At 50.6% G+C, this 68,566-nt stretch overlaps 5 protein-coding genes and 1 non-coding gene across 13 annotated transcripts; 3 read left to right on the top strand and 3 right to left on the bottom strand.

Moving 5' to 3' along the window:
- Positions 1–21,252: 21,252 nt before the first annotated feature.
- On the top strand, positions 21,253–21,828 carry LOC120667667. Its single transcript, XM_039947696.1, has one exon. It carries the CDS (start codon positions 21,385–21,387, stop codon positions 21,826–21,828), a length of 444 nt encoding a protein of 147 aa, XP_039803630.1. The 5' UTR covers positions 21,253–21,384.
- A 3,770-nt stretch (positions 21,829–25,598) lies between these two features.
- On the top strand, positions 25,599–32,126 carry LOC120665118 (probable NOT transcription complex subunit VIP2). Of its 5 annotated transcripts, none has more exons than XM_039944561.1 (17): positions 25,601–25,799; positions 27,529–27,625; positions 28,008–28,113; positions 28,204–28,370; positions 28,456–28,543; positions 28,631–28,903; positions 29,339–29,551; positions 29,623–29,724; positions 30,063–30,148; positions 30,226–30,297; positions 30,484–30,912; positions 30,995–31,047; positions 31,122–31,163; positions 31,275–31,419; positions 31,511–31,595; positions 31,684–31,774; positions 31,863–32,126. In XM_039944561.1, the coding sequence occupies exons 2-15, from the start codon at positions 27,608–27,610 to the stop codon at positions 31,592–31,594; spliced, it is 1,878 nt and encodes a 625-aa protein (XP_039800495.1). In that variant the 5' UTR covers positions 25,601–25,799; positions 27,529–27,607; the 3' UTR covers position 31,595; positions 31,684–31,774; positions 31,863–32,126. The 5 variants fall into 5 exon arrangements, with proteins under 5 accessions (XP_039800493.1, XP_039800495.1, XP_039800494.1 ...); XM_039944560.1 differs by having other exon boundaries at positions 28,456–28,558; positions 28,646–28,903; XM_039944559.1 differs by having other exon boundaries at positions 25,599–25,799; positions 28,456–28,903; positions 30,063–30,118.
- LOC120668286 lies at positions 28,036–28,113 on the bottom strand. The gene has a single exon (XR_005672380.1). It is a non-coding gene; the product is annotated as a small nucleolar RNA snoR35 (small nucleolar RNA).
- Positions 32,127–32,379: 253 nt separating the features above from the next.
- On the bottom strand, positions 32,380–37,369 carry LOC120665117 (BRCA1-associated RING domain protein 1-like). Of its 4 annotated transcripts, none has more exons than XM_039944555.1 (14): positions 37,267–37,369; positions 36,172–36,370; positions 35,826–36,050; positions 35,662–35,762; positions 35,215–35,398; positions 35,024–35,130; positions 34,845–34,940; positions 34,652–34,750; positions 34,403–34,501; positions 34,215–34,313; positions 34,028–34,126; positions 33,778–33,925; positions 33,398–33,563; positions 32,380–33,182 (listed from the first exon to the last, which is right to left on the bottom strand). In XM_039944555.1, exons 2-14 carry the CDS (start codon positions 36,364–36,366, stop codon positions 32,590–32,592), a joined length of 2,211 nt encoding a protein of 736 aa, XP_039800489.1. In that variant the 5' UTR covers positions 36,367–36,370; positions 37,267–37,369; the 3' UTR covers positions 32,380–32,589. The 4 variants fall into 4 exon arrangements, with proteins under 4 accessions (XP_039800489.1, XP_039800487.1, XP_039800488.1 ...); XM_039944556.1 differs by lacking the exon at positions 37,267–37,369 and having other exon boundaries at positions 32,382–32,952; positions 33,058–33,182; positions 36,172–36,532; XM_039944553.1 differs by lacking the exon at positions 37,267–37,369 and having other exon boundaries at positions 36,172–36,535.
- A 1,270-nt stretch (positions 37,370–38,639) lies between these two features.
- Positions 38,640–41,061, bottom strand: LOC120665116 (60S ribosomal protein L24). Its single transcript, XM_039944552.1, has 6 exons — positions 40,944–41,061; positions 40,199–40,240; positions 39,948–40,023; positions 39,767–39,868; positions 39,180–39,328; positions 38,640–39,021 (listed from the first exon to the last, which is right to left on the bottom strand). The coding sequence occupies exons 2-6, from the start codon at positions 40,207–40,209 to the stop codon at positions 38,874–38,876; spliced, it is 486 nt and encodes a 161-aa protein (XP_039800486.1). The 5' UTR covers positions 40,210–40,240; positions 40,944–41,061; the 3' UTR covers positions 38,640–38,873.
- Positions 41,062–64,950: 23,889 nt separating this feature from the next.
- Positions 64,951–66,029, top strand: LOC120665115. The gene is made up of 3 exons (XM_039944551.1): positions 64,951–65,247; positions 65,373–65,437; positions 65,637–66,029. Exons 1-3 carry the CDS (start codon positions 65,154–65,156, stop codon positions 65,763–65,765), a joined length of 288 nt encoding a protein of 95 aa, XP_039800485.1. The 5' UTR covers positions 64,951–65,153; the 3' UTR covers positions 65,766–66,029.
- Positions 66,030–68,566: the final 2,537 nt, after the last annotated feature.

Raw genomic sequence — 68,566 nt, 5'->3', positions numbered from 1 at the left:
GGTCGCGCGGCGATCATGCCCCGAGTGGCTCGGCGGTTGTTTTGGCGAACTGGTGCCGTCCCGTCGGCATTTAAGAGGGGGCTTGATTAGGTGAGGGCTCTTGGTGTGCCCCGTTTTGGCTGGCCCGCTGAACGCTGGGGCTATTTGCGCCCACGTTTGCCTATAAATAGGGGTATTGTGGATATATGGTTCCACACAAGAAAATAGATCATGGAAATCCCTTTGGTAGTTCTCTTCCTCGCACCCCACACCCATCCTCCAGATGAGAGTGGGCATGGCTCATGTCTCTAGTGTTAGAAGAATGCTTGCGAACGGTGGGAGATCTTCCTCAGGCATGAACTCGCCAATGAGTTCATCCCGCCAACCGCTGCTCGGCGCCGACAAGTCCGAGGGCTTGCTGCTGGAGTTAGGCAAACCAGGCCACTGGTCTGCCAGCTCCCTTGCCAATCGGCGAGGGGGGCTCCCAGCTTCTGGTGGCCTCCTTGGACTCCTCTCGGCGCCGGCTCGGAGACCTGGTGGTGGTGTAGACCTTCCCTACCATGGGAGTCGCCCTTCTGCATCCTTCTTGCGGCTGCCGCTCCCCCGAGATCTCGGGTGGGCACCTCACGCGTCGTCGACGCGGAGCCGCGAATCCGCTGCCTCATCTTCCAGCTACAGCTGGAAGGCTGCACAGCTCGGTGATGTGCTTCGCGGCAGTAGGGGACGGTCACGGGCTCCTCTCTCATCAGGCAGGGTGGTCTTGCGGCCAGAATGGGTCTCCGCGCCTCCCTCTGGAGGCGGGCGGTTAGAGTGGTGCGACTGGAATGCGCCATGGCCAACAGAAAGAGATCATGGCACGTCTTCCAGTGCCCGAAGAAGATACCCAGAAGCGGCGTTGGCGGGGGGTTTGGGCTAACCTCAGCCCCATTAAACTCACCCTCGTCGGCATCGTCTGCCTCTAACTCCGTCGGGGGGCTCTTGGCGCGGCTGGTGCTGGAAGAAGGCTTGCGAGGTGCTACAAGAAGTCTTGCGACGTTCTTTGGCCATGTCCTCCAGCTTGCCAGGTAGCAGCCGTTGCCTTAGCCCCTTTTTGTTGCTCCCTTAGTGGGAGTAACTAGATTTGATCCATTGTATCCGCTGTGTTCCCTGAGTTGAGAACAGCTAGCTTTCATTTATTGTAACGGCTTCTAGCCGATTGTTGTAAGGCGATGATTGATGAAATCAAGTTAGCCCTGGGGCGTTCTTGTTTGTTTATTTTACCGCACTGTCTTTTCGTTTTCGTGCGATAGGAGGAGGTGAACCCTACCACTTGACCTAGATGGCCTGGAATGGCGGGTTCGGTGAGCTCGATAGCGGGTACGCCCATTTAAGGACAATCCGAGTGAAGTCCGACCCTGCCGCGGACGACCGGGTCGACGGAGCCCCATTGGGAGCACTCCACTACTCTACAGCCCGCATCCCAGTCAGATACCCGAGCCGTCAACCAGCTTGGGGGGCCTAGTTGGTCTCCCCCCTGGAGGGGATTCCGTGGGATGCTAGAGGATAGATCGGACAAGAAAATTTGAGACGACCCGACTGCAGTCGGGGCAGGTCGGGCTTGGGCCACTTGGTGCTCGTCTCGATATTTCTTCCCTGGCTCTTTGAGTCAAGGCGGTGCGGAGCCCTTGGCGGACTGTCCTTCGAACCTTGAGATTGAATCATGCAGTTGCAATTCATTTGAGGCATGAAAATGGTTCGCCGTCTTCCCTGCAATTGGAAACGAATTGACGACGGGGATTTAATTGAAACTGTGGAATACGCACCCGTGGAGCCGATGCGTTGCACCGGTTGCCGCGGAGAGGTCCGTCTGTACTGATTCGTGTCTCGAGGCATCGCTTCGCTTGGGAACCGCCATGGAGTGATGATGATGACGGCCTATTTAATCCCCCGCCTCTCGTCGCCTTATCTCCATCGACATCGTTGCCTGCCAGTTCTCAGAGGAAGATAGATAGAGAGGGAGAGAGTGAGTGAGAGAGAGAGAGAGAGAAAAGGCGTGAGGAAAAGGAGAAGGGGGAGGAGTGCTAACCGCCTTCATCGTCGTCATTGATCTTCTCCTGATGGCTGACGGCAAGCGTCCCCGCGATGAGGGGTCCAGTGCTCCGCCGCAAGGTCTGCCGCGGGTATGCCGCGAGCTCTTCCGGGGAAGGTATTTTTCGACGCCATCCTCGTTCATCTGTCCTTGCATTTCACTTTGCTGTGTTTGTGATGATACCTGCGTGGTGGTAGGGTACCGTCGTCGGGTCCCGGAGCGTGGATCGCGGGGCAAGGTGGCATTTCTTTCAGAAATAACTACTCAGAACCGGACCCTGCGCCGCGAGTTTGATCGACTGCGGTCGTCGGCCCAAGAGGTTTGCTCCTGCGTCCTTGGCTCCCCCACCCTCGAGCCCTCTGCAGGATGATCTTGGGAGGGTTCCCAAGGAGCTGGTCGCGTTGACGACTATAGCAGCTTATCACGGGGCTTCGACTGCGTTGAGCGCCGTGGTGCTGCGACATCCGGAGCTAGACCTGGCAGGTCTTGAGGACGATCTCCCCATAGGAAAGCCGTACGACGACGTTCTTGTGGTGGCCAGGAGGCTGGAGCCCATTGCCAGCAAGGTCGCACGGGGTCTGACCTTCGCGGCGGTGAGTAGAGTCCGGTGCGCAGAGCGGGAGTTGGATGTGAGCGGTGGAAGCGTCGGAGCCATGATGGATGCGTCGTCGACTGGCGGGTCTGCCGCTCCTTCCTCGGGTGTGGATCCTCTGTTGCAAAAGTAAACGATATGTTAGTTTTCGTCTTACGTGGGATTGCTGGTGAGGGAAAGAAACATCTTGCGCTTTGTGGTCACAGTAAATTCTTATTATTCTTATTTTTTTTGAGAGGTAGTCTACTGTCTGCTTTTCCGCTTACTCATGAATGTTTTTGGCCCTCTGCACTCCTTTCTTTTGGAACTGCGTGCTAATTGTAGGCTGCGACATATAGCCTGGAGCTGGCCAGAAGCATCATTCGCTGGTCGCCGTAGATCGTTACACGAATCCAATTGATCGGATAGTTCGGAAAAAACGCTTGAGTAGGATGGAAAACGTGCGAATCAGCAGAAAGGGTCGTGTGTTATGTGGCAGGAGGGACCGGTGTGTGCATGTTGCACAATCCATCCTAGTGAGCCCCTGAGCGCCTTGGCCTGAGAGTGCTCAGGGCAAGGGGCTGTAGAGGCGAGAAACAACAGAAAGTGGGATGGTCGAAGACCATGATCTGGCCCCCGAGCGCGCTGAGCCAAATGTGGTTGGGTCGGGGTGCTAGAAACTAGAAGACTCATGTGTGTGAGCATGTAAAAAAATGCAGGTGTCCGGCCCCCGAGTGATTTCGTGCCGGGAGTGGCCGGTTTGGGATGCCGGGTGAGTGTACTGTGTTGTGCGGAGAAAAAAATCGACAGGTGTCGGGCCCCCGAGTGCTCCGAGCCGGAAGTGACCGGGTCGGGGCACTTGGACTGAGCCGCTAGTGCTTCTTACGTGAAGAAATGCTGTAACTGTTCTATGTTCCCAGAGTTGGTCATAATGTTACCGTCAGAGTCTTTTAGCTTGTAGGTGCCTGGTCGTATCACCTCTGCGATGTTGTAGGGTCCTTCCCACGGCGGCGAGATCTTGTGCTTGTCCTTCGTCGACATGACCCGTCGCAAGACCAGATCTCCGACCTGCAGCGTCCTCCCCCATATGCGCCTCTCGTGGTACCTCGCGAAGCCGAACCTTCTGCAGTCGCCTGGAACACTCGTCCTCCAGGCCGCCGATGATCACCAAGCACCGATCTACGTCTGGGAACTCTCCTTCCACCGGCTTCCCTTTGTCCTGGTCGGCGTCGGGCCACTTGTCGCGGCCGCCGCCGTCGGTCTTGGCTGTCCTACGGAGGAGGCACTTCATCATGTCACAATTCTTGAACTTGTGGTTCACCGGATAGCCATGGTGGTGCATGGCTTCTCTAGGAGTTGGTTGAAGTGGTCGTTTCTTGGGGGGGCGCTTATCTTGGCGCTCGATTGTCGCGACCTCGCCGACGGCGGGAGGTCGACGATTCTTCTTGTTCTTCCTGTCCTTGCGGCTTGAGGAAGGCCTGTCACGGTCGTGTCGCTTCGCCTTTGCTGCGTGCTGGTCGCGCTCGAAGACGGCCCCGACCGCCTCCTCGCCGGAGGCGTGGTTGGTGGCGATCTCTAGGAGCTCATGCATAGTGCGCGGCTTCTGGCATCCCAGCTTATGGACCAAGGTCTCGCAGTGCATCTCGCTGAGGAATGTGCCGATGACATCGGCATCGACAACGCCAGGGAGCGAGTTACACTGCTTGGAGAAGCGCCGGATGTAGTTGCGCAAGGACTCGCCGGGCTCCTGCTTGCAGTTCTTGAGGTCCCAAGAATTGCCAAGGCGTACGTATGTGCTCTGAAAGTTGCCGATGAACACTTTCCGGATGTCTGCCCAGCTGCCGATGGAGTCAGCGGGCAAGAACTCCAGGCAGGCGTGGACGTTCTCTCCCAAGCATATCGGGAGATACTGGATGATGAAGCGGTCATCGCTTGCTCCTCCGGCCCGGCATGCAAGCCGATAGTCCTCCAGCCACACACCGGGGTTCGTATCCCCGGTGTATTTCACTATGTTTGTCGGCGAACGAAAGCGTTGGGGGAAAGGCGCCCCGCGAATCGCCCTGGAAAAGGCGTTTGGTCCGGTGGGGTCCGGGCTCGTACTCCGGTCGCGGTCCACATTGAGATCGCAGGGGCATCCCCCTCGCCGGAGCGGTGAGCGCTCCAAGTTGGGCGCGTATGCCCACGCGTCCTCTGCTCGAGCGGCCGTGCGGTCGACGTCGGCGTGGTGCCTAGCCTGCTGCCGGCCTTGGATCACGCTGCGCGCGTCGTAGTTAGGACCGACTCGGACGTGAACCGGCGGCCTCGGCGGGAGAGGGGCCGATGCCGCCGCCGGGGCAGGTGCGCCACCCACGTTGGCCTGCCGCGCTGGTGAGGGGTGCTGCACCTCGGATGGTTCCCGCCCACGGTGGCTCTCCGCCTGCTGGACGGCGGCGAGTTCCACCAGGTTTCTCACCTAGCGGTGGAGGTTCCTCTGGGCCGGATCCTTCGGCTCTGGCAGAGTTTGTAGAAGGATCGCAGTTGCTACGATGTTCTGGCCTGCACGGAACTCTTGCGGGAGTTGCATGCGGGCGTGTTGACGATGTCGTGGTTGACCCTGCATGCGCGCTGACGCGCAGAACCTGCAGGGTTTTTCCCTTTCGACCCGGAGGGAGCCTGCGAAGGCTGGTCCACGGGCGGAGGCGTCTGCTGGCAACGGTGAAGGTCTTCGCCGTGGGCCAGCATGTTGGTGAGTGCGCGCTCGCGGTGGTCCGCTGGGGTGTGCGTCTGCTCAGACGGCACCACCTTCAGCGGCGGCTCGTTATCGGCCATAGCACGCATGCACGGCGGCGCGGATGTTCCCTCCAGGCGGTTGTCTCCCGTGCTAGAGGAATCACTCAGGGGATCCTTGAAGCACAGGTGGTCGTGGACGGAGACAGGGTAGCTCTTCGTCACGCCCACGAACTGGGACGTGGGCTAGAACCTTTGGGCGGCCTTGTGCGCCTCTCGAGCATAGGTGCTCGCGACATTGTGTAGACCGAATGGAAGTCGCTCCGAGAACGAGCGGGGTGTCGGGAGCGGAGGTCCACCCGCGAGCTATCGAGAGACGCTGGCCAGAGAGAAGAGGACCAGGTTGACGTCCTCGACAGCGGGGTTGGAGGCCATCATGAGTGCGATGCGGCGGAGCACCGCACAGGTTGGCTGTGATGGCCTGCGCTTCTTGATGCGCCAGTGAACCGATCGCCGATGCCTCAGAATGCGAGCCTTGGGAGGAGAAACGGGCTCCTCTGCGACCGCCGGGGCGGCTTCCTCCTCGTGGAGGCGCAGTGCACCGACCTGGTCGGTGACGAACTCCAGACTTCCGAAGCAGAAGGTCTGGGAAGGCGGGAATGGCGGAGGCACCCACATCCCGTCGCAGGGGATCGCGGGGAACTCCAGGGAGCCGAAGCGGGTCGTCTCGCAGCGGTTCGCCACCGAGGCGGTGAATGGGGTGATCGAAACCATCCGATCGCCGAAGCAGTGAACGTACAAAACGCTCCCCGCAGACGGCGCCAAACTGTCGCTGCGGGAAATGGGCGATTACTAAACTACTCGATTGTTCGTTTGTTGTGCGCTTGATCGGATATGGTCTAGCACGCAAAGACTCGAGGATTTAGACTAGTTTGGGCCGAATGTGCCCTACGTCCAGTGTGGTGGTGTTCTTGCTCTATTGCTCTCGAGCCCGGGTACAGTGTTCAAAGTTCAGAGGGGAGCTTACAAGTTGGTCAAGCAGAGTTGAACCTCTGGGAGTCCAACCCTTTCCTACATGGGGGGCTCTCCCTTTTATAGTCCAAGGTGGGGCCCCCATTTACATATATCTAGCGCTGTGTCTTAGCGCCGTTGGGGTGCGCTTCATCCTTGTCAGTCGTCGGGGCCCACTTGGTCGGTCGGGAGTGGGCAGGCTTGATCCTGGTGATCTTCTCGGGCAAAGAATGATCCTGGCGATCTTCTTGGGCAACGCGTTCCTCCGGTGCTATCCCATCTTGGGTCAGTCGGGGCGGCGCGACCACCCGGATGGTCGCTCGGGGGTCACCTCCGGTCTTGTCCGCCGGAGCCTACGTTCCTCGTCTGTGGGACTATTGCGTGCCTCACTTGCGTAGCCCCTGTCAGCCGGACGGCGCGCCCGGTGAGGGGTGTCTTACCGAGGTCTGGCCTGGGGCGTCCGGTCACACTCGCTGGCGTAATGAAATTAGACCTGGGCATGGGCCGCCCGACCCGAAGAACCCGGACCGACCCGCCCGAAAAAAACCCGACCCGACCCGGCCCGAGGAACACGGCGGGCGGGTCCGGGCCATGATTTCAGCCCGGTGAAAAATTCGGGTCGGGTGCGGGCTGAAAATTAAACCCGCGGGCCGGCCCGACGGCCCGGTCAAAAAGACACCCTGCAGCCTATTTCTTGAAAACTGAGAAGGATGATGATGGATCAATAGCACTTAAAAACTATAAGGTTGATTTGGATGCTGTTAGAACAGGAGTAACCATGTTTTTGCTTGGAGGTGCACATCCCTTCACAGTAGTAGAAGAATATGGATTTAAAAATATGCTTAGCTTAGCTTGTCCTCAGTATAAGCATGTTGGTCGTTACACTATAAAAAGGATGTCATGGCTATGTTTGAAAAGGAAAAACAGGAAGTCATTAATACCCTCATTTTAGGGTGACCGTCGGGTCAGCGGGTCGGCCCGCGGGCCGTCGGGTCGGGCTGCGGGCGGGCTCGGGCCAACATTTTAGTGTTTTCGCCGGGCCACGGGCGGGTTCGGGCCATGAGTTTTTCTACCGGGTTTTTTTCGGCCCGACCCGAACCCGACCCGACCCGAGAAATGCCCAGGTATAAATGAAATGGTGCGCAGGGGCTACCATCATTATGGTGGGGGGAGGCAGCGTCTATTGACGCCCCCTCCCATTGTGTCGCGGGGCCCGCGTGAGCGGCGCTGCCCCCTTGTCAGAGGGTCCTGTGGCCTAAGCCCTTCCCGCAAGATAAGGAGAGCTGGCGTCGGGAACCCCGTGCAGGGCCTGTCTTGGCCGTCACGCCTGTCAGAAGGCGCAATGTTCTTGGAGCGCACATCCCAGGTCATCGGCATGGCTCCGACCCGGGGCGCCAGGTCGGGGGACCGCCATGTGTCCCGGGAGGTCGGGCTCCCGGACTCGTTGGCTTAGGAATGAAGGTAGCTCCCCGCACTGCTTAATAGGCCGTCCCGTTCCTCAGCCCCGCGAATCTCCTGGGCTTCTGCTTGCACAAGTCGGGCCCGTCAGGGGTCCCGGGTTTATACCCCCGTCATCATCTCTCAGGGGCTGTTTGCCTATTTCAATGTTGGGCGTCACAATGCTGAAGAGATCCATGCCCGCAAGAAATATGTGGATGAGCAACTCCTCAAGATTGAGACACGGCAGAAGGAGATCATGGTCAAGAGCGATATTCCACACTCTCCTCTTAGGGCACCCATGGATTGTCGTTCATTGCTGACCTTCTACAATCCTTGGGAGGAAATAGGTGGCCCCTCTATGATGTTTGGAGCTTCTCAGGTCTTTGGTAATATTGAAGAAGATTTTGGTGGGCGTGAGGGATTGGATGAAGAAGAAGGTGATGATGTACCCGCTGCGGGCACTCCTTCGGATCAGGACGGTGGAAATGGGGATGACGACAATGATGAGTAGTAGCTTTGGAAGAGCCTCACCTTTTTGGCGCATGCCAAAGGGGCAGTGAGCTCAGCATAGTCATGGAGGACTTGACTTGCTTTATCTTTTATCTCATCAAGTGTTTATGAACTTTATCTAGTGCTTGTGGGCATGTAAGACACTTGTGTTATGTTTTTTATTTGTGTGGTGGTGTGCCAAGTGAGAACTCTAAATTTGTAAGACTTTATTTATGATATGCTAGTGTGACTTGAAAATGTGCTTGTGATGCTCATGACCTTGGTGTAATGTTCATTTCCACTTTATTGTGTGATATATCTTGTCATATGCATCACGATATATTCATGACACCTTTGTGATGGACCAGGTTTTTAAATAGACAATTTAGGGTAATTAGAACCAAATCCAGCATCATTAAATAGGAAACCTTGAATTAATGTGTGTGTATGCATGAATGTCTATATGTATGTGTGTCTATGTGTGTGTTTGAACACAGGGGAGAACACTTAAATAACTTTTGAACCGATGCACGTGTGTATATGAAATTGATTAGGCATATCATTAACATCATGATAAACCAAAGTTTAGTTGATGTCAAGGGGAGAAAATAAAATTTTACACATAAAATGACGAGTTCTTCAAATCACAGTTTTTAAACATTTAAATTATCTTTCAAATCGTAACGAACATGTTTTAAAAATGAATTTTAAACTGTTGCTCAAATGAATTTTTGCCCAAAATCAATGTTATAGGTTTTCGAATGACGAACAACTTTCGTGTTCAAAGTTTTTCGAGTTGCTACACAAATATGGGAGGAAAAGTTGATTTCCGAAGTGGATACGACATTCTCAAATGCATTCAAGTTTCAATTTTTATCTTCCAAACCAGTGTTCAAATGAAAAAGTGCCTAAAACAAAAGTTGTAGATCTCGAAATTTTGAACAACTTTGGTATTCGAGAGTTTTTAATTTGAGGCCAGGAAGAAGGAGAAAAACTGAATTTATAAACTGCATTTTGGAACTATTACGAGACTGCCATCACCTCCATCTCCTCTGCTCGCGCCGCCGCATCTTCTCGGCGTCCGTGTCCACGTGTTGCCGTGCCGCTGCTCTCATCGCTGCTTAAGCCATCCGTCGAAGCCGATTTTGTTTTCACCTCTCCACCCTGTCTCCTCAGGGCCGAGCTCCCCTCCTCCCCGTCGCCCAGAGCAGCCTCGCCGCCCGCCATGGTCGCCACCAATCCCATGGCCGTGCCCTCCTCCTCTCCCCTCCTCTCTTAGGCCATGCCCCAAACCCTGTGCCGCACCTCAGCACCCTCCCCTCACCCTCTCACTGCTAGGAGCCGCGTCCAGCCCCTCCCTGCACCAGAGGCGCCGCCGCCTACACCATGGCCGCCGCCGGCCGCCCGCTCCTGCCGAGCCCCCATCTCCGGCCCTCCTTCGCTCGAGCTAGCCCACTGAATGACCTGCCCATGGTCCCGTGAAGCTCCCCGGCTCGACCTCGGCCGCTTCCCTTCGCCGGAGCGCCGCCGCCGCCGCGCGCCACCTCCGCCGGAGCTGCTGCTCCATGGCGCCGCTTTCTTCGGCCACTCCCAACCCTGTCCGAGCCCACCAGCAGGTTGCTCTCGCCGCCCTCTTGCTCCTCCCCCTGTTCCCCCTCGCTGCCGGTGGCCGGACTCGCCGAAATCCAGTCGGCCGCCGCCTCCTCTGTTCCTGGCTCCGGCCAGGGGCATGTCTGGGAGTCCCCAATTCTTTCCAGGGGCCCAACTGCAAAGTTCCGTTTTCTTTTTCTTTTGTTTTCAAAAACAGAAAACTTGTAAAATCTATATAAATTCGTAGAAAAATCAGAAAAATGCAAACTCAACTTTTCTGAGTTCCTTGTGACTAGATATACAACTTTCGTTACATTCACTTTTTATTTTATTCAATATTTTTTGCTCTACTTAAAATATAAAGAAAATGTAACTTTTATTAGATCTCAAGTTACATGCATGATCTGTTGGAAATTTTTTATCAGTGTGTTACATGTTCGATGCATAGCCTTGTGTAAAAGTTTCGTGGACATTTAACATGCCTAGCTATCAGTTTATTTAAATCTTTTTTTGTGTCTTGTTTAATTAGTTTTGTTTGTACATGTTACATAACTTGGTTTCATGAGCTCAAACTTTTTCATAATCTTTAAAGCGATGTTTAGTTACTGTACAAAATTTTTGAGAATTTTTAGATAAGTGGAACCAGTCCAACTAATTAATAGTATGGATATTTACACTAAATCAAGAAAAATAGTTCTTCTTCATGGAAAAATCTGATATTTACACCAAAGGCTTAAAATGGGTACTCTATCATACTGCCAAAGTTTGAGACACTAGAACCTAGTACATCTGTCGAGAAAAATGAATCTTGTTAAATACAACTATAACTTGCTATATTTATCATGCTCTGTATGTTCCTGTTTTAATTCTGAAAATTTTACTGTAAGCTCATCTTAGGATAACCAACACTCAGTTAAAAGTTCATTACCAGCACTTACATTCTCTGGCCTAGGGAACTATTTGTGGGTAGAAATGTTTCTCTGGACTTCAATAAAAGAAAAACAGCACACCCATCTCTTTTATGAGTTAGTATAGATACAATTACTACTCTATAAATGACTGCCCAGGAAATATTAATTGACAAGTTTTCCCATACCAACTCACTTTATGTTGGACTACAACTTTATCGTGAAGGAAAAATAATAAAACCTAAATCGCTAAATAACTCGGAACTGTGCATTCATACATATGCATTGCTGCATTTCATTTAGGTACGATAGATGAACCACGTGAAGGATGTGACGTTGGTGCCGAGCCAGAAGACGGTGAATGGTGGACACGTCTAGAAGATGGACGGATGGATCCCGATGTGCACGATCGAAGGAAGATGCTCGTCGAGCAAATATCCTTTAACTAACACTGGCCTAGTGTTAATCCCAGGCAAGCCCCGGTGCATCAATCCTAGTATTTTAAATGCTATTCAAATTATGTTCCTATTATGTATTTGTGCATTTACGTTTACAGGAGTTGACTGGAACCTTAGATGCATGATCCTAGGTACCCAGGTACTGGTTACTAGAAGTTAAATGCGAGTAGATGCCCTGCTAATTAGGACCGGTAAAAGTCGAGTGGTTTCCTGCCGCTCGCGAGATGATAGATTCTCTACTACATACTGCAGAATATAAGGTCTACGGGTGGGGTTAGGGTACTATGTTTCTGGATGAGACCCCGTCTGTTTAGTGCAGAAAATGCTAAGTCCACAGTGTGTGGTAGTGGTGGTTAAGCGTTTGAATGTACTAGACACATGCCAAGAATATGATAATCGGTAAGCTTAAGTACTGGATTGAACCGAGGCCGGAACATACCTCCCCACTGTCTTGACTTTGGTCTCATCTGGGATGACGGGTGCAGAGCCAGGCTCTGTAGTCGAGGGCGGTGGGCCTGTTCCGTGAAGCGGGAATTAAAGGGAAAAGTTGCACGTGTGACTCTGGGAGTAACCACGTGATGTGTGTTTAGGTCTGCCTAGCCAGGTTAACAAAATCGATTCGAATCGTTCCGTCGCTCACGGATAATGAGACTGCTTAACCCTTTTGCCACATAGAGTAAGAAGTGGAAGATGATGATGATGATGATGAATTTGGCTGGTTGGATGATAAAAGATAATTGTTTTCACCATGTATGTTATTGGATAGATGCTCACCTAGAATGGTTCATTGAACTAAACCTGAAAGCTAAAACCTGCAATTAAGGATCTACTCTTTACTGCTTTTCGGCAAAACAAACCCCTCAAGACAAAAGCCTTACATGTCTAGATTAAGGGCTAAATATACCCTTAGTCGGGTAAGCCTTGCTGGGTATTAGTATACTCAGTCTTGCTTGTGGCTTTGTTTTTTTTTCAGGTGTACATTTGAAGATAGGATGGATGTCATGTACGGGCTTCATCATGACGTCTTGTTCCGTCGCTAGACTATCGTGTATTTTTCTGCTGCACTTGAACTCTATTATATTTTTATAAATTTAAATTCGGTTTGTGATAATAATTCATTTTCAGACTTTGTACTGTAAAATTTGCGGAATGTTGTATTATCTGAACTGCTTTGTCGATCCTGTTTCACGTGGTTTAATCAGGATTTTACCCGACAGCACTGCCGGATTACTCCGTTTTAAATGCGTGTTAACCCTGGTTGCTGTTTCGGTGATGGTTAGCGCACTTAAGCCGGGTTAATTTAGGTGGGGCTGCCACAACCTTGCACCCCACGGAAATGCAATGACATAGAGGTTGCTCTTTTAAATTTATGTAAATGGCATTTGAGGCTATTTTTGAAATTACAACGAACTATGCACAAATTGAGGGGGCGCTCAACTATATCATTGGATCTAAACGATTTATTGAATATCTTGTGAGCAATGTTTAAAATCGCGGGCTATAGAATTTAGCGGGAGTGAAAGGACCTTGATCACACGATGTCATAGCCTAGAGGGGGGTGAATAGGCTTTTCTTCAATTTTTAGCACTTAACCCTGCTGTTAGCAGCCTGGACCGGTCAGACCGGTCTACCAGACCGGTCTGATCAGGCAGACGAGCAGGCAGCAGGGAAAACTCCCCTTCTCGAGCTTGAACCTATATGAAACTTGAAGTGTAGCTTTTGCAGAGTATTTCTAGCAATATAAAGAGTTTCCTACACACAAGTAGAACACAACCAAATAGATCGAGCGGAAGCACAATTCAAACTCAAAGACTATAAATGCAAGATAAGTAAATCAAACCGAAATGAAGATGATGCAAGGAGATACAGTGGTTTGTTTGACTGAAATTCGGATTCACCCCATGCACCCACGTGTGAATCCTACTCTCCGTTGAGGAAGCTTATGGTGACCCAAGGTCAAGCTATCTCCTCTTCTCCACTATATGACCATGCGCCCTCGTGGCACACGATCGCCGCTACAACAAACTTGCCGCTGCTCACCACAACCTTGGGAGCTAGCCGGCGACACCTAGCCGTCTAGGAGCCGATGCTCCAAGAGCAATAAATGCTTTAATCGAGTTGGCCAACACAACCTCAAGTGCTCAAAAGCTAGGGCTCAATCTCTCTTGCTCAAATGACTCTCAAGGAATGGATTCACTCAACCCAACTCAAGGATTCAACTTGAATCTAGCAATTCTCACAAAAAGAGGTTGGGGAGGACTTCTCAAGTGCTCACAAGGCTCTCAAATGTGTTCTGAAAGTTAAGGCATCAGCACCCACGAATGGGTGAAGTCATGGGGTATAAATACCCCTCACTCAAAAACTAGCCGTTGCCCCTGTCTGTGTTAGACCGGTTAGACCGGTCCCCTAGACCGGTCACTTTTGAAAATTAGCCGTTGGAGGCCCTGCCAGCTCAGACCGGTCCCCTGGACCGGTCAGACCGGTCCCTCACAGAATTTTGCAATTTCAGCTCTCTCTTAGGCTAATCTCTCTAGGGACTAGTTTGAGCACTTTTGGTGTTGTCTAAACCCACTGATGTTGCATCCCTCTTGATACTACGGCATACCTATACTCAAGTGCATAAATGAAATATACAATTTCCACGATTGCTTGAGTTTCTTCATAATATGATCATGCCGACCTTTCTTCGATCAATTTTGTGAGGGCATCAACATCTTCATTCTTTGAGCATATTCACTTTGAGCTAGTGACTTTGAATCTTCAATTTTCAGAGGAATGAAATCCATCTTGATTCACAAGTCACCTTCTTCACTTGAATAATGACACTCTTCAACATATAGCTCTCCATGACTCTAGGATCTTCGGCTTTTGACCCGTATCGGTTTCTTTGCTCCCCCCAAGCCGTCGCTTGCGTAGTCTCTTGAAACACGCCTCTCGGTCCTCTACCTTTATCCTAGCCGTCCATCTTGAACTCATATTGATTTGTGTCATACATGAAATCTTCTTTGTCAATTTAAATTCTCAATTCAATCACATATGCAAGCTTTCCAATTTGAGACATTATATATGCATAAACCCATATCTCATTCAGTTTTGCCTTGCTTGCTTCTTTTGTTAACAACCATTTATCACAAGTGACAAGTGCTTCCATATTTGAGACTATGCATAAGCATATCACATCTCATTCACAAAAACCTTTACTTGTTATTTTGAATCCCATCATAAGTCTAACAAGCCTTCACAAATATTAGAGCCTTTATATCAACCATGAATACCTTGCTCTATTTTTCCTTTTCTTGTTTTGCTTGTCACATATATATTATGCCAATAGGATAGACACACTTGCTTGCAACACATGAGCCATCTTATTTAATACACATTTCACAATTAAATTCCTGCTCATAAACTCATGCAAACAAGTTAGTCCTTTAATCGTGTTGTCAATCAATACTCCAAAACCCACTAGGGGCCTAGATGCTTTCAGGGAGCTTGGCCAAAATGCTATTTTACCGCTATAGTGACGCTATTCGACGCTATAGCGCGCTAATGAGCATCGCGACAGCTACTTCTGGCCGCTATAGCGGCGTTATTTTGGCGCTATAGCGTGCTATTTTTTACACTGGGTTGTGAGCCTTAATTGTGTTGTCATCAAATACCAAAAAAGGGGAGATTGTAAGTGCATTTGACCCCCTAAGTGGGTTTTGGTGTTGATGACATAAATAATTAAGGAGCTAATGTATTTATTGAGCTATGAGTAGGATCAAAAAATCATTGAAATGAAAAAGAGCAATTAACAATGCTATATTTGCTAAAGAGACGGTGTTTGAGCTTCATTGAAGATCTTTTACAATTTTCTATATTAAATTTTAGTATAGGAAACGTACTATTAAGGGGGACGCGAAAAGATTGCCTGGAGATGCCAAAGTGCTTAACTGAGATGCTAACTACCAATGAGAGACACTTTGCACTCACTTGAGCATATTTCCTACAGTTTTCAATAGGGGTCGAAGGTTCAAACCCCCATCGGAAGTGCCAAGGTTCTTCTGATAAAGGGTGTTCGGCCAGCTGCTTTTGATGGGGTCGGAAGTTCCGAACCCCTCAAAAGTTTCTCACTCTTCCCGATAAAGGGTTCTCGGCCAGGTGTTTTTACCTGTGTTGGAAGTTCCGACCATGCGTCCGAAGTTCCAACAATCACATTAACAGCAAAGTAATGACTGTTTTTAGGGCTATGATATATATACCCCCTCACCCCTTTCTTCAGTGATGGCTGACTCTAATGAACAAAACACTCAAGCTTTCAAAACCTCTCCCCAATCCCTCCAAGAGTTAATCCTTACTTGATTTGAGCTAGGGCTTGGGTGTGAGCAAGATCAAGTGTGAGCTTGAGCTTTTGACTTGTGAGTGCAGCCAAGTTCATCTCAACAGCACTAGAACCATCTCCATTCGTCGATTCGCGTTTGTTACTCTTGAAGCTTGCTTCTAGACGATTAGGCGTCACCCGTGAGCGCCCTCTCGTGTGTGAGAACCCCGAGAAGTTTGTATTAGCCCGTACTTTGTGGACTTTGCTAGTAAATAACTCAATCCTCCTAAGTGGTTGATTGGGTGAGGAAAATGGTTAGAGGGCAACCCTACTCTTTGTGAGCTCCTCAACGGAGATGTAACTTCCTTAGTGGTAGTGAACTTCGGGATAAATCTTGTGTCAACTTATTCCTATTGCTTCCATATTGTTCTTGTTGACTTTGATCTTGTTTTGTCCCGATCTACTCTCTCGAGTTGTTTTTGTGCACGAGATCACTAGCAGGGTACTCTAGGACTCAATGGTGAACTTTTGATTCAAACATTTTTTTCAGTTTCATCTTATATTTTGAATCTCGTTTTACTTCCTTTGTATTGCCGGAAGTTTCTTCACAGTGTCGGAAGTTCTGAGCCATTGAAACTTCCTACATAGGGTCGGAAGTTCCGATAGGATTAACTTGTGCGAATATTTTTTTTTAAGTTTGCAGGTTCATCTATTCACCCCTCCTCTAGGAATCACAAAGATGCTTTCAGGAGGCGAGAAGGTGATGTAGGCTCGTCATGAGCCATGAAAGTGAGGGGTAAAGGAGGAGGGAGTGATGGCGAAGGAAGAAACGAGCGAGTGAGGCATGTGGCGTGGAGGAGGAGGCGGGCGACCGGAGATAGGAGAAGGCGTTGACAGCTGGGGCCCAGTTGGAAGAGAGAGGGAGAGTGAAGGTGAGATGGGCTAGGGAAAGGAGCTAGCCGGCGGTTGGGCCGCGCAGGAAAGAAAATGAGAGAAGGGAGAGGAAGGAAGAGAAGAAAAAGAGAGAGGTGGGCTGGGCCAAGGGAAAGAGAAGAAAGAAGAAAATGACTCTTTTATTTAATAAAGGAAAAGCAGCAAGATCATTTAAAAATTAATTTATTTTAAATTTAAATAAAATTTTGGGTGCCACATCATTGCACCAAGATGAAATAGAACTATCAAAAGAGAATAGAGGGAATATTATTTTTTGCACTTATTTTAGCTTATGCAACACAGTAGCTCGGTAGCTAATGAAGGCTCTAGCCTCTGGCTACCTAAATAAATCCGAAGCAAAATCCAAACTATTAAAACAATTACCATCAAAACTATTTGGATGGCTACTTAGATTTGTAGTTGTACCAAAAAAGCCGAAAAGCCCAAACGGGCTGAAATCACCTCACCGGTTCGAGAACTCCCTTCAAGAACGCAATGACTGCACAAATTGTCGTGCGGGCCGGCAGGCGACGTATAGCCACCGCGCCGATCTCGTTCCATCCAGGCACCGCCGCTTCCAGAAGCATCCGCTCGGCCCCCTAGCGTCGTTCCTCTCGCTTTTTTCCCTCACCGCCGCCATGAGCGCTCCAAAGCCCGCCGCTGTCATTTTCGTCTTGACGACGGCCGCCGCCATTTCCGTTATAGACGGTGCAGCCTGCGACGAGCATGTCACCACCCTGGCGCATTCATGCGTGGAGCAGAGCTCGCCTCTATCACCACTATGCTATGCAGCCATTTTTGCACCAGTTGGTGATGATGAGGTAAGTTGCCTGTGCAGAATCGACGAAGATCCATACATTGTTGTGGCTAGATTTGGCAGTAGATACTTCGCGATTGCCTTCATGGATTGCGGCGGAGTGCTCCCCCTCAGACTGATCTGATTTCTATTTGCACTGAGCAAGAGTTAGGTGGTAATAGGCCATGACCCTAATACGTTCTTCACAATTCTATTTGGCTCTTAATTTTATTAGCTCAAAATTATATAAGATTAGAGCTCGACCCTTTTAGGACCCGGCCCTTAAATTATTTAGGCTTAGATTCCGCTTGACCAGCCCCAATATACTCATGTTGCTTGATGCAAGACTCTTATCCTTAATATTTGGTACAACTTGTTAGTGTAGAGGCAATCGTTCCCCCAACTTTTCAGCAATCACCAGCATAGGGAGGAGCGTCCCCGCCAACGCTGACTTGCAGGGATGACACGGGTTCGGAACATGTGATGAAGGCAATTTACATTGCTGGAGGCTTGGCTGGTGGCCTTGGACTGCTTGGCGATCTGTTCTGTTGCATCCACCATGGTGGTAAGATATTTCGACTTTGAGATCAGCTATTCCTATTCAAGGATCTGAAGTAATATTTTTTTACCTACAGGCCGAATTGGCAGAGCAGCTACATTCTTATTCCACAATCTTGTCCATATGTGCTGGTTCCTTCTGTGTGTATGTCTCTGTAGAAAACCCCGCCGAATTGGCTTCCGGGATGATGCCTGTCGCATTGACTTTCGGATGATTCCCATCATGCTGAAGTTGTGGTAGGTTCTTACCGTCCATCCACATCATCATCCATTGAATCTCCACCAACTCCGCGCCTTCATCCGCTAGGGGTAATTAAAAGGGTCAGTTGGATCCATGCCACTCCAATTTCTTGAAATTGGATCTCATGTTGAAAATCATGCCATTGAGTGGCATGATTTTCAATGTGACACCCAATTTCACAGAGTTGTGGTGGCATGAATCGAATTTTCCCTAATTAAAATGGAGTTAGTGGTTTTCTCTAAATGATGCAATCCTGTCCATATGTGAGCTAAGCAATGACTTCTTCTAATAACTGCCTTGTTCTGAATGAGAAACAACATTACACAATGTTTTTTGAATGTTTAATGGTGAGATGTGTCTAGAGCTTAGTTGCTTTGGTGTTAGGGGGCTCCATGCCTCCATCAGTTCTGCATCTGGATCAAAATTTATTTGCTTCGTAGGAAAAATTTTCATATGGTTGTATTAGATGTGATCCGCTGAGCTGTTGGAGTTGACTATCTCCTAGTGAGATTGTTTTGCTTGACGTGTTCCCTTTTGTCCTTTTGGGCAGGCCTAACTGCTGGAGCCGTGACTACGAGTCCGGATGGTTAATGTTGGGAACCGAGGTGATTCTAATATCTACTAAGTTGAGGGTCTACACCTAAGACACACCAACTCACTCTAAAGTCGGTTGGATACTTAGTGTATAAGGCCATTTCGATGGCAGAGCCATTTTCTTACTTCCGGTGGCAGAGCCTACCAACAGATGAAGGTGGCTTCCGGAAGGCAGAGCCTTCCTACTATGAAACCCAGACCCTTTGTGATCCTGGGTGGCAGAGCCAGCCTACGATTGATCATAATTTATACACTAATTACTTAGAAACTGGGAGGCTAACACTTACAAAATACTTGGTTTATTACGACATAATAGTATTACACAAGAGTACACAACACACTCTTTATTTGTGGCTAACCTAACACTCACCCTTCTCATCAACCATGCTTTTAGATAGATGGCAGGACAAGGAGGGGGTCCTCTATTTATAGGTCAAGACGAATCATAAGGTGGTAACATGTGTCCCCCCTTCTAAAAAAAATCCTAAATATTACAAGGTTTTCTAATTTATTTATTACTAATTCTAGAGCACTCCATGAAAATATCTTCTTATTGTCTTGTGGAGAATACTCTAGAAGGTTGCATTTTTCCAACACTCCCCTCAAGGCAAACTTCTATCAAGACTTGTTTTGCAGACCATGCCGAGTGCTTCTCGAAATTTCTCAAATTTTGTCTTGTTTAGACCTTTTGTGAAGATGTCAGCAAATTGCTCATTTGTATTTGTGGGCACCATCTCGATCTCACCTTCAAGGACATTTTCCCTTATGTAGTGGTTGTGGACTTCTATGTGTTTGGTCCTTGCATGAAAAACTGGATTTTCTGCTAGGCGTATAGAGGATAAGTTGTCACAAAAAATCCTTACTTGATAATTCGTCGGTTGATGAAGATCCTCATCGATTGCTTAAGCCAGGTGCCTTCTTGAGCTGCCATTGCTATTGATCGATAATGCCACAGTGGATTGTCTCTTGCTGCACCATGATATGGGTCCTGACCCAAGACTGAAGAAATATCTTGTGGTTTATCGGCGTGTGCTACAATGTCCAGCGTAATCGTCATCGTAATATTCCATCACCTCAAAATTCTTTGTCTCCTTGTATAGAATACCAAAATTGATGACGTCTTTAACGTATCTGAGGATGCGCTTGATTGCATAAGGTGAGACTTCTTTGGATTGCTCATGTATTGACTGACCACTCCAACTAGATAGAAAAATATCTGGCCGAGTCAGGGTAAGATAGATAAGGCTCTCAACCAGGTGTCGATACATAGTCACATTTTCCACCCTGAGGATGGGATATAGAGTATGATGTGCGGCAGAACTGAATATAGAGGAGACAATATCGATGATCAGGATGGAATATTCGTTTTAAATGATGGATTTAAAGTACCACGACTTTAAATCCATCATTTAAATTGCGGATAGTCTAAGCGCTGTTCCTATCTCATTATACCGGACTACAACTGTCAGGGAACCCTCCCATTGTACAAGGTGTGTATGGAAAACACGATTGTATAAAGCAATGGGTGACTCTGTTATAGTAATGTATTGGTTATATATTACCCAAGCTTTCCAGTTTCGAGGTATTCAGGTGATAAGCCAATCCTCTGTTCAGTAATGATCCTATATGCAGGAAGATAATTTCTTTGTAAGGATGGAACCCAAGGATGTAAACATTTTTATACTTGTGGTTTTCAACCCTATCTTGGTTGTTGAGAACATCTTCGTCATCTGAGTTCCATTCAGACTCCTGTTCAATTGGTGCTTCGATATTGTCGCCTTGGCGACGGTTAGCATTTTCCAAGATCCAGGGTCCGTCAACTTGCTGTGCAAAATAGTTTAGGCTTGGTTGTGCAGCTGCAAGCCCACAACCGCTGTCATGCTTTAGCACCCACTCCATTCGGCTGCATGATTCGTCAAGGATCCAAACCCGAAGCTGGTCTTTATCACCAATTAGTGCACAGTAAACTCCCTTTTCAGACTTTCCTAGAAGGAGCTCTGAGTCATCGAATATTTCAGTACCATGTGGTGGATGAATTATTCGGTATGTATCTTTTGACAATGATATCCTGCAACAAATGATAGCAAGCATTTAACAAAAGAATTTATCAATCACATAATCCTCTTAGCTTCGGTTTTTTTTTTGGGCGAAGAAAAGGAAAGTGACTCTTAATAAAGAGGTAGCCAGTATATTGTGGGTGCCTCATAACAAAATCCTTTTCACAATGAACGTAGAGTGCTCCACGCCAATATACAGCATGGCGGCGCTGAAGCCATCGTTTGTCCTTTTGCATGTCGGCGACAGTTCCTGCAGCCTAGCCTTCATCACGTCTGAATGATCTCTCTGTCCCCTCCCCGGTCATTGTGGAGAAGACATTTATTGTGCATGGTGACGGTGGCCATTCCGATTCCAGTATTGTTGCGCTCTCTACCCCGTGTGTTTGGTTGGAGAGCGGAGCGAGCCGGGTCGGAGCGGACCCGTCCTCGCGGCTGTTTGGATGGAAGACGAGAGGGTTGGGTTGGGTCCAAAAAGGAATATTCCGTCTAGATGCGGGTTGGGTCCGTCCTCCGAAAAATGACGGACGGAGCGAACTCAATTCCGTCCCTCGCGCGCGCCTCCGTTCGTCGTCTCCGCCAGTGCACACCTGCCTCGGCGCGGCGGCAGCCTGCTCGTGCCAGACTCCGGTCTCTGTCCCTGTCCCCCTGCTCAGCTCCCGCTAGTGCACACCATGCCGGCGCCCAAATGGTTCCAGAAGCTCAGGAGGAGGAAGGGCAAGCAGCAAGCCGCAGCATGCGGAAGCGAAGCCGCCGACGCGGCGGCGGCACGCGAGGACAGTCGCCGAACAGGGCGTCCAACTACTTCGCCAGCGCGGACCGTGCGCGCCAGGACAGGGAGCTGCCCTGCGCCGCCGACATGGCGCTGGACGTCCGCGTCGACGTGGTGCACCGCCGCGCGGGGGACCGGCGGCTCGGCGAGCTCGACGCGCCGCCAGGGACGCCCGAGCTCAAGCTGCGGCGCATTGTCACGAGGCCGGCCGTCGCCGACGGAGGTCGCCCAGGCCGAGCGCGCGCCCGCGGCGGAGCCCCGCGTCCGCCGGCCGCGAGGAGGCCGGCGGCGGGGGCCGGGCGCGGCCGGCGGCGGGGGGCCCGGCGAGCTGCGCGGCAGGCGCCCCCAGGAAGAAGATAAGGGATTGAAAAAAATAAAAAGAAAAAGAAAAAGGTGAGAGGATGACATGTGGGGTCTATTGGTGTCAAGTGGGACTCTCATTAACGGTGTTATCATGCCATCCAACCCGTATTCTCAATTCCTTCAACCAAACATGAAATGGGTTCACTCCGTCCCCAAAATCAAAAGTGCAACCAAACAATGGATGGGTCGGCTCCGTCCCCAAAATCCGGATTGGATCCAACCCAACCCATTAATTCCGCAACCAAACACACTGTACACGTCTGTAGGGAACACGGGGGATCAAGAACACTTGACAGTGCGACGACTCGGCAGGATCAAAGACGAGGTACTTTTCTTGGTTGAAATAATGCCGATCCATCCCTGCGCAGGGAGGGGGGATTTCGGCAAGGGCGCCCACCACTGTGCCGCAGGGTTCAGCAGGGCGTTGTAGAGGAGGAGGAGGACGCCGTTGCAGTGGTCTCGAACACGAACACAGGGCATGTAGTAGCCGGTGAGATCCGTGGAGGGGCGGCGGAAGAACTCCGCGAAAGGCAGCTCGTTGTAGTTGACGAAGAGGCCCGCCAGCGAGCGCGGGAGAAGGTCCCCGCGCAGCAGGCGGCGGTCGTCGATGAGCGCGCGCCACGCTCTGCAGACGCGGCGGAGCACGTCCGCGAGGACGTCGTCGGGGAGCAGCCGCATCGAGCCCTCCTCACTCGTGCTGGGCTGGCTCATCTTCCTGGTAGGCGCGCGTTTCCTCGCTCGCTCTCAAGCTGCAATGCGCTCCGTTAGGGCAATGATCAGCCTGTACTTATGGAGGTGGCGGAGTGCCTGTTGTAATCCGACTCTCTCGGCTCGGTTGAAGTCGGATCCCAAGGATTTGTGTCCAAGTCGGAGCCGGGCGGGCAGCCAGGCCACATCCTCGGCTAGTTGGGCAGCGTGACGCACTTCTAGTTGGGCCCAAAAGTTGATCTCAGATATGGGCCTGATGATAGGGTAGATTCCTCCGTTTCAGATCCGATCCGATCTCCACTCAAAAAAAAAAGATCCGATCCGATCTGGGCCGTCGGAGTCGAGGTGTCCGGGCCGCGTTCGTTCACACGGTGGACACGCCACCCACACATCCGGCCATCATCCCCAGCCTTCTCCATTAGCCCGGGCCCGGCCGCTGCTGCCTCCCATTCACGATGCAAGTGGACGCAGGCCCACCTGCAATCCTGCTAGATCCACCTGCGAAATTTGGCCTCGCGGGCACCTGCAGAGGCCCGCTTTTTGCAAGTGGGCTTGCAAGCATACATGCTAAGCCCAGCAGGCATTCGCAGGCAAGCACGTTTTTTTTTATTTTTATATTTTTCAAAAATATTTTTTACAGAAATAGATTTTCGATTTCACAATTTACAGTTTTATACCTGGCAAGGGGCGACAGAAACTTATATGTAAATAAAAATAATTTTTATTTGCGCGGAGGCCTTTGGCGGGAGCCAGCCGCCCCCCTGCCGGGCGGCAGGCCCCCTGCCGCCCCTCCACTGGGCGGCAGGGGGGGCGGCAGGCTCCCCCGCACTGTATAAAAGGCTTCTCTCCCTCTTCCCCCCTCATTTGCTTCCCACGACATTCAGGGAGGGGGAGGAGTGAGAGAGGGAGTTGTAACGGCGAAGCCCTATCGGATTTTGGATCCGAACCGCAAGTAATAAATATTTCTCAACTTTCTCAATCTAAATTTTTTGTATGTTTAATTCTATAATTAGTGTATGCAGCAGTAATGATATTTTAGCGATTTAGGTAATATTTTTAATATAATTTAGGTAGAATTAAGATTAGTTTTAAGAAAAACCAATTAGGTTTACCAACCAATTTTGTGGTATTGATTAGTTGTTTAATACGAGAAAAAAATTCGAAAAATAGTCAGAAATTGTAGAAAATGCTAGAAAAGTATATGAAACATTCAGATAAATTGTAGAAAATTCATGTCATTTCAGTGACTATGCATTGTATAGTTAACTAATCATATTTGACTAAATTGTTTTCAATATTTAGTTTGTCGAGGACTGGTCAACCCTTCTTCAACATGTGGGTGACAATGGTGCAGCCTTGGGTCGATGGCTGGGACCAGGTAGAGGAGAACGTGGCGCTTGCGACCCCTGCACACACTGAGGCTTCGTACAGGGCGTACCTGAGCTGGTACCAACCCCAGACTCGTTGCCGCTTGATATATGCTGACATGCAACCACAGCTGCATGTTGCGACACCACAGGATGGCTACGCACGACATAGGGATGAGGCAATAGCTGGGGCGGTGAGTTAAAGTTATCATCGCTTTTCAAATACTTTGGATTACAGTGTTAATGTCTTTCTTTTTCTTGCTTGCAGTTTGAAATGTGCAGGTTGATGGACGTAGATGCCAGGGTGAATTTGATGAGGATTTGAGCGGGATCTATGATGGATATGAATGAGCAAGAGTCGGTCTGGACCCGAGTTTCACAAAGAGTCCATTCCATGCTTGAAGACTTTGGTAGCCGGACATCGTACGAGGACTCGTACGGTTCGTCTCAAGCCTCGACCTCGTTTCCTTGTGGTTCCACACAGCAGCAGTCTTCCCAAATACTTTATTGGTCTCAGCAACATTATGTAGATACGTGAGGATAGTTACTGACTTCCTACTTTGAAGCCAACAATTAATTCTCAGTCCATACAGGTGATGCACACCCACCTTATCAACCTCACGGAGGGACTCAGTTTAGTATCATGGCACCAGCTGGAGGGATGTCATTTCAACCAACACAGGCACCACCACGACCTTTCGGTAAACATATAGTCCATATCTTAATTTCAATTAATTGTGGTATGAAGTCTAATTCCTTTTGTATTTACATATAGGATCACAACAGTTATATGATGCGGGACCTTCTTCGTATTACCCTACGGCGACAGCAGAAGGAACGCAATGTAAATACCTAATCCGTAGCCCGAATTTATCACGTTCTTCTTATTTCTATGAATATTTTAAATAATTTGAATGGTTTACAGGATCGCACCACCAGCTTCCTGATATAGGTCATTCTTCGTATCCACCACCAACAGATACGTATGATGAATATGTACCCAAATATATGACTTATAAAATGATGATTAAGATATCTTAATTGCTACTGTATAGGGCCCACACATGATACTTTTGAGGCGAACTTCGAAGATTGGAGTCGGTTATTTTCTACACCTAACCAGCAAGCCGATCCTACCTTCCAGACACCTGTGGCCACCGGACGTCCAGATAGAGACGTAGGTCCTCCAGAGCGACACACCTACTCTACCGACCACGTCAACGCTCAGCGTAAAAGAGGTCGACATGGCCGGGGTGGTTAGGAGATGCTTCTAGCTGTTTCTGTATTTTTGTTATGGACATGTCGTCATATTATACTTATTTCGTTCTCATGCATTACCTATTTCGTTATCATTTGCGTATGTGTATGAATTGCTAACTTATACTTTTCATATTCATGTACTTTACTAATGGTTTTTATTTGTATCCAAAATATCTAAAACCACATCTAATGGCTCATTGCTGCAATTTTGCGGGGAGGGGAAGCCTGCCGCTCGGCAGGGGGCGGCAGGCTCCCGCCATGGGCCTCCGCGTACATATAAATATAAGTCACTGCCGCCCCCTGCCGGACGGTAGGGGTATAAAACTGTAAATTATGAAATCAAAAATATATTTTTGTAAAAAATATTTTTGAAAAATATAAAAATAAAAAAGACGCCGGGCAAGCCTAGTAGGCATTCGTGGCCCAACTGTGGATCGCCTCAAGGAGAGCTGTTTGCTGCGGCAGACGCCAAGACGGATCGAGCTGCGAGCGGCGGCAGACGGAGCGCCGCCGTCGCCTTGGATCTCGGTGTCCTCCTCCTCCTCCTCCGTCTGCCTCCCCGCAAGGCCACGGCATCCACCCGGCGACCGCTCGCGGCGGCCTGCGCGCGACCGTTCCGTTTCCCCCGCGGTGGTGAGCGCTCCTCCCAGATCCAATCTTGCTCGCGCGCTCGCACCTTCCACTCGTTCAGCTGGGTTTTGTTTTGGTTCCTGGAAAAAGTTGGGATCCTTTTCTCGACCGGGGCTGCCTCGGAGAGGGCTGGGAGCGGCGGAAATGGCGTCGTTTTCTTGCCCCCTTCTATTAGCTCCAAATTTGTTGCACGAGAGGGATTTTCTTTGAATTAGTGCTCGCAGATGATGCAGGTAGTCCTGCAGACGTTTGCAGACAGGCCCGCTTGCATCTTGACCTCCCACTCCCCACCCGCTTCCCATCTCTGTTCCCCGTCGCCGTCGTCGTCTCCCTCTCGCCGGTCCTCCGCCTCAACGCCGAGGGATCCGCTCCCGTGGCCCGCACGGCCGCGCTCCACATCGGTCAGTTCATAAGCTCTCAGCTGGCCCTTCTTCGTGCTCCCTCGGCGCTGACGCAGGTCGTAGGACTGTCTCGTAGGGCAATGGGCAGCCGCACTGCCCATGCGCGACGTCGTCAACTGATCTGTGTCTGCCCGGCGCGTCTCTGCGGAGGGCTCGCTGGGGGATGGATTGAGCCGCTTCCAATCGCGCGTCGGGTTGGGCTGGGTTGGGTTTAGCCTAGATTCGATTCGGCGGTCGTTTTTCACATTTGGGGTGGCGATTGGTTTGGAATATTGGCGGGATGGTGTCTGAACTCTTGCTTCGGACGATTTGCCTATCTCAGCCTCAGATCGAGGGTTCAGATACGATGGGGAGCACCAGTGCAGTCATTGTGGCTGAATTCTGTAATTCAGTGTTGGAGCCCGTAGACCTTTGTGACTGGTCACTGGTCACAAAACCTCCAGTTTGTAGGGGAGTAGAAACCTGGGAAGATCATGTAGACCTTGCAGTTTTAATTATTGGTGAGGTAGATTCTGACTCTGAGTTAGAGACACGATGGGTAAATCCCAAATCGGATAATTGTGTAAATTTGACCTTCAATAGCTATAGGGAGACCACATGGGTGACAAAACCAGCCGAACAATGTATTTGTTGTTTGCCTGCACGAACCTGATGCCTTTGGAGGTGAAAGAAACTATAGGATAAGAAGCCATGGATGCATCAGTCAATTTTCTTGTTTCTTTCGCTATGTATTTTCTTGTTTCTGTAAGTTCTTAGAGCCTTTGCTTTGCCTTCTAAAACTCAGCTAGTCTTCAAAACCGGGAGATAAAGATTTGTGTCATTTTTTGCTTGAAAATTATAAGCTTCAGAGTTCTAGTTGCATTTCTCAAAACGTCGATTTAAAGCTAAAGGTCGCACATGCCTTCATTACCCTAGATTGGACTGAATACTTTTGTTTCTATCATCATAGTTTGGTAGTGTGTTCTTGCTATGCAATATTTTGTTCTGCATGAGTAACTTTCACAACATATTTGGGGTATCAATACGCAGTTATTAGTATCAAACTTCCGTTGGTGCCTGGCTTCTTGCTTCAAGAAGTAACCTAGAATTACACTGAATTTCCAAATAGAACCTTCATCTCTTATTATCATTCAATGTTTTAAATTAGAAATCAGCTTTTGGTCCTACTTTGCCTCTTTGTAAGTAATCTGCCCATGTTTACTGATAAAACATGCTAAAATGATGTGCATGCTTAGCTTTTTTTTTTCTTTATTTGAAGTAAAATGCATTTTGTTGAAAGAATATGGCTGTATAAATAACGTGCACGTGTATTTTCTCTTCTGGGTCTTCAGATTGGATAAACAATATAATGCCATTAGGTGGATAATATTTGAGGTGCTCCAGGCTTGTTCAATTTTGGGAATCGTCAACATGTCAGGACCACTGAACGTACGTCCTCACCCTTAATAAATTAATATGGTTATGTATTTGCTTCTTTTTTTAATGAGCTAACCATTGTAACCCAGTTTCTTAGATCACTTGGATGTTATGAATTATTAGTGGCTCCTATAGCTTGTCCTTTTCTAGATATGATAATCTTTTGTTTGATCTCTGTTTAGTTCTCCTTCTCATAACTAAGATATAAAAAATATTGCTAACTAGGAAGCAAACATGTTTTGTTTTCTCTTCTTTCTTAGATACTTGCTGCTTGATTTGTGTAACAGTGTTGTTCCAACTGTTCTACTTTTTGTATCCTCGTAATTACAAATACATCTTGAAATCCCCCAGTTATATACTCTGATGGGTGAACACATTTTCATCACTTTTGCAGTCAAACATTAGTGGGGCCGCTTCAAACCTTCGAGATTCAACAGGAAGGTCATTTGCATCATCATTTTCTGGTCAATCTGGATCACTTCCAGGTTTCCATCACTCAGGTTGTTGAAGATTACAGTATTTTACTAGTCCATTTATGCATGTTGCATTGTCCTGCTTTTATTGTTAACTTGTTTGAATTTGCTTGCAAGGTTCACACAACATTCATGGAAATCTCAATCTCACAAATATCTCTGGATCATTAGCACCAAGAAATAATTCAATGGCAGGTATCCCGTCACCAGGGGTTCAACAGCCTGGTGGTAGTATTTCCAGTGGCCGTTTCCCCTCAAATAATCTTCAAGCTTCCATGTCTCAGGTTTCCCCCCAGAATCTACAGCATATTCCTGTCCAAAGTGGGGCATTTCTCGCTGCAGTTCTCATATTGTTTGTCCCCGTTGTAGATTCCTCATGGTCATTCTGGGATCAGCAACAGAGGAGGTATGAATGTTGGGGGAAATCCTGGATTTAGTAGTAGCATGAATGCTATTGGTGGTTCAATACAAGGTTTATCCTCGAACTTGGCTAATGTGGGTAACCGGAATTCTGCTGGATTTAGTAGTAGCATGAATGCTATTGGTGGTTCAATACAAGGTTTATCCTCGAACTTGGCTAATGTGGGTAACCGGAATTCTGCTCCTGGGTTGGCAGCTTCTCCAGTTTTGGGGAATTTAGGCCCACGAATAACAAATTCTGGGAATATTGTGGGTGGGAGCAATATTGGGAGAAGTATAAGCTCTGCAGGGCTGTCTATGCCTGGGATAGCGTCTCGCATGAATTTAAGTGGCAACTCTGGAAGTGGGGCTATCAATATTCAAGGATCCAACCGGATGAGCAGTATGCTTCAACAAGGTATGCCGTTGACGTTGCGGAATATGGCTGCTTGGTTGAACTTCCCATGCTTGTTTGATGAATCTGTGTATGTATATTTCCGTTATATCTTTCATGCTGGCTGGATAGTGAAATGATCTAGTACTAGTGATAACTGTTTGGCTAGAATCCGCTAGGTATACTTCAGTGATATGAAAATGCTAAGCTTAGTAAGAAGGCTGAAGAAGGGAAACACTTTGCTGTTTTAAGTTTCAAAGGGAAAGCCTTTACTTGGCCCACTTTGACTCAAAACTGACAAGAGATACTGAAGTGGTAACGCAGGTCATTATATATTAGAAAACTATGTGTTAAATTTATGGTCTAATGTTACATAGAACTGGTTTTATGAATAGTTTAAAACTTCTTGTAAATAATGTAATATTCATGTTCCACTTGGTTTATTTGTTCATTTGCCAGCATCTCCTCAATTCATGAACTTGCTTGGAAGTTCTTACCCAACACCTGGAGGGTCATTGTCTCAGAATCAAGTACAGGCAGGAAACAGTTCTTTAGGATCTTCTGGAATTCTACATGATGGAAGCTCGGGTGACAATGCCCCATTTGATATAAATGACTTCCCTCAGCTAACTGGTCGGCCTAATTCTGCTGGAGGTGGTCAAGGCCAATATGGTAACACTGCAATGCTAACAAATCTTCTGATGATATTACATTATATAACTTCTGACTTCTGTAATTTGAAGGGTCACTGCGAAAGCATGGCGTAAGTGTGAATGCAATCGTGCAACAAAATCAGGAATTCAGCATTCAGAATGAAGATTTTCCAGCTTTACCAGGATATAAAGGTGCGCATTTACAAAGAACCATTGCTGATCAAATCATGCACGTAGTAGATAACTGTTACCAGTCCTTTTTTTTTTAGCTTATGCACTTGCATTTCATCCGTTATTATTTATATTTTCAATTTGGACCATTACATTCACAACATATGCGATAATTCAGCACAGCATGACAATCTGTGATTCATATTTATTCATTTTCTGTGATCCTCTTCTCAATTTTCCACCAATCATATGCTAATGCCAATTGAGTTTTTCCCCCCGTTTATGCTGATTATATTTTTTGTTATACTTTCTTTCTTTTTTGGAGTATTATCTAATTATATGTTTCTTTGGAATATAAGGTAGTTCCTCAGATTATGCTATGGATATGCATCATAAGGACCACCTTCATGAGAACGTAAATATTATGCAAGCACAACATTATCCTGTGAGTGTTTGTAAACCTTTTGATTTGCTGAACACATATCTGCTTATTCGTATATTTTGACTTGCATTGTTTTATAGATGGCTAGATCATCTGGCTTTAACTTGGGAAGCAGCTATCCGCCCCGTCAACATCAGCAGAGTGCTAATTCAGTAAGCAACACTACTGTGTTCTTTTACATCATCTCAAGATTGAATGCAACACTTTTTATGAAACAACTCGATTTGATATTTTTCTAGTCAACCGGAACAGCAGGAGAGATCCCCACTAACTTTTTAACATTTGGTGCCTGCTAAGCCTTCCATTGTGGATTATTAACCATTATGAGCCTTTACTAGGTTCAAAATGCTGGGCTGGAAAGTATTGGATTAAGGCCTGCAAATTCTCCAAGTCCATCATCAAATTCGGGAGTTTATGAACAATTTATGCAGCAGTACCATCAACCGCAGAGTCAAAATTCACTTCGGTTGCAGGCAACTTCAGGCCCACAACCATTCAAGGATCAGAGCCAAAAATCTGTTCAGGGAACACAAGCCACACCAGATCCATATAGTTTACTTGGATTGTTGAGTCTAATAAGATTGAAAGAGCCTGGACCAACAGCTCTTGCTTTAGGAATTGATTTGACATCACTAGGGTTGAATTTGAACTCCCAAGATAATCTTTACAAGACATTTGGGTCTCCATGGTCAAATGAGCCAGCTAAAGGAGAACCTGATTATCAGATCCCTGCTTGTTTCTCTGCTGAGCCACCACCACCGCTACAAGTAATCTTCTTGACGTTTTTATTATTATTAGCCTCCTGCTTACTGTCATTGCATATTTACATATTTTTTCCATCATGTGCAGCCATTACATTTTCAGAAGTTTCACCCCTTGACATTGTTCTACATCTTCTACAGGTATTTTTGAGTTAATTTAACTGATTATTTAATGTAACTAGGCTGTGCATCATTTGACTTTGTTCTTTGTGTAGCATGCCGAAGGATGTTGCTCAGTTGTATGCTGCTAATGAATTGTAAGCATTGAAACTGCACAGTTTTCTTTTTATCACTCTTTGTATTCTTGATATTTAGCTTACACACTACCGTGTTGTATGAGCAAATCAGTGACCCATTGTTTTCATCAGATACAATAAAGGGTGGTTTTACCACAAAGACTACCGTGTCTGGCTCACAAGAGCTCCTAATGCCGCGCCTCTTGTGAAAACTCCACTTCATGAACGAGGGTCCTACATTTGTTTTGATCCAAACATCTGGGATACTGTCCATAAGGTTTTACTGTCTGAATCAAACCTGTCTTTCTTTTCTAACCGTATGTCTATATTAGCAGGGAAGGTGTATTTGAACGGTCTTTTTCATGCAGGACAACTTCGTTCTCCATTATGAAGCAGTGGAGAAGAGACCTGTCCTTCCTTCAGCCGCCCAAAATCTTAGACGAGAACTATAAGGTAGCATTCTTCTATTATGCGTCAAAAGAAAGTATAATTATCTGATATGTTTGACTTGTATCCCTGACTCACTGATTTGCACTTGCAGCTGTGGCCCGTTCTCCGGAATTTGTAGTTTGTTTTGGTTAGTCTTCAGTAGCTGTTGCCATAGATTGGATGAGTTCACAGAAATTCATTCTGTAAGCACTTCTGGCCCCAGGAAACTGATTGATTTATTCATATTAAATCCATCGTGCAAAAATAAATTTCATCTTCCTCTATGGACAGGACATGCTGCATGCTGTTCTGGAAAATGGGAGCTCCTTTGTTGGCGGCAGCCCTGCCAGGTGGCAGCTGTAGACGTGTAGCTGAGATCTAGTGTGCTTCGTAATTCGTTGGCTTTAATCAGTAGGGCTATTGTAACTATGTTTTGAGTTTCCCTGCCTTTTTTGTGATGCAGTCTCCATGACGACTGTAAATGTTTTGGTCATCTGAGTTGCATAAAAGAAAATTCAGACTCTGGATTCGAGGAGTGCGCATCGTTCTTCTTTTGACGGTTGGGGTATAGTTGCGTTGGAGTGTCTTAATAATGAAATTCTAGTCCTGTTTTGGTTCAAAGAAGTCAGGCGGTGCAGTAAGGAGATGGTTTTCAGGCTTTAACCTATAGCGCTGCACAGATCATGCAAAGCTGATACCGCTCATTTTGGTTTAACATTGAAGCCTCATTCGCACTAGATCATTAGTTGTCTCTACGAGATGGGATGGGAAGGATGGAGTGTGATTAGTGCTGCGCCTGTGCTGCTGCCGCCAAGCGAGAACCGGTTCCAACTTTCTAACAACAAGCGCTATCACATTTCTGAATAATACTGTTCTGAGCAGGTGCCATCATCCTACGACGACGCTGATCGACCCCTATCCACCGATCAGTATACACATTGAATAATACTGTTCTGCTTCTGCCGAACAAAATGCTGGTACTGAATCGCCAAAAACTCCTCCCTACTCGCGCGCGCATTTACGACGCGAAGCCATCCTTCTCTTCACGTTCAGCGGGGTCCAGGATCTCCGCGTCATACGCCGCGACGGCGTCAAGCAACCTCAGGTGGCTGATCACCCGCGCCCCCGCAGCCGCGTGCTTCCTCGCCTCCTCCACCTCCTTCCGCAGCGTGCTCGTGGAAAATTCTCCGGGCGCGTCGCCGTCGAAGACGAAGTACAGACCCACCAACGAGCCGTCGGAGTCTCCGAGCAGCAAGTCCAGGAACCCTTCCCTCAGGACCTGCCCTCCCGCAGCCGCGATGAGGTTGCGCACGCGGTGTCTGCCGTCAGGGTCCATGTAGGCGCTGAGGCAGAAGCGCAGTCCCGCGAACAGCTTCGGTGCCTGCAGGCGCGAGGTGAACAATCGAATGGCAGCAGTCAGGTTTTGCCCAGGAATGTAACTTCTTTTTTCAATTGACTGCCAGTGCCAGATAACATAGTAACATGCCCCTTTGGTTGCTCGGATTCTTCCCTTCTTCGGCCCGTCGATTGTCCGGAGTGGATCCATGCTGAGTGCTACCTCATAAGAAGCTTCTGGACGCCGAGTCATCTCCGAGGAGCAGTCCGCAATCCCTAAAAGAGCAAGGTCAAAAAGCATCAGGCCGGGTAAAACTGCTCCGAGGATCTATGACGCCCCCAATTGACTTCCCTAAATGTAGATGTACATGTAAGAAGGAGATGAGATGAGAGTAAGATTCAGCAACTTATCCGAACACATAAACATAGAACTCAAAACATACAAAAGAAGGCTCACGTATGGAACTGCAGCAGAAAGATTCACTACTAACATTCGAAATGGACAACCCATTTCCCAAGCAGTATGGCCATGAGAGCTTCAAATGATCTGCTCCATGAGGTGCCAGCACCTTTGCCCACGATGGCATGAGTCACATTTTCGCCCCACTCTTTCATCAGCCTCGCGTTGGTCCAACATGCAAACTCCTGCAAGGAATCCTGTCCAACACGCGTGAAGCAAATTGGTCACAAGCTGCCTCAAAAAAAAAAGGTAACAATCTGGAATGGGACAGAAATCATTTGTAATGCTAATGCATGTAGCAAATTTCTTGTGCCAAATTTCTATAAAGATAGATGAACACAGGAAACATGTGATCCATCCATGATGCGCCCACAAGAAGTTGCTTATTTTTGCTACTTTATTCTATGATACCTTCTCTGACGCAGTCAAAGACAATCCAAGCAAAACCAACTGATCAGAAGGGAAGCTTGACGTGTCAGGCTGATATGCTTTTATTTCTTCCCCTTTGTAAACACTGGAAATTCCTTCTTCATCTGGATGACAGCTGGAATGATGGGATCTAGGCAAAGATAATTATAATTAGTAATTAGTGACGGTTCAATGACCAAGAATATCTATATTACCTCCCAAGAAGGGCCAAGATCTTTGAACAATCATGTACCTCTTAGGCAATGAGGGCAAATTTGACGTGTTATGCTTATGTGCTCGTTGATCATCCCTTTCACAATTCATACAAATTTCTTCTTCATATAAATGTTTCCTAGAGTCACGAAATACAACGTGGAATTAAAGAAACAAAATGTTGGTCAATAGTTAAGTAACCAGTAAACTTAAGAAACATGACATACCCCAGTGGCAAGGAAGAAAAACTTGAGGTATCAAGCTGATCAATTTGTTTGCCATCTGTTGAGCTATTGGTGGAAATTCCTTCTTTTGGAGAACATTTGCTAGGAAAAATACAACACAGACACTATATATTAATCAGATGAATTCTAATAAATGCATATCACAAAACAAAGATGAAGAAATCACATACCTTTGACTCAAGTGCAAAGGATTCAAAATGTTAAACTGATCTGTTTGCTGATTTTCCCTTTGATGATTGTCAAGAATTACTTCCTTGTGTATATATGGGCTGAAACCACCAAATAAAGATATGAAAATGGGTGATTAATAAAATCATTATGAACCTTTCTCTAAAAGAAAGTTGAAGACATATAATGTACCCCCCAGGCAAGAAATCACATGGACTCTAATATCTATATATTTTCACGAGATCACATACCTCTGAGGAAATAATGCAGCATTAGAAGTGTTGAGTTTATCTGTTTGTTGATTTTCCCTATGACGATTGTCAAGTTTTCCTTCCTTGTCTGTACATGGGCTGAATCCACAAAATTATAGAATGAAATATGGCTGATTACATAAATTACCATGAGCCTTCACATTATCTCTAAAGATGAAGAAATATCATGTACCCCACAGGCAAGAAAGACCTTGTGGTTTTAAGCTGGTCAGATTGTTGGCCTTCCTCTTCGAAATCGGTGAAAGAATCTTCTTTGTAGGAGCATTGGCTAGAAAGAAAAACAAAACATAGATCACAAGAACTGCAAAATTTACATATACCTTCCAAGAAGGGCAAAGAAAGATCCCAAACCTTTGATGCAAGGAAGAAGAATTGGCATTCTCCGTTGTACGTGTATACAGCTTATCACATGGTAATGTCTTTGAAACATGTTCAGGGCACAGCACATGACGTTCACCCTACCACGTAAAGAATAAGCATGTCAGAACATCACAGAAATTATAGAAAATACAAACCATTGGATCAACAGCAATAGAGCTTACAACATCCCAGCGACAAGCAATCTGAAGTGCACATGGAACGTGAAAACTCCTTTTGCAATCATTGTCATAACAACCAAGGGCTGCTCCCTGGAGTCCACATCTTCCGCATCTCAGTCTTGAAGCACGTCTGATTTCTGACTCCAAGTTCATAATAACGTCACCCTTAAACCACACTCTAGGAGCCCTTAACAAAAAGTAAAAAATCAGTGGGAATGGAAAATGAAAGGTCACATGACTGTAAAAATGCGGTGCTTTAGATTAACACCGAACTGAACATATTAGAGAAAACAAAAACATTATTGCATCTTAAATCGGAAGTAGTTCCTCTGCAATACTGCAGAGGGACTCATCCCTTAAATTTGCACTGAAATGGCATGCCAATAAACCTAAATTATGTAGATTAGTATAGAGAGTTGAGAACTGTCTACACACAAGGCAGAACCCTACCACTCCATGCAGTTTTTATGGACATAGATGGCATTTGATGAGTTGCCCTCTTCAATGGACACAATTCTTCCCTTTAGATAACATACCATCGACTTATGGAACTGAAATTGGGGGATAACATCAGTTCTGAGACAATAGATGTTAAATATTGTAAACTGTATTACCTGGCTTGTTCTAAATGAATGGCAGAAAATGCATTCGTCTTCGAATAAGTTAATTGGAGTTAGCAGTCTCTTCAATTCAGTAGTACCTCCAGAGTCTTCAGGCAGGACATGTTTTGCAGATACATTGTTTTTTTTATACGAAAGCTGATTTGGTCCAGTCTTATTTCGCTTGACACGAGGGGGTGAAATTTTTGCATCTTCTACCACATTTTTCTCATTTTGACCCTTCAACAGCGATTTCTTTATAAATATGCAGCAGAAAATATATCAACAAAAGAACAAAGATATCCTGGCATCTAGTTTAGAAAGCAAAGTAAAAAAAAATAGAGAGGATAAATGTAAGAACCTTTGTAGCCCCAGCAACAGCAGGGCTGGGCTTAGTTGGAGAGTTAAATTGTCTGGTCAATTTATCGCTCTGCATTTGACGTTGCTTAAGGACATCACCCTGCATTTTACCTCGTTTAAGGACTTGGCTCTGCATTTGACCTTGCTTAAGGACATCAACATTATCATTATCCATTTCTCCAAACGTCTTGATCATTATGCTGCCAGGAGTAGCAGACATGGTATCAATGAGTGTGTGTCAGACTATTAGAAATGAGTTGTACTACAATAAACTTAGCTCAAATAATCGGGGGACCAGACCTGGCATACTAGATGAAATCAGATTTGAAGGACGTAAGAATTGAAAAAAAAATGCATAACTAGAACAGCAATTCTAAGTCATACGTTTATTCTCATTCCGTTGGTGGAGATAAAATAAAGGTGAATCTGCACTGCTTCCGAGTTTACTACAAGCTACATACGATGGGGACAATGATCAGCTTTTCCTTCGTAAAGGCCTATGGCGAGATACATTTGGGCAGATGATTTGGCCGGCATTTTTGGCTTCGTTTGGACACGAGACTAGTACTACTTTTGACAAAATAGGGGCAGCAGCTGATCATCGAGACATCATCAGGTCCGTGCCAAAAAAATCCCCCAAATTAGGGGCGACATGTACTTCTGTGCCCGAGTTTTCAAAGACCAAGCAGGTGGAAGCCGGAAGCCCCCCTCAGGACGGGCAGGAACCGGCGACCCTGCTCACAAATTCTGCAGTTGCGACCTGTACTCTAGACGCCTCCCGTCCCATCCCTCCCCGGTCGCCGCCGCGGTCCGGCATCCCCCCACATTGATTTCGCCCCCGCATTGGTGGACTGGGACACCGGCGCTGCTCCGCATCCGCAGGGAGGCGCGCGAGGCAACCGGCGCCGCGCCGCGCCGCGACACGAGACCAATGCAGCACGCACGCACGGGGAAGGAGGCGAGGCGACGTGGAGTGGAGGAGGGGAGAGCGCGACCTGAGGAACCACCATTGGCCAGGGCGGTCGTACGGAGGAGGAGACGAAGCGACATGGACGAGGGGAAGGAACGGAAGCGCGCCGCGGCGGCGAGAACTCACCTGGACGTGGCGGGCCGGACGATCGCGCTGGCGCGTCCGCGAGACGACGGTGCTCGACGTCGAAGGTTTGAAAACCTCGCCGGCCGGCTTCGCTTCGTCCCGCTCCCTCCCGGAGGCATATCCGGTGCAATCACCGAACGGGTGAAAGCACCGTGAAAGCAAACTAAAAAGGTCTTCAAAAAATTTTGAAAAAAATCATAAATATACATCTCGGTCTACCCCATCTACATATAAAATTTCATGATCAAATTCATCTTACTCTAACAGTTACAAAAAAGACAAATTTGGGCTGCATTTGAACGTTAATGATTGTCAGAAAATTTATCTTTTTTGTAACTGTTAGAGTAAGATGAATTTGATCGTGAAAATTTATATGTAGATGGGGTAGACCGAGATGTACATTCATGATTTTTTTCAGAATTTTTTGAAGACCTTTTTAGTTTGATTTCACGGTGCTTTCACCAGTTCGGTGATTGCACCGGATATGCCTCCCTCCCGAGCGCACCGCGCTGCTGCTGCTCTCCTACCACGCTAGTAGCAGTAGTAGCGCTGCCCGTGGACGCGAGCGTAGGCGTGTGCCGTGTGCCGTGTGCCGTGTGCGAGGCACGCAGCAGCAATAATAAATGGCGGTGGCAGTGTGGCAGCGTTGCCGGCGTCGCGTCGGGCGCGAGGCGAGCGATTTGATTGATAGCGGCGCACGCGTGGCCAACGGGCACTGGACTCGGGAGAACCCGTTCCGTGTGCTAGTACTAGGCTACTAGTCCACCAGCGAGTGCCTGCCGCCCGCCTACTTGCTCAAGCGGTACTCTCCTCCGGTCCGGATTCCAAGAGTGGTCACAGGACTGATCACGCATGGACGCCCGATTTCGCGATAACCGGGTTTCGTTAACTCGTTTCTCGGCACGCGTCTCTGTAGGCAGCATAAACATGTTTTGCTTATAAAGCTGTATGGTTCACAGGAAAATACCATCCACTACTCCCTTAGTTCTAAATTATAAATCATTTCAAAAAAATTGGAGAATCAAACCATCTCAAAATTTAATCAAAATCATAAAGAGAAACACAAAAATTTATAATATCAAATAAATATACTATAAAAATATAACTAATATAACTAACAAAGAATCTAATAATATCTAATTAGTATCGTAAATATTATTATCTTATTGTATAAATTTGGTCAAATTTGAAAAATATTGACTCTCCAAAATTCTTGGGATGACTTATAATTTAAAACAGAGGAAGTACCATTTACTGTACTAAAGTTGCTGCACGATTACACGCCATGCTAGCAGAAATGGTAAGGCACGACAACAGCTCGGGAAACAATAGTCCAATCCATCGCCAGAGGCAAACTCAACAGAATCACACAATAAGCATAAGGTTCAACTCAACTGAATCACACAATAAGCATAAGGTCAGCAACCATTTTCCCAGATAATAACGAATCCATTCTTCGTAGACATGGCAACAACCTTGAAACAAAGCAAGTCTTGCTAATTTAACCGAGGTTTTACAAAAAGAGGCTTTAGTACGACAGGTAAAGCTCAGAGACGGAGTGAGCGGACTAGTAGTAGTAGTAGTAGTAGGATAGGACAACACCCCTTTCAGCGCTTGCCGCCACCGCCGCCCAGCTTGGGGCCCTTGGAACCCTTCTGGACTGCGCCCTTTGTCTGCGATTTCTGGGACTTGGCCACCTCTGCCTTTTTCGCCTTCTTCTCATCCTTGGTCTTCTTGATACGCTCCTTGATCTCACTGCAAGAGTCATGGAAATTTGAAATGAGTTGAGAGGTATTGTGCATCGGTATTGGTAACCCACAGCTTCAGAGAAAAGATTAAGATGGGTTGTATTTGCCACAGCAAAACAAGGGTTGTATAAATGATGGCTCGATACAAAGTGGTAGAAAACATACCGGAGGGCAGCCTCCCTAGCAGCATCACGGACCTCAGGCTTCTCAGCTCTCTTCTTCTGGATCACTTCCAACGAAGCACCCACAATTGACCTGGAGTACGGCTTCTTGGTGGTGCGGCGCCTCTTCTTGACGGCTTCAGCATGGATATCCTACAGACAGAAATGGCAAAAGTATATGAGAAATTCTAGCATCAACAGGAGCAAGGACTTAACTGTAGTGGATATGCACACGGAAGAAACAAGCTGATTGACACATAAAAGAAATTAAGCTTAATTATACACAACACGATCGCATAATTCAGAAGATGCGATCTAAATAAAGTAGCATAACCATTTGAGAAACCAGTAATGCATCTAAATTAAGTAGCATAGCCATTTATGTACCGGCACACAATTATGAGAAATCAGCACTGCATCTAAATAAAGTAATATTACCATTTGATCATGAATGGCAACAAATGGTATGAGCATAAAGAACCAAAAGCACTTTGAAATCCACTTTATATTGCTTAAGAAAAAGGATTAGATACCAAAGACACCACACCAAAACCGAACAGACATGCAGGACAGAACTTTGCTGTACAATACCTTCTTGTGTTGCTTCCTGTACATTGCTGTCCAGGTAAGCTTCGCAGGCTTAAGGCGGTTGTGGAAGTAGCGCTTGCATTTTGAGTTTGCGAAAAGGAACACCTGTAAAATAGATACAGATACTCTGTATAACCATCTAATCTTATAGATATCCATGCCAGTAAATGTATCAACAAACAACCTGAGAGTCAGCACGAATGAACCGGATGCCCTTCCCTGGATAAATCTTCTGACCACTGAAACGGCAAAGTTCCGTCCTGCAAGGAGATCATACCATACTTAGAATAATTTCTAGATCAGTAACTCTTACTGCTATAGACTAGTCTAACAGTCTTATCAGACAAAATATCCGAAGCATGTACAATGCAAAGGGCATTGACTAACTTGATCTACGAACTTATTGCAATAGCAATCACAGAAGTAGAAACTTACTTCAGAACCATCTTCTCAGCTTCAAGAAACCTTCACAAGCTTCTGCATATTTTCCACAAATGAATGACAAAACATTAACATCCATGACATGAGCACATGACAGCGCAACTATGCAGGCACAAGACCTGACAAATCTATAACAACGCATTGAGCAATCAAGTCATTTTGCTGCCACACAAATATTGGGTTTTGACAGGCAGCAGAAACACAACCGAAGTAAGCTCCTGCCGCAAGGGTGCTACCCTGGTCCATCTCGCACATCCATGAAATAGGCAACTATGCAACGCCAAAGGCCATAGTACCTGAGTGCGTGTGCTTTCAATCCGAAAGGGGCTCAAAGATAAACTGTCGGGCGACTACTGACAGCAGAAACACGGAACAAATCTCTGCTGCAAAGCGGGTTCCCTGGTCCGTATAGCACACAAACAAAATAGGCAACCACGCCATTGAAACAGCCGTAGCGCCTCAGTACCTGTGCCCCGAATCCGTCCCTGGGAAGGGAAACCTAAAACTGCAACGCACACAGCCAACTCTAAACCCAACTGGATTACCTCCCGATGCGTCTCTACGAAGCACGCGATGAGCACACCCAGCCAACTGCGAGGGCAGTGAATCTAGTGGCCAAAACCAGATCGCGGAATGGAAACGAGAACCGGTTCAGGGACGGTTCTAGCGAGAACAACACGAGACGATGCGAGCGCAAGAGCTAGCAAGTATAGAGGAAAGGATCGACGGTTGCCCGTACCTTGAGCGGGAGCCGCAGGAGGCGGTGAGGCGATGGCGGCGGCGGAGGGGACTGGGGAGGGAGGGGGCGAGCAGTGGGGTTCGTGGCTCCGCGAGGGTTTCTTATGAGCTCGCGAGAGTGGGCTGGCTGGCTGGGCTCGGGTAAGTCGCGAGGTCAGCCGCTCTCTGGCCCAACAGCCGCTTCGTAGGCTTTAGGCCCAATATTCATTTTATAGACATTAGGCCCAGTATATCGCAGTAATATGGGCCGTGGCCATATCTTGTTGACTTATGAGCATTTTTTTTTTCTACTTCGAATCTTAACCCATCCCGCCCCGTCATGTCCCGAGTGTCTATCCATCGCGACATTCTTCCCGAGACCGTGTGACACTATGGTTGGTCGATCTATGGGACGACGGACACGCGATCCATTGACCACAGGGGGCTCACGGCGATCAGTGGAGCCTTGCCGTCACGGCGGCCACGCACGCTTCTTTACGTTGCGGGACTGCCTCGATCGGCCGATCGTCGGTCACGTAGCCATCCAGATCCAGTTCCCGAGCGCGCCGGTGGAATGGATTTCGCGGTTCACCGGGCGCCCCAGGACCCGGGCCAGCACCACCCCTGAACCCACGGCGAGTCTGCTGCACCGTTGCTGTCGCCGCCGCCGGCCAACCGCACCGCGCGCGTCCGGTCTCCTCGCCGCCGGAGACGGACGCGGACGGGTCGCCAAGAATTTCCACGCCAGCCCGAACCCTGCACATTCGAATGCGCCTCCCCGATAATACACCAACCCGCAACACGCCAAGTCGTAGGTGCACTTCCCTTTCCGGCCGCAGAAAGAGGGCGAGCAGCTCGGTCGAGGCCTCGAGGGCCAGCCGGCAGCCAGTGGGATCGACGAGACGTCGAGGTCGAGATCTTCGAGTCCGATCCGGCACATGGCGTTGGCCGAGACTGACGACCAGCTAGCGGAGGTGGACGCGCGCGCCTCCCGGGGCGCGCTCGATCGACCGGAAGGCGGCAGTCGGCGCCTCACTAATTGTTCTCTTTCCCATCGTGCACGCCGAATGCACTGGTCCACGGCGGATCCAACAGGGCCGCCGGCCCGTGGATTCACACGTGCGCGCGTCGGCAATGCAACTCGTCAGCGGAGGCATGGGTGCCAAGTGATCGTCGGAGAAGAAGCTTCCGGTGGCACGCCTAGTCAGCCACACTCCGGCCACCACTTGGTGCGCCGTGCGCGTTGCTCTCGGCTGGTCCCCGGCGTGGGCCGCGGAGAGCTGCCCGGTGCATCCATCAGTGCAAATCTCATAAGCAGGGGGCCCCCGGCGGCCCGCCGGGCAAACCAACGAGCTGCAGCCCGCATGAGTGGCGTCGCGTTCGTACGTCATGCATCTGAACTGATTCACCCAAGAATAAAAAAACACACACCGGCAGCTTGTGTAAGTGCAAGATCTCCCAAAGTGACTAGGTCAGCACTCGCGGAAAATGAAGTTGTTTAGAGTTTGACTTGGAAGCCGGCGCGCCGTAGTTTGTTTCAAGAGCCACCACCGGAGACAAAAGTCAAAACGTTGCTTGATGGGCTCCAAGAGTTGTGAGACGCTTTCCATCCCGAAATGCAGAGTCTGGCGCGAGTAGTGCCGCCCAGCCCAGGTCACGCTGCACTAGCTACTGCTGTAGGAGTACATCATGGAGGGTTGGCATCCATCGCCAGAGCTTTCAGAGGAACGAGCGTACGTACACGGAGCGGCATGAACCAGCTGGGTGAGCCGGCCGCTGGGGAAAATATCTACCCAGATGAGGCGCCGCAGCCAGATTAAAAAGGACTCGATCGAGCTTGGAAAACTGCTGGTGAGAATGGCGGTATAGTGCGAGACCATTTAGGGTTGATGATGGTTGATTGGGTTAGGAACTTAGGATTAAGAAAGACTTGCCCGTGTAGTGCTAGTGGTGCCTTGCCAACTTCCACTGTTCCACTTCCACATGTGGCGTGTCAAATTGAAAAAACTCCGAACGCAGCAACAGGAGGAAGACAAGAATGCATCATGGAGCAAGCGATTCCACCACCAGATTCCGTGCGAAATCATCTGATCAATGCGGCATGTCCGAATGAACCGGAAAAATTTCAACGGGATGGTTTACCGTCGGACACTATCACTCCCCCAGCTGTGGCAACATTACCGCGTCTGTCATCCAACTCATGCTTCCGCACGGACTAATTAAATTATCGATCTCATGTCCTCTTTTATCTATTTAATATTCTAATACATACTCTAAAATACATATTTATCATTATCTAGTTACAATAAATTTCATTTTGCATCATACATCTCATCCATGTGTGTTTGAACCATTTGTTTGTGATGATAGTTTTATCTCTTCCATCACACATGAGTACATGATAACACAAATATTGGATAGTATTTTTTATAAATAATATATTAATAACGATAGAAATAGTAAATTATAATTTTATATTGGTGCACTTCAATATTTTGTTATAATTATATAGTTTAGTTTCAGATTTTGAGGTTACTTTAACTTTTAGTAAATGACATAATTAGATAATTTATATGCAAATTTGAAGCGTTATTTGCATTATTTTAATAATAGCATAGCTGGATAATTTACACGAAGATAAGAGAGTTACTTTATATTTTTTATAGTGGCAGATATTAGGGGTGGGCACAATTTACCGAACCCGAACCCCGAGCCCGAATTACCCGAAGCTAATCCTGAATTATCCGAACCCGAAATACCTTATCACTATCTCGGGTAAGAAGTTAATGAATTTAATTCGGGTTTTGACTCCCAGTACCTGAATTACCCGAACTTTATTAAAAATCCAATAGATCATGGCTAAGTCCACTCACTTGATCCCAACTACCCAATAAAAAAATTATTTGTTTTATTTGTTGATTGCTTGTTTGTTTGATTTATTCAATAATAGCGATATGTTGATCTTACTTTTGTATTTGATCACCTTTTTTTACTTGTTGCCCTAATGGGAGAGACAAAGATTTGGCAGATGATCGAGTATTTCGGGAAAACCCGAACCCGATATTTCGGGTACCCGAAAGTACGGGTATTTCTTTTTTTGGATCAATTTCGGGTAGCATTTTTAGATACCCGAATTTTTCATTATCTGAATTATCCAACCCAAATTACCCGAACGCCCAAGGCTAGTAAATATGAGTAATTTATATACATGTTTATTGTGTTACTTTAGTCTATTTTCATAATGGCTGGGGTGAATAATTTATTAGAAAAGATAATCGATTCAATAATTATTATGATTAGAGTTATCGGATTAATGTCCAGATATTCACTGCGTTCGGCAGGCTGGAGCTGGAGGCTGGAGCTGGAATGGTGTGAGAGAAAAATACTGTTGGGCTGGCTGGAGCTGGAGCTGGTGGCTGGAGTGGTGTGAGAGGAAAATACTGTTGGACTGGAGCTGGCTGCCGAACGCAATGTTTTTTATTTTTTTATGAGAATTTTTGTTATCTCTCTATTTTTTAAATTATCCATCTAGGATCTTAGATGGGTATGTGGATGCTTAAAAGGAGACTCAAATTAGTAATAGCAAGATGCCACGCCTCTAATAAGTTACATGTGGTACACTGTAGCCTTGTCACAGATCTTACATAAGTTGCGACGAACATAAATTGTTCATCACGTTTTAAGCATAATTTGACAAAAAAAAAGGGTATTGCAGTGTGTGGATGTCAACTAGACGTGCCCGTGGGCATTACTATTTACTAGCTAGCACGCGTGATGTGGACGGTCCATCTCATCGTGTTTTCATTATGCTTTTTTAAAAAGAAAAAACAGCAGGACACGAGAGGAACAGCCCATATTCGAAAGTGTGTGTCGCTATTTGCGATACGGACACGCAAACAAATTAGAATTACATATAATTACTCCCTACGTTTTATTTGTCCTATTAGATTTGTCCTAAATTGAACTTGACTAACTTTAATTAAGTCTACACAGAAATAAAACAACAACTATATTATCCAACATATGCACTATCAACATATATTTCATAGTGGATTCAATGAAACAAATTTAGTTTGATAGTGTTGTTATTTTTTCTGTAAGTTTGATCAAAATTTGCCAAGTTTGATTTAGAACATACCTAATATGACATGTAAATAAAAATAGAGTAGTACCAAAAATAAATAAAAAATCGAGTTGAGGTAGATGCCATCAATTCATGATCTCCCTAGCCTGAAAAACCCATACCCTCTGCCATAGACAGACACAGCTGTGCTTGCGTCATGCAATGGTGAGGCCACGATTTGAACACGCGAGTCCCTTGCACTCACGCCATGTACATGTACGTGGGACTCGTGGAGTTACGGGTCGGCATCACGCCATCATCGAGATGAGGCAGGAAGGACGAGCAAGTAACAAAAAGTTAAAAGAGCGACTCGCATCACGATCCGTCTGTGCTGGGATGCCCTCACAAACATCTGTCAGCAATTATTTGCGCACGAATTAAGGACGGACGACAGGCTGCAAAACATAAGCTTACCGGAGATCCAGGTGTTCCGGAGTGCAGATTTAGGAGACACAGTTCATCTGGTTTTCAACATACAGCCACCTACTAGTATATCTAACATGTTGGGTTCTTGGCTTAAGAATTTCCTTCTTCCCAGGCTTAGGAACCAAATTCTTGTTGGCGCTACTGCTCTTTGTTGGGCCGTTTGGTTCTGTAGGAATGACGCGGTGTTCAATGAAAAAGTTCCTAACTCCTATTTGCAGGTCATCTTTAGAGGAACTGGATAAGAATGGGCAGCACTTTCTAAAGAGGAAGAGAAGACTGCCCCGATCAAGGGTAGTCAGCGCTTGGAGGGACCGGCTTTGGAGTTTTTTCACAAGGCGGGATGGAATCTTACAAGGAGAATTCAGATGTAGCCATGTTTATCTGACCTTTGATCTCGCTGCTTTGTTTTGTTCAGTGTTGCTAGGTGGATCGTCACTGAGATCGTCAGTGTGTCTCAGTAGTCCTGAACTCTGTGTCTCTGTTTCGGAGGTCGTAACCTAAGTGCTACTCTTTTATGTAACTTTGGCTGTAACCATCCATGGGTGTGTGAAGCCGGTTTCCTTTATCTAAATAATTTAGCACTAACTCCTCCAAACGGAAGTGCTAATGGGGTAGGCTAAACTTTAGCCAAAACTTAAAGACTTTAGCATGTATATGAGTGCTAATATGTTTTAAAGGTCAACACTCAACTTAAGCTTCTCCAAACAGAATCTAAGTGCATAGCCAAGAATTATATATTGGCATAGTCTTGTCATCCAATTCATTGGCGGAGCTAGGTGTTGGCCAAAGTCAGCTATGCCCCCCCCCCCCACCCCACCTGCCATGCAAAAGTTCCAACAGATGAACAGTAATTCGAACCTTTTATTGGTTTAGCACCTCAATTACAAAAAACTGACACCCCCCAAATTGGTCTGGCTCCGCAACTGGTCCAATTTATGATCCGGTTGTATATCTAGATTTAACTTGTTTGGTTCGCTAAAAAAAGAAGTGTAAAGACATAGATATGGTGCTAATAGATTTTTAAACCAATTGATATTTTGCATTTCCATGATCTTATTATACTTAATATACTAGTCACTCGTGACTTGTGAGATGTCTGTTACTATGTTGGCACCGTATCCTATAGAAACCACCTCTTCTATACAAACTTTGGAAACTCCAATCAGCACCGTAAGATCGTCATCCAAGGGCCAACCCCAACCTGACGTGCGATGCGCCCCCCATCCGCTTCCGTCAGCGCCGTCAGGCCTCCGTCCGTTCCGTTTCCGCCCAGGACATCCCGCCCCCGACACTGCCGGCCCTGGGGCGCGCTCCGACGACGGTCTCCAGCAGGAACACAAGCGCCGCCGCCCTCCATCTCCAGCAGCGCCGCCGCCCTCCGTTCAGCTAGAGCCGCCGCGCGCCCTTTTTGCTGTTTTTTTCTTGAGTTCATTTTCCGATGTATCTATCACTCTATCTATGGGATAGGGATAATCCCGCCTCACGATTTCGCTTCGCAAATTGTCGGTGTCCCGACCCGGGGGCCTGGATCCCAACTAGTAAATGCTGCGTGTTTCCTCGTCCCAGATGATGATGCAAGAGGCAACACAGTAACGCACGGTTTATCCTGGTTCCGGCCCCGGGGCCGTACGTCCAACAAAGGGGGTGTGCGAGAGCACTGTATTATCTTGCACCCGGAGGGCTTGTAGTAGGGGGTAAAAGCAAGGCGAGAAAGGGAGGGAAGCTCCCCGGTCTCTGCTAGAAGTGGAGTCGATTGAAATGAGCGCTCAGTAGTGCTGAGCGTCCTCCGAGCGAGAAAAAACCAGAGCCAGTCTAAAGGAAGCCTGCCTCCTCCTTTTATAGTCACAAGGAGGGGCGGCGCACATGAGTGGGGGCGTGGAAGTCGTCGTTTTCCCCCGAATCGCGGTTGTACAGCGGTCGGACACTGTAGGAAGTACACTGTGGGGCATGGCGGCGGGCGTCGCAGTCGTCATGGATATCGTCCTTGGTGCTGCGAAGATTGCGCCGGTCGTCCTGCCAGCCCCTGCAAGTGGCATGGTCGCCGCTTATCAGGTGTACTGTCCTCCAGATATGGCATTCCGTGGGCCCTGCAGGTCAGGGTCCTGTATGCTCCAGCGATAGCGGTGGCGGTAGCTGGGCGCGCGGCGGCCCCGGACCCCCTGGTCGGAGTGCGGGCGTGCACACCGGGGGTCCGGGGGACACGTGGAGGTTCCGGACCCCTCGGGGGGGAGGTCCGAGGCCTTAACCACGTGTGCTGAGCATCCCTCGAGGGGTACGTGGCGTCGCCGGGCCCCTTCCTCAAGCAGGAGGCGGGTCCGGAGCCGTGCGTAGGATGAGGTGGAATCTGGTCAATCGGAGTTGGCAGAATAGTAACGGGAGCAGTGCCGAGCTTGTCTTGTCCCGCGTCGCAGGTCCCACAGTGCTGCTACAGCATCCGGGATGGCGGAGTGGTGACCAGAGTCAGCGGATGGGACCCCGGCCACATCCACTGTGGGAATGGCGGCCACGCCGCCTGTCCTAGGTGCCGTGGAGGAGTGGCTGGCCTTTAATGCCTTCGTACGACGGGCGGGTGAGCGGCAGGGCCGTTTGTCCCTTATGCCGAGAGATGGCCTCGAGCGAGGCGGAGATGAGTTACTCCCTCGTGGGTAGGTTTGCTACCCTCGAGCTAGGCGGAGATGTTTTGCCCGTTCGAGGGTAGGTGCGCTACCCTCGAGCGAGTCGGAGATGCTGGGCGCAGTCGAGGGGTCTCGACGGGGACCCTCGAGCATGGCGGAGATCGTCCCGCCGGTTCGAGGGGGATGCGAATGGGCCGCACGCCGGGCTTCTTTGAGTCCTTTCCTTTCTTCCGGATGGGAAGCAGGTCATGGGCCTTCGTGGGCTCAGTCGCTTAACATGTGTTTGCGTTTTTTAGAGTGATCTTAGTACCCCGATTAGGGTGTCCCTAATCGTGGTTCCCGACAGTAGCCCCCGAGACTTTGGTCGAGTCAGGGGATTCGGCCAAAGGGTGATTCGGCGATTTCCCCCTTGATGTGATCAGACAATGCCGCACTCCCGCCAGACGCGCCTGAGCGCCAGCCCGGCGGATGTGACAACACGCCAGTCGGGGTAGTGCTCGCGCGGGGGGAGTACTTCGAGGCGCGCGCCTCTTTGTTTGTTTGTTTCAAGGACGAGACGTGTCCGCGCACTGAGGGGGGCCAGGGCGACGATGGCGCCCGCTGCATGGCAGCTGGTGCTTTCATCGTGCTGTCCCTCACGTTGGGCCTTGGCCCCGGCGTTCCTGGTTGCTTTGCGGTGCGCCGTTCGAGGGCAGTCGGCCAGAGCCGATGCTGCACCGCTTAGCGTCCAGGGGCTCTGCTCCGCTTTATTTCGTTCGGTCGCTTCTCGGCGCGGTGACCGAGGACATCCTTTGCTCGTGGAGTGCCGTGTCGTCACGGGCGATACAAGCCTCCGCTCTTCGACAAGCTTGAAGCTTTGTGCCCGGCGCAGCTATAAATAGAGGTCGTGGGGTTCCCTTTCTTCTCCAACCTCCCAGCTCTGTCTTCTAGCATTGCCTAAATCTTGTAATGTTTTCCTTTGCCTTTTGTGACCGGCCCCCAGATGGGGTGGCCTGGCTTTTTTAGGCTTTGGCGCTAGAAGAATGCTTGCGAGCGGTGGGGGAAGACCGGAGTGGGCGTGCGCACCATCCCTCAGCTTAAGTGGGATCTGCAGAAGAGCATTGGGCCTGTGGGGTCCTGCTCCTGCGATGTCCCCTAGCCTGAAGGGGGATGGAGGCACCTGACCACGGCGCTGGCACCAGGTCTGGCGACTGTTCTTCGCATCGTCCCCCCCCCCCCGGCGACAAGGTTGCTCTCGGGGAGACGGTGCGGAGGGCGCTGTCCGCCAGCTCGACCCCCGCATAGTCTTTGGTGGAGGAGACGCTAGAAGAAGGCTTGCGTGGAAAGCATCCCACTGGACCCGTGTGGTCCGGGGGCTATTCCTCGCATCCCTAGCAGCCTGGCCGTTGCGTCAGCCAGGGGCTCGGTGCCTTTCTTCGTCGCCCGCTCCTCCCCAAGACAGGGAAAATTGCCACGTAGGTGGCAATGTGTTTGTATCTTTCGTTGGCTTCGCGCCGGTAACCCTTTGTAATCTTTATTTGCATTGAGCAATAAAGTCCCCTTGCCCCTCCACGGGGAGGATGACCGTGGGTATGGGGGTGTACAGAGAGTTACGACCCTCGAATATGTGTGAAGTCTCCATCGCGGGGGCGCGTCAGCGCACCCGCGGGTGTAGCCCCCGAGGCCTTGGAGGAGAGTTTGTGATCGTCCAAGGGCTATAAACGTTGTCCCACTGGGTAGCTTTACTGGGGTGACCGTCCAGCGTCTTTTTCAGCCGGCATCGGCACTCTTTCAGCTGGCCTCGGCATTCTCGGTGCTGGTACAGCGGCTCGGCGTTCAGCTTAACCATCAGGAGAGCGCACGTTAACAGTGGAGGGTTTGGTTAGACACGTGGAGCTTCACAATTGACGGTCATCAACTTATTCGAGGGTGCGGTTTGGACCGTGGTGTGCGAGGAGCCCCTGAGCCTAGGCCCGTGTGAAGGCGTTCAGGGGAACCCTCGACTTCGATTACGACCCTCGTCGCCCTTCTGCAGGGAGGAGGGGTGAAGCGCACCATGCTACCCATGCCCGGGCCGCGAGCAATGGCTGCTTCGGTGAGCTATTAGCGGGTAGTTCAAGTGGACGTCCGTGCCCCGTTCGATAGGGGTCGGCTCGTGGTCCATGGACACGTCTCATAAAGCGCTCGCGAGGATTCGCTAGGCGGGGCTCGGACCCATTCGATATGGTCCGAGGGCTCGATGCTCTCCCTCGATGGGATCCCCCTTCTAGGCACCCTCGACTGGCCTTGAACACTGCGTAGGATGTCTCGAACTCTGCGTTCAAGGGTGGCTTGTACGACACATCCCTGCAGTCCCTGACTCTGGTGATCTGGGGCGCCTGTCGAACCTCCGAAGGGCCAGGCTTCGAACCCCTGATCAGTAAGGCCTCGAAATGCGATTCCTTCGAGGGTAAAGGGACCCCTGAAGGAATATTCTGTCTTGATTCGAAAACGACACAAAGTCGCGAGTCACGCGCGCGGGTCTTCCGCTGGTGGTGGGCGACGTGGCCCGATTCGTGCGGTGCGGTGCGGGCGCGCCTTTTCAGGCAGCAGCCTCGGGCAGACGAAGCGGCGTGGGCGGCGGCTGACGGATGGGATAGCGCAACAGTCGCGGCGCGCCCGCTGGTTACCATGTCGCAGTTATTGCTTCGTGCGCGCGTCGGAGACTCCGCGGTCGCGGGGCCCAGCCGTCAGCGACAGAGAAATTTACCGCATTTAATGCGGTAGATTTGGGCTGTGGCTGCGGCTCCACCCGTCATGGTGAATAAAAACGAAGAGAAAGGGGGTGTTTGGGCTTACCTGGTTGTTTGCCTTCGTCTCCCTTTGCCGTCTCCGCCTCCCCTGCATCCCGAGCCCGTAGCCAAGAGCGAAAGGAGGAAGAGGAAGGAGAGAGAGAGAGAGAGAGAACGCACCTTAGCCATCCCAGAGCCTTTGCTTCCACATTCCCCCTTGAATCGAAGAGATGTCGGACATCCAGGAGCCTTTGCCGTGGGGGAAGTCCTCCGCCACCGTGGCAGTCCTGGAGCAGCTGGTCACCGACCGGCTGCTGCCGCGGATCTCTGACTCGGGGGCGCCGGCGTGGATTTCCCCACATCCGGACGAGACCGAGCCGAAGCCCCCGCAGGGCTACGTCGTGAGCTTCGTGCGCCTTCACGAGCGAGGCTTCGGCGTCCCCGTCAGCAGGTTTATGCGAGCGTTGTGCGACTATTACGGAGCGGAGCTGCACAACTTCAGCCCAACGCCATCTCGCAGGCGGCGGTCTTCGTCACCGTCTGCGAGGGGTACCTTGGGATAGAGGTGCACTGGGATCTCTGGATCCACCTTTTCCGCGGCGAACTCTTTGTCGAGAGCGGGCTGGGCCAACCGAGGCGGTTCGCGCGCACCGGCGGCCTGATGTTCCACGTGCAACACTCCCGGAGGAACCTCTACATCCACAGCAAGATGATGACAAACAACGCCGGGTGGAGCCGAGGGTGGTTCTATCTTCGGAACTACCGTGGCGCGCTCCCGGCGTTCACCAACGTGGGGGCCGCCCTTAAGGAGAAGGAAGCCTCCTTGTCCTCGCTCGAAGAGGCCGCCCGGACCCAGAAGGAGGAGGCGCAGAAAAGTATCACGGGTGAGTACCTTCGAGTTTTCGTCGGTTTGTTTCTTTTTGTAGCTTACATTGACTTCCTTTGTCCAGAGCTGAGGCAGAAAGTGGCGGACGAGTCCGTGGCGAAGGAAGCGGTCCACACCGCGCTCACAGCGGCGCAGATGGAGTTTGCTGAGCTGGAGCAAACCGCCGTGAGCGTGTGTCAAGAGCTCGAGGGGGAGGGTGCCGTCTCGGGCAGTTCGGTGATCAGCCGCCTGCGCGCGCTGGGCGGTCGGATTGCCGAACACGCCAAGAGCACCTTCGGTCTCGGTGTCCTGCGGGCCCTCGCCGTGGCCTCGACACACTACCTCATGGATCTCCAGAGGGTGTCGTCGGGGTACGTCGTTCCCGATGATGCTGATGCGGACGCCGCGTCGGCCATCATGGACGAAGCCGACGCAGCCGCGGAGGAGTTCGCCACCGTCCTCGCCGAGAAGCTCGAGGCAGACATCCCTCCCATCGCCGAATTCGACGCCACTGAAGACCCGCAAGGGGGGATGGTAGCCTGTAGGAAAACTGGGCCTCGAAGCCCATGTAATGGATTAGTGTTTATCGTAATCACACTTTGTAACCGCATCTTATGAATATAAGAGATTTATTTTCGTTGAATCGACTGCGTGGCCTATCGAGGCCTTGTGCGTTCGAGCCTATGTTTCTTTACTTTATTTCCGTGTTCTTGTATGCGACTTAGATGAACGTCTGCGAGGAATTTCGCGTTCATAAGCAACGTAGGCGTGGGGTGGTGAGGGGGGTGCCGTGTCCCGGAGGCGTAGGCGGCCCCGCGACTCGGCTGGCCCCGTACCGTAGTTACTTACGCCTCGCTTCCATTTCTTCCAAAGATACGAGAAGCTTAGGGGCGAGACGAAAATATTTCGAAAAAACATTGGCGATTTTTGGGGACGTTCGGGGGTTCCCCCCTAGTAGCCCCCGAGGGAGGCTCGGCTTTGCCGAGGGTAAAGTCGAGCATACCTTAGTGTTCGTGCACATCCGAGCCTTCGAGGGTCCGGAAGGTTCCTAAAAATCAATAAGTAAAGCGTACTTCCTTATTATTTCAGGAAATTGAAAATGCGAGTACAAACAATGTACAAATAGCTTGGAATGCTAAGGATAGAAGCGACGTAGCTGTTGTATGTTCCAAGCGGTTGTGAGGACTTCGACGTTTTCGTTCGCCAGCTTGTACGTGCCGGGTTTGAGCACCTCGGCGATTATGTACGGTCCTTACCATGGAGGTGAGAGCTTGTGGCGGCCCCTGTTGTCCTGTCGGAGCCTCAGCACCAAGTCCACTTCATTGAGGTCTCGGCGCCGGACCCTCTGCGCTCGATACCTTCGTAAGGACTGCTGGTAGCGCGCAGAGTGTAGGAGTGCCACGTCTCGAGCCTCATCCACTTGATCCAGCGAGTCTTCGCGAGCTCGCTGGTTTTGTTGCTCTTTGTATGCCTTGAGCCTTGGCGACCCGTACTCCAAGTCAGTGGGGAGAATGGCCTCGGCACCATAGACGAGGAAGAACAGGGTGAAGCCTGTGGCTCTGCTTGGTGTCATCCTTAGGCTCCAAATGACCGAGGGTAGCTCCGTGAGCCATCTCCGGCCAAATTTGTTCAGCTTGTTGAAGATTCTTGGCTTCAGTCCTTGGAGGATCATGCCATTGGCACGCTCCACTTGCCCGTTCGTCTGTGGGTGTGCCACAGCCGACTAGTCCACATGTATGTGGAAACTTCTTGCCTGTGAACTGGGTGCCATTGTCGGTGATGATCGAGTTCGGGACCCCGAACCTGAAGACGATGTCGGTGAAGAATAGAACTGCTTTCTCGGATTTGATCTTGCCGATGGGTCGAGCCTCGATCCACTCGGAGAATTTGTCAACCGCCACCAGCAAGTGTGTGAAGCCCCCAGGCGCCTTCTGCAGCGGACCGACGAGGTCCAGTCCCCACACGGCAAACGGCCATGTGATGGGGATGGTCTGCAGAGCATGGGCCGGGAGATGTATCTTTCGAGTGTAGAACTGGCAACCCTCGCAGGTTAGCACGACATCGGTGGCGTCGGCGACCGCAGTGGGCCAATAGAAACCTTGCCGAAACGCATTACCCACGAGGGCGCGCGGCGTAGCGTGGTGGCCACAGATGCCAGCTTTGATGTCGCGGATCAGCTCCTTGCCCTCAGGGATGGGTATGCATCGTTGCAGGACACCCGAGGGACTGCGCTTGTGTAGCTCGTTGTCGATTAGAACGAAGGACTTGGCCCACCTAGCGAGGCACCGCGCCTGGGCGCGGTTCGAGGGTAGGATCCCTCGAATCATCCAGTCGAGGTACTAGACGCGCCAATCTTGCGAAGTGGGGGGCTCATCAACTTCCATTGCCTCGGCCTCATCCGCGGAGGTGGTCCCGAAGTCAATGTCCATGGGCTCGACCTCTTCCACTGGGGGGTTCCCGCCGGAGGGCCCAGCAGACGAGGGGCCTGACTCCGTCGGATCCTTGAACTCGACGGAGGGCTTGGTGATGTCACGAGCGAAGATGTTCGGGGGGACGGTGGTTCGCCCCGACGCGATCTTGGCTAATTCGTCGGCGTCCTCGTTGTACTTGCGCGAGACGTGGTTGAGCTCTAGGCCGTCGAACTTGTCTTCGAGGCGGCGCACTGCATTGCAGTACGCCTCCATCTTCGGGTTGTGACAGCTAGACTCCTTCATTACTTGGTCGACGACAAGTTGAGAGTCGCCGCGCGCGTCGAGACGTTTGACGCCGAGCTCGATGGCGATGCGGAGGCCACTGAGGAGGGCCACGTACTCCGCCATGTTGTTCGACGCAGGGAAATGCAAGCGTATCACGTACCGCATGTGTTCTCTGAGGGGTGAGATGAAGAGGAGGCTGGCACCGGCGCCGGTTTTCATCACCGATCCGTCGAAGTACATAGTCCAGCATTCGCCTGGATTTGCGGTGGGGGTAGCTGAATGTCCGTCCATTCAGCCATGAAATCGGCCAAGATTTGTGACTTGATTGCTTTACGGGGGGCGTAGGTGAGAGTCTCTCCCATCAGCTCCACAAACCATTTGGCAATTCTACCCTCGGCTTCCCGGTTGCGGGCTATCTCTCCCAAGGGGAAAGACGAGACCACGGTGACGGGATGGGCCCCGAAGTAGTGGCGCAGCTTGCGCCGAGCCAGAACCACTGCGTATAGCAGCTTCTCAATCTGTGGATAGCGTGTCTTAGTTTCAGACAACACTTCGCTGATATAGTACACCAGTCATTGGACGGGCAAAGCATGGGCCTCCTCTTGTCTTTCGACCACGATCACCGCGCTGACCACTTGGGTTGTCGCAGCTACGTATAGATAGAGGGGCTCGCCGTCCGTGGGTGGTGTGAGAATGGGAGCGTGAGTAAGAGATGCCTTCAGCCTTTCGAGGGCTTCTTGAGCTTCGGGGGTCCACGTGAAGCGCTCGGTTTTCCTCAGGAGTCGATACAGGGGCAAGCCTTTCTCGCCGAGACGCGAGATGAACCGGCTAAGGGACGCTAGGCATCACATGACCCTCTATACCCCCTTTAGGTCTCGGATCGGTCCCATCCTAGTGATGGCCGAGACTTTGTCAGGGTTGGGTTCGATGCCCCGCAGGGAGACAATGAAGCCCAAGAGCATTCCTCGAGGCACCCCGAATACGCACTTCTCGGGGTTGAGTTTTACCCCTTTGGCTCGTAGGCAATCAAATGCGATCCTGAGATCGGCAACCAGGTCGTCCGCCTTCCTAGATTTTACAACGATATCGTCGACATATGCCTCTACGCTGCGCCCGAGATGGTCTCCGAAAATGTGGAGCATACACCATTGATATGTAGCTCCAGTGTTTCTGAGGCCAAAGGGCATCGTAACGTAGCAGTACATGCCGAAAGGAGTGATAAAAGAAGTCACGAGCTGGTCGGACTCTTTCATCTTGATTTGGTGGTAACCGGAGTAAGCATCAAGAAAGGTTAAAAGCTCACACCCCGCAGTAGAATCTACAATCTGGTCAATTCGTGGCAAAGGAAAGGGAACCTTCGGACATGTTTTATTTAAACTAGTGTAGTCTACACACATCCTCCAGTGAAAGCATCTAGGCCCCTAATTCGAGTTTTGGTAATTAATGACAACGGTTTGTGGATTAACGATTTCATTTGAGATAATGAGTATAGGTTGATCCACAGATGAAAGAGATTTGATTGTGAACGTATGGAGTTTTGGAGATGATGAGCAAAGCTCGGGCTCAAGGCAAAGGTATAAAATAGGGTTTTCGTATTTTACCGGTCACAAGGCGTTTAGTGGATGAAAAGTGACCGGATTTGTTGGATAGATAGCCGTACTATCAAGAGGGGTTGTGTACTCATGCTTGACGGGCCTTTAGTGCCATTTTGCTCAAAATGTCTAGTTGCATGCATGAGGGCTAACGGTGTTTTGAAAAGATTTGAAAAAGACTAAGTTTGAGAGCTGACTGAGTAACGGCGGACAGTCCGCACCAGAGGGGCGGACAGTCCGCGCCCGTTCCAGAGAGCTTGCAGAGTCTCTGGTGGGCTCGCGGACGGTCCGGCCCAGGTGGGCGGACGGTCCGCCACTGTATTTCAATTTTGTACCAGAAAGGGTGTCTGTCTGGTGTGGGCTTCAAAGTTGAACGGCGGACAGTCCGGCCATGGGGCGCGGACGGTCCGCCGGCTAATCTCAGTTTTGTACCAGAGAGGTTGTTTCTCTGGTTTGGGCTGAAAAGTTAACTGCGGACGGTCCGCTCCTGAGGCGCGGACGGTCCGCAGGCTAATCTCAAAGTTGTTCCAGAGACGATGTTAGTCTCTGGTGGTATGGAACTCTTAACCGCGGATGGTCCGCCAGGGCTTAACGGTCCGCCACTATATTTCAAAAATGTACCAGAAAGGGTGTCTCTCTGGTGGGCTTCAAAGTTGCACGGCGGACAGTCCACCCATGGGGCGCGGACGGTCCGCCGGCTAATCTTAGATTTGTACCAGAGAGGTTGTTTCTCTGGTTTGGGCTAAAAAGTGAACTGCGGACAGTCCGCCCTTGGGGCGCGGACGGTCCGCAGGCTAATTCGAATTTGTACCAGAGAGCTTGTTTGTCTCTGGTGAGTCAGATCTCTTAACTGCGGACGGTCTGCCCCTGGGGCGCGGACGGTCCGCCGGGGTTTAACGGCTAGTTCTGACACGCATTAAATGCACTCTGACTTACTAGTTTATAACGGCAGACGGTCCGGTTTTTGAAATGCGGACGGTCCGCGACTTCGCAGAAAAGAGCGTAACGGCTAGTTTTTGGAGGGGTGTCTATATATACCCATTGCCCGGTCTTTGGGTGCTTCTCTTGGCCATTTGGACTGCATACTTGACATCATAGAGCTAAGGCATCCCTCTCTCACACACACTTGCTTAGAGATTGCATTCTTGAGAGTGTGAGGGCATCCTACTGCATTGCATCAAGAGTTTGAGCTTTGTGGCACTAGGAAAACTTCAAGCAAGCGTCATACTCTTGGGAGTTGCCGCTCCCTAGACGGCTTGAAGAAGAGGATTTCGTGGAGCTCCTCCAAGGAGATTGTTGAGGAGCCCCGATTTCGATTGTGAGAGGTCTTGTGCTCACCTCACCGGAGTGGTGAAGAGCAACTCTAGTGGAATCGAGGTGTTGAGCGGTTCCTTGATTCAAGCCGGCTCAAGATCAAGAGGTTGTTAATAGAGGAGCGGTTGATTCTTGGAATCCACCTCAACGTGGATTAGGGGTGACTGGCAAGTCATCGACACCACGGGATATATTCTTGTGTCAAGCTTGGTTACTTCTCTTGCTCACTTTTATTCTTGTCTTTACTTTGAGCAATTTACTTTACTAGAGCTTGATTTGTGTCTTGTCACCCAAGGTTGCAAACCCATCTAGAGATAGTAATAGCATGACATAGGGCTTTACTTTGTTACTAATTAAATTTCTCTAGTGTTATTGGTTTTAGATTTTAAACCGCCTATTCACCCCCCTCTAGTCGGTGTTCTTGATCCTACATCCAGTTACCATTCTTTTTCTTCACTAATACTGGATTAGCTAGCCACTCGGGATGGAATACCTCTTTGATGAATCCGGCCGCCAGAAGTTTCTGCAGCTCCTCGCCGATCGCCCGGCGCTTGAGCTTGTCGAAGCATCGCAGGCGTTGCTTCACCGGCTTGGAGTTGGGTCGGACATCAAGGGAGTGCTCGACGACCTCCCTCGGCATGCCGGTCATATCCGAGGGGCTCCACGCGAAGATGTCAGCGTTGGCGCGGAGAAAATCGACGAGCACCACTTCCTACTTGCTGTCGAGGGTGGCGCTGATCTGCAACGCCTTGTCGTCGTGGTGGCTCGGGTCAAGGGGCACCTTCTTGATGCCCTCGGCTGGTTCGAAGCTCCCGGTGTGTCGGTGCGTGGAGTCCAAGGCCTCGCTTGCCATTTTGTCGAGGGTGGCTGCGAGGGCCTCGTCCTCCGCTTGAGCCTCCGCATGCTCAACGCACTCAACGTCGCACTCGTAGGCATGCTCGAACGAAGAGCCGATGGTGATGACGCCCTTTGGACCCGGCATCTTCAGCTTGAGGTAGGTGTAGTTGGGGACGGCCATGAACTTGGCGTAGCAAGGACGACCAAGGATGGCATGATAGGATCCTCGAAACCCCACCACCTCGAAAGTGAGTACCTCCTTGCGGAAGTTAGCTGCCGTGCCGAAGCAGACAGGCAGATCGATCTGGCCGAGGGGTTGGACTCGCTTCCCCGGCGCAACGCCATGGAATGGCGACTTGCTGAAGCGAAGCTTGTCCAGTCCGATCCCCATGAGCTCCAAGGTGTGGGCATACATGATGTTGAGGCTGCTGCCTCCGTCCAAGAGCACCTTGGAGAAGCGGGTGTTGCCGATGATGGGGTCGACAACAAGCGGATACCGTCCCGGATGTGGGACGTAGTCGGGGTGGTCCTCGCGGCCAAAGGTGATGGTATCCTTCGACCAATCGAGGTAGGATGGCGTGGCTTTGGTAACGGAGAAAACTTTTCGACGCTCACGCTTGCGCTGCCGAGAAGTCATGTTCGTTGTTGCTCCTCCAAAGATGAAGAAGGCGTTCTCCACAGGGGGAACTCGTCATCTCCACCTTTGTCGCCGGCATCCTTCTTCTTGTCTTCGTCGCGATGCGCGATGCGGTTGTAGTATTTCTCGAGCATTTCACACTGCTCGAGGGTATGATTGACCGGGCCCTTGTGGTAAGGGCACGGCTTCTTAAGCATGTCGTCGAATTGGCCACCACCGCCTCGAGGGGGGCCTCGAGGTCCTTTGCGGTCTGGGATGGCAGCGAAGGCCTCCTCGGAGTCCTCTGCCTGCCCCAACCCGCGCTGGTTCGGTGGGACCGGCTTCTTTCCCTTCGTCCCCCGCTTCTGTTTCTTGGTGGGGCGTTGGGCTTGGGGTTGCTGCCCTCCGCGGGCGCATCGTCCTTGCGCTTGCTCGACTTGTCGTCGAAGATGGCACCAACAGCCTCCTCACCGACGGCGTAATTGGTCGCAGCGTCGAACAACTCATTGGTGTTGACGGGTCGGCTTCTCGCAAGTTCGTGCACCAGGTTCCTGCACGTCGTACCCTCGAGGAAAGCGTTGATGACCTCGACATGTGTGACGCTGGGGAGCTCGGTGCATTGCTTGGAGAAGCGTCGCACGTAGTCACGCAGGGACTCGCGGGGCTTCTGGCGACACCCTTTGAGGTCTCAGGAGTTCCCAGGGCGCACGTACGTTCCTTGGAAATTGCCCACGAAGATATGGACCAAGTCGGTCCAGTTGTGGATCTGATCCGCAGGCAGGTGCTCGAGCCACGTTCGTGTGGCGTCCGCAAGATAAAGAGGAAGGTTGCGGATGATGACCGCGTCCTCCGTCGCACTGCCTAGCTGGCACGCTAGGCGGTAGTCGTTGAGCCAGACTGCAGAATCAGTCTCGCCCGAGTACTTGACGAGGGTGTTGGTTTGTCGAAAGCGAGGGGGAAAAGATGCAGTTCGGATCTCCCGGCTGAACACCCGGGTGCCCGGAGGCTCCGATGACTCACCCCTTTCGTGCTCGGGGTCGAAGCGTCCACCCCGTCGAGGGGTGTACCTCCTGCCGTTGATGATGCAGCGGGCGTCGCCGTCGCCGGCATGCCCGCGCATGTCACGGATTCGCTCCCTTGCGGGAACTCTCCCGATGCACTCGTGCACCGAGGGTGCCTTCGCACCGGGCGTTATGGCTGCCTTGCCCTTCCCTGCTGGTGGTGTGTGCACAGAAACCTCGCGGTCCTGGTGCACAGTCCCACCAGGATGCTCCGAGGCTTTCGAGCGCATACGAGACGCAGAACTCTCGGCTCGCTGCACGGCAGCTTGCTCGATGAGCTCCTGTGCCTCGCGGCGCAGGTTGCGGCCCGAGGGCGTTGATGGCTCGGGCATAGCTTGGAGTAGGTAGGCCGCAGCGTTGAGTTTTTCGCCGACCATTTGCAGTTCCGGAGGTTTGTCGACGTTGTCGTTGGCTAGGATCCGCTCCCGAGCGACGCGCCCCGCCGCCTGGGCATGTGCACCACACGCGGTACGCTGCTGCTCGAGCGCGGTGCGCAGCTCCTGGGTTTGCTGACGCTGCTCGTCGAGCTTGGCTTGAAACTCCTTGAGCAGCGCCAGCTGAGCCTGCCGCGCCGCTGAGCTTGACGAAGAAGAGGGGGCTGCAGGCGGCACCACCGGTTGGTTCGCTTGCGCGTCCGCCCCGCCGTCCCCGTCGTTGCTCGGGGCGTTGTCGTTTTGCTCGTCCGCAAGATCTGCCATGAAGCACTCCCAGGCGGGATCATAATCCCCCTCGCTGGAATCTTCAGAGTAGGTGAGGTAGTAAGCCGTCGACAGCTGGAACGAGCGGAGAGCGTCGGGGTCGCGGACCCCGGAGTAGTCCTCGACCTCCTCGGCCGTGAAGTTGTTCATGAAGAAGTTGACGTCCTCGGCGATTGAGCTCGTCATCTCGGGGTAGGATTCGTCAGGAGACGACGCGATGAGGTTGCGAATCGACAGAAGATGATGACCCGGCAGATCCTCACGCTTGGTGAAGTTAGTGCTGATTGAAGAGACGTAGGCGGCAGCATTGTGCATCCCGAAGGGGAAGGGCGACGGCGAGGTCGAGCCCCCCTGGGAGGCACTGGTGCTGCAGCAGATGTTGGTGCCGGCGCAGACGACGCCAAAGCACGTGATGGCGATGCGGTGGCCTCGTTGGCCGTGATGCTGAGTTGCGACATGCCTGCCTCGACCCACATGGGGGAGTTGTGGCGTGCCGCGCGACGCCACTCCGCGCGCGCTTGTCGCGAACGTTGGCCCGAGCGCCTGTTGCGCCGGGCTGGTGAAGTCGGAGTAACGGGGTTGCGTCCGGGTGAGAGGAGCTGCATGAGGTAACCGTTACCGGTTGCTCTGAACTCGAGACTCCTAAACCAGATCACGCATCCTGCGGGGAGCGGATCCGAAACACCCATGGGGTATGGGTTGGATCTGCCCGCCATCCCCTGGAGATCAAATGGGAAAACGAGAGAAAATGCCACGCAGCACCCCTACCTGGCGCGCCAACTGTCGGTGTCCCGACCCGGGGACCTGGATCCCAACTAGTAAATGCTGTGTGTTTCCTCGTTCCAGATGATGATGCAAGAGGCAACACAGTAACACACGGTTTATCCTAGTTCCAGCCGCGGGGCCGTACGTCCAGCAAAGGGGGTGTGCGAGAGCACAATATTATCTTGCACCCGGAGGGCTTGTAGTAGGGGGTACAAGTAAGGCGAGAAAGGGAGGGAAGCTCCCCGGTCTCTGCTAGAAGTGGAGTCGATTGAAATGAGTGCTCAGTAGTGCTGAGCGTCCTCCGAGTGATAAAAAACTAGAGCCAGTCTAAAGGAAGCATGCCTCCTCCTTTTATAGTCACAAGTAGGGGCGGCGCACATGAGTGGGGGCGTGGAAGTCGTCGTTTTCCCCCGAATTGCGGGGGTACAGTGGTCGGACACTGTAGGAAGTACACTGTGGGGCATAGCGGCGGGCGTCGCAGTCGTCCTGGATATCGTCCTTGGTGCTGCGAAGATTGCGCCGGTCGTCCTGCCAGCCCCTGCAAGTGGCATGGTCGCCGCTTATCAGGTGTACTGTCCTCCAGATATGGCGTTCCGTGGGCCCTGCATGTCAGGGTCATGTATGCTCCAGCGGTAGCGGTAGCGGTAGCGGGGCGCGCGGCGGCCCCGGACCCCCTGGTCGGAGTGCGGGCGTGCACACCGGGGGGTCCGGGGGACACGTGGAGGTTCCGGACCCCTCGGGGGGGAGGTCCGGGGCCTTAACCACGTGTGCTGAGCATCCCTCGAGGGGTACGTGGCTTCGCCGAGCCCCTTCCTCATGTAGGAGGCGGGTCCGGAGCCGTGCGTAGGATGAGGGGGAATCCGGTCAATCGGAGTTGGCAGAATAGTAACGGGAGCAGTGCCGAGCCTGTCTTGTCCCGTGTCGCAGGTCCCACAGTGCTGCTACAGCATCCGCGATGGCGGAGCAGTGACCAGAGTCAGCGGATGGGACCCCGGTCACATCCACTATGGGAATGGCGGCCACGCCGCCTGTCCTAGGTGCCGTGGCGGAGTGGCTGGTCTTTAATGCCTTCGTACGACGGGCGGGTGAGCGGCAGGGCCGTTTGTCCCTTATGCCGAGAGATGGCCTCGAGCGAGGCGGAGATGTTTTGCCCGCTCGAGGGTAGGTGCGCTACCCTCGAGCGAGTCGGAGATGCTAGGCGCAGTCGAGGGGTCTCGACGGGGACCCTCGAGCGAGGCGGAGATCGTCCCGCGGGTTCGAGGGGGATGCGAATGGGCCGCATGCCGGGCTTCTTTGAGTCCTTTCCTTTCTTCCAAATGGGAAGCATGCCGTGGGCCTTCGTGGGCTCAGTCGATTAACATGTGTTTGTGTTTTTCAGAGTGATCTTAGTACCCCGATTAGGGTGTCCCTAATCGTGGTTCCCGACACAAATCTCTTGTGGAATCAGTGAGTAGTACCAACATTTACACGCAACCAAGCTTCAGAGATGAAAACCAATCCATGGAATCTGATGTATATATGCAGATTCTTTCCATCTGTACACCGCGAGGACCGGAAGAGATTCATTCGAACCAAAGAATGAACAAATTCAACAGCACAGAGGCGTGCGTCTGTGCACCAAGGTTTAAAATCTCCGGCTAAGCCATTTAGCGGCTAGGCTCTAGAACAGCTAAGACCAGCTATAGCTGGCTATAGCTGCAGCTAAACCATTTAGCGGTTTTGAAAAAAAAAGAAAAACTACAGATGTTAAACTTCATACATGACCAAATCTGATGAGTAAATGTTAAACTTGATAGTTGATACATGACCAAATCTGAGAACCAAGACCATAACTTAAAGTACACAACAGTTCCACTTAGTTCCACTTAAAGAGTTAAAGTACGGAACAGACCATGACCAAATCTGACGAGTACTTGACATAAACATTACACTTAGTGCATGACAAGGTGAAGCTAACATGCTGCGGTGATTTTACAAGATGATAAACATAGTTAGCAAAAGCATACATGAAGGAAATTTACTATGTTATTTACTATCTCAATTTCAGTCACTGATTACTGATTGCACTTGCACAAGATCAAACAAAATTAAAAATCTACATTAGGGGCATACCAATCGGTTGAAGGGAGGAGAAGAATGAATAGAACATGCCTGTTTCTCCATCATGCCCAGACTGAGACATGGTGTGGGCTGGAGTGCTGGACAGGTGGTGCAGTCACTATTCGTCGCTGCTGCTCTTAGGGGACAGAGGAGGAATCGCCGCCCAAGCTTGCCCTCGGGGAATCGCCAGTCGCCGCCGCCCCTGCTGGCTTGTAGAGGTCGCACCGTCCTAGGCTCGCAGAAGGCAGTCCGTGGTGAAGAGGAGTGCGGGCGCCGGGCACGCTTCTTCTTCTCTCCTCCATTTCCGGTCGCCGCCGCCGCCGCTGCTTCAAGCACCAGTTGCCGCCGTCATTTTGCGTGGGAGTCGGATAGGAGAGGAATGAGGCTAGGGTTACGGGAAGGAGTCACGTGGGTTCTTTTTGGGCTGCCCAATGCCCATCCCGCCAAGCGATTTTCCAATTTGGAGACCGCGCGCTTCATTTTGAGCCCACGGGCTTCCTTTAGCGGCCGCGAACTATCAGCCCATTTAGCGGTAATCTCCAGCTTTCTCCGGCTATTAGCGCCTCCCAAACCTTAGCTTTAAAATTGACCTCTCCTAGCGGTGCTGCTCTCCAGCAGCTATCTCCCGCTATAGCGGCAGCTATAGCCGGAGATTTTAAACCTTGCTGTGCACGCGATTCATCATCTACTCCTATCTAGCTTCGCACGCCACGCCGAGCATTTGCTGGAACCGGCCGGCGCCGCAGGGGACCCTGCAAAGCTCGGAACTGCTGCGCGGCCATCTCCAGAACGGCTGCCATGGCTCCCGGCCTGAGCATCTCGACGCACGCGCACCATGATCCGCCGCTCCTCGCCGTCGCCGACGAGAACCATGGGCACGTAGCCTCTCGGGACCCTCCCGCCGTCGTCGGGCAACAAGGCGAGGATCGACCTGCCGCGACGGACTCGGCCTCCTCCGATCCCCCGAACCGCCGTCATTGCTGGCGCCCGTGGATCGGAGCTTTGCAGGGTAGAAGACCGTGGTATGATCGATGAATTCATCACCTGGGCAGATAAATGGCACCGTATCCGTGGAGATGGAGGGCGGCGGCGCTTGTGTTCCTGCTGGAGACCGGCAGCGCTGGTGGTGCTGCTGTCCGCCGGCGGAGCGCGCCCTAGCCCCTAGGGCCGGCAGCATCGGGTGCGGGACGTCCTGGGCGTAAACGGAACCGACGGAGGCCTGACGGCGCTGACAGAAGCTGATGGAGGGCGCAGCGCACGTCAGGTTGGGGATGGCCCTTGGATGACGATCCAACAGTGCTGACTGGAGTTTCCAAAGTTTGCATAAGAGAGGTGGTTTTCATAAGATACAGTTGCTACTATGTATGTCTGTATCATACTGCCAATTGTTCCTCAGCATTAGTAATTTACAGACATATGACTGAATGAGTTCTCTAGCATGCTGCCAATTGTTAAATTTGCTCACTCGTCGCAGTCCAAGAAAGTGTGCTGTAAAAAAGCTAGTGCCGTGCGGGCCACAGAACATTCACCTTCTAAAAAAAGCAGGCGGCATAGATAGAGTTGACCTTCGGACCAGAGAGATGGATGCCATGCCAGCGAGCTGAGCTTGCTGCCAGCGGCGGTGGTCCAACTATAAAACCCGGGGCAGCGCCACCAGTTCAGTCCACCACCCCCCAGCGTCCATCTCATCCCCGTTTGCCGTTGAGAATTCCTTTCACCTCACTCTTGAGCACGCGGCGGCGGCTCCTCACTCTCGCGAGCGAGCACGGGCGAAATGGCGCGCCACGCAGGGAAGCCCCTCCTCGCGCTCCTCGTGCTGTCCAGCCTCCTCCTCTTCCTCCCGCTCGTCGCCTCCGTCCCCTTGCCAAGTGAGTCTCGGACGATCGCCACCAAACCCGGCGGCCATGGCCGGCGCCGGCCTTTGCTCCCTCGATTCTTTCATTTTCTCGGTTGCTGATTTTGTCCGTGCGTTCGTGGCCTCGTGCGGTTGCAGGAAGCCTGCGCCTGGGGAACCCGCAGCAGCACCCGCCGGCTGTGAAGCTTGCTGCTTCTTCTCAGGTACCCTACGAGTTGGTTCTTGATTCCTCTTCTCTGGTCTCCTGCCTAGCTTGCTCTCTGTTCTTCATCCTGGTTCTACACAGCTACCAGCTAGCAACAGCAAAAAAAAGAACGAATTAAAAGATCATTCGTGCTAATCCACCATGTAGAACGGACCGAGCTGTGATCCTGGTTTGCTGATGACTTTGTGTCGAAGCAGGAGGCGGCGATGGCGGCGTGGAACCTCGGCAGCAGGCCGGCGGCGAGGCTGGCCGTGGAGGTGAACGACTACCAACCGTCCGGCCCCAACAACCGCCATGACCCGCCCAAGGGTCCCGGCAGAGCGTGAACAGTGGACCCAATAACCCTCCATCTTCTTCGCCAGTAGTACAAAAGTGCTTGCTTGCTTGCTAGTTCGATCCTGTATTCTAAAATGGTAGCAGAAACAAAATCACCTACTAGTAGTTACAGAAGGGGTCTGGGGGTCGATCGGTATCTGTCTATATGCCGCGCCGATCGGCTGGCTGTTCTTGAGTTTGTTCATCAGAACTGCCACATCGGTTTCTCGTGCTGTGCAGGTGTTGAATACAGTGCCCCGGATTATTCAGCTCCAGCCTCTCCGTTCCTTTCCTCCGATCTTGTCATGGATTATGATTATATTATTTTAGAGCACTAATTTGGGTGAGCTGCATCATCGCCTAGCGGTGGGGCATGCGGCGGCGGCATCATAGCTCCCTCGGCCGGCCCGCCTCGCGAATTGCAAGTCCTCTCGTCATCTTTCTTGTTGCGTCACGGCTGCTCCCGCCGGCCGCCGCCGCCGCCGCCTCTCGAGACACGCGTGCGCGTGCGCCGCGGCAACAGGGGCGGTGCGACGACGTCGAGCTGAGCGTACTGCCCCCCCCCCCACCCCCACCCTCCGCTGGATTCTCCTCGCCGTGACCGATGATGACTCGGGAACAACCTCGGCCGAGCTACTAGAAAAGAGCTCCGGCCTCCGGCCACGGGCGCTGCCTCCGTGCGCGCGCTCCGCTCCGCTCCGATCCACTCGTGGCGCGCGCCCCGGCCCCTCCCCGCCGTGACGCGAGGTGAGGTGGCGAGATGCGGGTGCGACTTTGGGAGCTGGGACCAACTAGGGGAGAGAGAGAGAGAGAGAGAGAGAGAGAGAGAGAGAGAGAGAGAGACGCCTCGTGTCGTGTCCTCCTCGTCCGATCGCGCGGCCCCCCTCCGCCGCCCAGCCCTGTGGGCTGACGGAGAAACCACAGGGGCTTTGACGCGAGCGCCGCCGCTACGCGCCGCCCGGGGGTTTTGACTTCCAGGGCGCCTGCGCCCCGCGCGCCCGTGAGGCCGTGATCGCGAGTTCTCTCTGCTGCGCGGAAGATGCCCGGGCCACCACGGGTCGCTGGCCGAGAGCGGCGGGGGGCGACAGCGACGCCGCGGTGGCATGCTGGCACATGTGGAGGGGAGCGCCCGGCGAGGCGAGCTCCCATGGCCAACTCGCGCGCTCTCGCTTTGCGCCGTACGTGTTGGTCCTTTTCCTTGGAAATAAGCGAAGATCCGATGGGAACGGCATCCGATGCTAGAGGCACCGTGCTGGATGGTACTGCTACATCTGTTCATGCCAATCGAGAAGTGTACACTTGTGCTGCTAGATGCGCCCGCTTGTGTTGGCATTTTACCTGGATAAGTCCAGATTCATTAGGGCATCCATAGATTTTCTCTGGCAGGAGTGTCGTCGAGTCAATATTGAGAGTGAGCTGAACAAGCGCCTTCCTACGACAAATCGCACATTAAAGCGTCTGCGTTGGATTTACTCCTCCACGTAAGGAGGATGACGAGGAACGAGGGAAAACTCATTGGAGTTGAACGAGGACATTCAACTAGAACTTTTGACATCCCCGCGTGAAGGCAGCAGAGCTTAGATTTCAATCATGATAGCGAACGAATGAGGAAGCAGCTGGTGAGGTGGCCATCAGATGATGAACAATAATGGAAGGTGAAGTGGGCGAAGTGCATATAGAGCTCGTGTGTGTGGAGGGGCGGCATATTTGGGGTGGGAAAACCCCGAATGAGAGCAAAAGAAGTAGTGGGTTTTGAAAAAGAAGAAAGATGAGGCTGACCTAAACCTCATAACTTTAGGAAATACTGTAAAAGTTAACTTACAAAAGGTAAATATACATGAAACTCCGCTGCAGAAGCAAGGAAACTAGAGATGACGTGGCATGTGAATCGATCATCACTACTAATCTGCTATACTTACCTTCCTCTTAATGAAATACGAGCTCATGCACGGTCGCAAAAAAAAAGTATGCTATACTTACGCTATGAAAGAAACCTTTCATACTATAGTGATGCACAAACAATCCCCAAATTGCTCTAGCTAGGCTGATCACCTAAGTATGTGATTGTTTTACCTAGAGGCTCCAAGGCATGACCAACAAAAAGCAGTTAGGTGGAAAGAGAGCACATTGAATAGTAAAACAAAACAAAGACTTATACTACATAGACTGTCCTCACAGACTATAGTTGTTCAAAAAGCCCGCAGCCCGATAGCCCGCCCGAAAGCCCTGTTTTGGCCCGGCCCAAGCCCGGCCCAGCCCGGCCTATTTCGTGCCCGGGCCAGCCCGGCCCGCTAGATAGTGTCGTGCTTGGGCCGCCACCCCAGCACGTCAGGCGGCCCGGCTCGGCACGCGGGGAGCAGGCCGGCCCGATAAAGGCCCGCTGCCCCATCGCTCCTTCCTCCTCCCTCCAGCCTCCAAGGTCCAGACCTCCAGTCGTCCGACTCGATGTCTCGATCCCATCGACCCTCCCCCTCCCCCTCCCATTCGTGCAGCCCTCCCCCTTCCTGCCCCTTCCGTCCGGTGACCGGCGCGGTGGCGCCGCTCCACCAACTCCCCCCACCCCCAAACCCTACCTCCAGACCCCGTCTGCAGACCACAGTCGCATAGTAGTAGCACCGCCTGCGCAGGCGCAGCGCAGCAGCGCCCCCCGCCTCTACCGAACCTGCCTCATCCGCCCACCGCTCCTCTCTCTCTCCCCCTCAGCGGCTCAGCCTGAGCAGCGGCGGCGACGGAGCGGCCCGGAGGCGCGCCAAGGCCTCCTCTAGCGATGGCGGCGGCGCATGGACCTCCCCGCAGCGGATCCGGCGGCGAC

This window comes from Panicum virgatum, chromosome 3N, assembly GCF_016808335.1.
Source record: "Panicum virgatum strain AP13 chromosome 3N, P.virgatum_v5, whole genome shotgun sequence".
Taxonomy (NCBI): domain Eukaryota; kingdom Viridiplantae; phylum Streptophyta; class Magnoliopsida; order Poales; family Poaceae; genus Panicum; species Panicum virgatum.
The sequence above is the reverse complement of the archived record's forward strand: the minus strand, read 5'-3'. Positions and strand labels throughout refer to the sequence as shown.

Excerpts from the sequence above, each read along its gene's own strand:
- LOC120667667 (XM_039947696.1), top strand. The coding sequence starts at position 21,385 with ATGGTTCCAGAAGCTCAGGAGGAGGAAGGGCAAGCAGCAAGCCGCAGC.
- LOC120665117 (XM_039944553.1), bottom strand. The coding sequence starts at position 36,390 with ATGTCTGCTACTCCTGGCAGCATAATGATCAAGACGTTTGGAGAAATG. Across the intron at positions 36,051-36,171 it reads CTGTTGCTGGGGCTACAAAG|GGTCAAAATGAGAAAAATGT; the intron begins GTTCTTACATTT and ends TCGCTGTTGAAG. Across the intron at positions 34,941-35,023 it reads TCTTCTTCCTTGCATCAAAG|CCAATGCTCCTACAAAGAAG; the intron begins GTTTGGGATCTT and ends TTTTCTTTCTAG.
- LOC120665118 (XM_039944557.1), top strand. Across the intron at positions 28,371-28,455 it reads TTCAAGCTTCCATGTCTCAG|ATTCCTCATGGTCATTCTGG; the intron begins GTTTCCCCCCAG and ends TCCCCGTTGTAG. Across the intron at positions 29,725-30,062 it reads AGCTTTACCAGGATATAAAG|GTAGTTCCTCAGATTATGCT; the intron begins GTGCGCATTTAC and ends TTGGAATATAAG.
- LOC120665116 (XM_039944552.1), bottom strand. Across the intron at positions 39,869-39,947 it reads TCATTCGTGCTGACTCTCAG|GTGTTCCTTTTCGCAAACTC; the intron begins GTTGTTTGTTGA and ends TCTATTTTACAG. Across the intron at positions 39,022-39,179 it reads GCTAGGGAGGCTGCCCTCCG|TGAGATCAAGGAGCGTATCA; the intron begins GTATGTTTTCTA and ends TGACTCTTGCAG.
- LOC120665115 (XM_039944551.1), top strand. The coding sequence starts at position 65,154 with ATGGCGCGCCACGCAGGGAAGCCCCTCCTCGCGCTCCTCGTGCTGTCC. Across the intron at positions 65,248-65,372 it reads CGCCTCCGTCCCCTTGCCAA|GAAGCCTGCGCCTGGGGAAC; the intron begins GTGAGTCTCGGA and ends GTGCGGTTGCAG. Across the intron at positions 65,438-65,636 it reads AGCTTGCTGCTTCTTCTCAG|GAGGCGGCGATGGCGGCGTG; the intron begins GTACCCTACGAG and ends GTGTCGAAGCAG.